Here is a 72,089-nt window from a genome sequence, read left to right on the forward strand (position 1 = left end):
GGCACATGGCTCAGAACTAACAAATCCCTCATATCTGGCTCATGTCTTATATAGGAATATCCCAGAGGAGATTAAGGAGGCGGAGACACTCAGTTTGCTGGTGTACAGGAAGAGGGTGGATAGGTGGCTATACCGTATTGGCTGGGAGATGGCCGAACGATTGCTCCAATCCCGTTATGCACAGTGATCAACCATCCGTAACCTAAACATTAGTTTGAAACTTTCATTTACTATTCTTTATTTTCAATTACATGAAGTCTTTTTTTCAGTCTCCTTTGACTATTCATATATATATATATATATATATTATATATATATATATATATTATATATATATATATATATTATATATATATATATATTATATATATATATATTATATATATATATATATATATTATATATATATATATATATTATATATATATATATTATATATATATATATTATATATATATATATTATATATATATATATATTATATATATATATATATTATATATATATATATATTATATATATATATATTATATATATATATATATTATATATATATATATATTATATATATATATATTATATATATATATATATATATTATATATATATATATTATATATATATATATATATTATATATATATATATATATATTATATATATATATATATTATATATATATATATTATATATATATATATATATTCTCTGGAAGGAGAGGGAAGTTCGAGCCTTCTCTGGAGAGAGAGGGAAATTCTCTGAAAGTTTGAGCCATTATTTTTGGGCAAGCCACTCCTCCCTTCCCGATTGGCTCCACTTAAAACCAGTCTTCCAGAACTTAAAATAGCTTGACTGTACATCCTGTTTAGAATTGGAGGCTTTGACTGTACTTCATGGATCAGGGAGGGCTTGGGCGGAACGGACTGAACATCCGGTTCAGAATCTGAGGGCTTGAATGGACTGTACATCCGGTTCAGAATCGGAGGCCTTTATAACCATACCCTTGGCTGCTCGATCAATGAAATTCAATTGAAAACTGTGGAGTTCAGTTTAATGCAATGACGACAACTTAAATTTAATTAAGTTATGAAATACTTAATTATGCCGTTAAATTTAATAGCATTCACGTATATTCGACTCTGAAACTCTGATTATGATGACGCAATTCCACTAAGAATAGGAATCAAATCATTGATTACAGTTATTATTTAATCATAGATTAAATTACTGTAATTCATTACTAGTTATTACTGTAATCATAGTTATTATTTATCTCCAGTTTCCTTGGTATACTTCTACGATAGTTTTCAATTATTTTACATGATTTTACGATAATATGATAATTCTTTAATCGTATGAACGTAACGGTACAAAAAAAGCGCTCAAGGTTAACCATGAGTAAATTTTACTCACTTTCCAGTTTTCTTCCAAAAACTAAATAGATTGTCATGAATGAAACTCTCCCATTTAAGATTAAGAAAAACAAACTTGCTATGCTTCTGATTAACTAGCAGAGAGCAATAAAATGATTAAAATAGATGAGTAAAATATAAAATTTTGACTATTGGCAGTAAAATGATCATTTACATGACTCTGTCTCTGTATCCATAGAAAAAAGAGTGAAACGTAGTTTCATTCCAAAAAGTAATCGAAAAAAACTTGCTAACACTAAGAAAATAAATTCTAACACTACAAGATGTATAATTCTATTGCATGTGATCACATATGATTACTTATTGAAAAAGAGCGCTTAATGGTCACCAAAAGTAAATATTACTCTCAAGAATTTACGTGTAGCACGCTCTCTCTTCTTTTTATGATCCCTTTCTGTTTTCCTACTAATTGACCGAAGCGAAGCTGAGGTCTTGTTTCGACTCGATCGGCTTTTGTCTGTTTGTTTGTTTGTACCGCAGTCGCAGTTTTTCAGAATCCAAAGTCAGGGCAGTGGACTGTAAATGATAATTGATATTAATACCTACAAAATAAATCTCTGGATTCTGTGCATAAAAAACTGATTGCATGAAGTGCTGGGAGTATGCCAATAAAAGACAAAATGAGTAAACAAGTTGAGATTTAATATCAATGAAATAATAGGCAGATGGCCACATACAAAAACAAATGGATGGAAATTGAATCGAATAAAAATCTTTAGCTGAATTTTATGACAATATGAAAAGAAATAATTACAAAATTTTGAATGAATGTAAATTAATGATACTAATGACCATTGAAGACTGACAACAATTGATAAGGTAATGTCAATGACACCTGAATTGAAAATAGAAAATTTTAAATGATACAATAAAGTTAATGTTGAAAAATTTCAATGTTACACAAGTTCAGAATCAACGTTACATACATTGAAATAAATTGCATGTCTTGAATGAAATTAACACAAGTAAATCAGCAATAACAATGCTCTATATATTGAAATAGTTGAATGTCTTGATTGACACTAGTACTAATAACCTTAGAGTAATTGAATGTCTCGGTCGACATTAATACAAGTAAGTAAGTTCAGAAATGAAAATGCCTTGGTCGACATTAACATAAGTATAAGTTCCAAAATCAATGTCATACACATTGAAATAGGCGTCGGTGGCCTTAAGATAACGCTTGTAAGCCAAGGGTAGCTATCAAATACAATGAAACAACTCCTAGTGAGTTCAGTGTTGTCTAGTAGTTGGATGACTTCGGTGTTGTCGTGTTGATGAAGACGTGACTCATGATGGGCTGCCAATCGTCTTATCTCACAGGTCACATAGGGGATGTGCAGATCTCGGTGCAAATCGATGTTCCTTATGTACCAGGGCGCATTCACCATGTTCCGCAGTACTTTGTTTTGGAATGTTTGAATCTGACTGATGTTAGATGTTCTAGAGCAGCCCCAAAGCTGAATTCCATACGTCCAGACAGGTTTTAGAATTTGTTTGTAAATCAATAACTTGTTGTCCAATGACGAGAGTTGTGATTGACGGCCCAACAGCCAATAGATTTTACTGTATTTGAGTCCTAGCTCGCTCCTTTTCATCTTGATATGCTCTTTCCATTTCAACTTGGCATCAAGAGTCATTCCAAGGTATTTTGCTGTGTTGCTGTGTGGTACTACATTCCCATTCAGATTTATTCGAATCGGGTCATTGATAATTTTGTTTGTGAAGTTGATATGAATAGACTTCATCTCATTTAATCGAATTCTCCATTTTTTGGTCCAGTCACTGAATCTGTTGGTAGCATTCTGTAGTTTTGTGGCTGCTTCTTGTACTGTTTCCCCTTCTGCCAGTATTGCAGTATCATCAGCAAAAGTAGCTATTGTCACTGCATCCAATTCAGGAAGATCGCTTGTGTACAGCACATAAAGAACTGGTCCAAGAACACTACCCTGTGGAACTCCAGCCCTTATTTCCTTCAATTCGGAGATGTCGTCACCTTGTTTTACTCTGAATAATCTGTTGTTGATGTATGATTTTAAAAGTTTTACAAGTTGAGTGGGGAGAATTTTATGAAGTTTAATGATCAGTCCTTCATGCCACACTTTGTCAAATGCCTGTGCCACATCAAGGAAGATTGCTGAACATATCGATTTTTTCTCTAATGACTTCTCTATTACATTGGTGATTCTATGTACTTGGTCCAGGGTTGAGTGCTTCTGCCTGAAACCAAATTGATAGGTTGGTATCAGATTCCTGCTACTTATGATGGGAGTCAATCTCTTCAATAGCAATTTCTCAAAAAGCTTTGAAATTACAGGTAGAAGAGATATTGGGCGGTATGATTTTGCTTCTTGAGGACATTTCCCAGGCTTTTGCAACATAATGACTTGTGCCACCTTCCAAATTGTAGGAAAATGCTGTAATCGGAGTGATGCATTGAATAAGTATGTTAGCATGACAATACCTTTCCTTGGAAGTTTCTTCAAGATTTCACCTGTAATCAGATCAAGCCCAGGTGCTTTTTTGGTATTCATATTATATTTTATTTCTTCTTGAACCTCATTTATAGAAACTGGATCAATCTCTGTATCTAAATCATCCATTATATCTTCTTCAGGATCAATTTCAGATTGAATGTTGTTTGGTTGGAAGATTTCTTCTAGATGATTAGCAAATAAATCTGCCTTTTCTCTGTTATTTCTTGCCCAAGTACCATCTGGTTTTCTAATTGGAGGGGATTGTAATATTGGCCGCTTAATCCTTTTTGTTGCTTTCCATAATGAATAATCTGTACTGGCATCAGCTGTCAAATTTTGAAGGTAGTTATTAATGGATTCCTCAGTTAGTTTCCTTATCTCTCTTCTCAATTGTTGTGTTCTGTTATTCAAGATATTTTTGTCAGCAGGATCACGAGTTTGTTGCCATCTTCTTCTTGCCCTTCGTTTTTCTAAAACAAGTTGTCGAATCTCCAGAGGGTAATTGCATCCTTTTGTTTTCCTGGTATATTGTCTGGTGTTTTTCCAGGCTGATTTCTGGATTTGCCACATGAAATTTTCTGCGGCTTCATCTAGCTGCTCAGTTGTTCTAAGTGGAATATTCAAGTTGATTTCATTCTCCAAATCCACTTTAAAAGCTTCCCAGTCTGTTGTTCTGTTGACTAACATTGGTCTGTCTTCTTTCTTTATTATTCGTTCACTAAGTGTGAGAATTACAGCTGAATGATCAAAATCCAGGTCAAAGCTCTCTTCAATGTCGATGAAATTACTGGATATTCTCTTTGTTATGAAGAAATCTAGAAGATCTGGAGTTTTATTCAAATCTGTTGGCCAATAGGTAGGTGTCCCTGATGAATGGAATTCGCAGCCCAGCTCCTGGATAGCCTCTCTGAGTTCTTTTCCTTTGGTAGTCGTGAGTCTTGAACCCCAATCCTTATGCTTGGCATTAAAATCTCCACCCACTATGAATCTATCTCCAAGCTGATGAAGAATATTTGTATAATCATTTTTCTTTAAATTGTAACGTGGTGGAAAATATGCAGCTCCAACAAGTATTTTCTGGTTGATGGACTCTATTCCAACTACAGTTAGCTGTATTTCATTACTTTGAATACTGAAGTCTTCATAGTGTTTAATACTCTTCTTCACTATTACAGCACTTCCACCTCTTGCTTGATTTTGAGGATGAATAGTTTCGTAAACATTATATCCATTGATTTTGAAGTGAGTCTGCTCAGTTGAATGGGTTTCAGAGATGAGGCAAACATCTATATTTCGTGTCTTTAGAAATATTTCTATTTCTTGTTTTCTATTATTATTGATATTATTTATTCCATTGGCATTCCAGGTAGCAATCCTTATATCTTGTTGGCTCGCAATATTCATTTTCTAGTTTTCTTCTCAATACTCTTACTCTTCCCTTCCAAGCTGTCAAGTCATCCAGAAAGAATATTTAAACTGTTAAAAATTTCCTGCAAAACCTTATTGACTTCAACTGGTTGTTGTTGTTGTTGTTGTTGCTTTGGTTGGCTCTCCTGTTGTAGGCTTGGAGTGGGTTTCGTTACTTGGGAATAGGATATTTCTCCAGTGTACTTTTTTGAAGTGAAGTTTCTTTGTTTAGTTGTATGTGGTACTTCGCTACTTCTTTTAACTAGGTTTTCTTTTTCAGTTATTCTTCTCTGAAGTTCTTTTGCGATGAGACAGCCTCTGTAGTTAGCTGGGTGAGCCTCAGCACAATTGAAACATTTGGCTGGGGTTTCTTTAGCCTTAGTACACGAAATAGTCCAGTGTTTTCCAGCACACTTCACACACACAGGTTCATGTTGACAGTATGTCTGTGTATGACCAAACCGCTGACAACGTTTACACTGTGGAATCATTTTATTACTTCTAATTGATTCAATTTTCACTTTCATGTAGCAAATATGTTTAATTTCAAATATTCTTTTTGTATCTTCTGTATTCTTGAATGTTAGCATGAACATTGGAAGTCTGATGATGTGTTCTTTTCCATCTTTCTTCACTTTTTTCATTTTGTTGACAGCACTGATTATTTGAAAGCCTCTGCTTAGAAGATCGTTCTTTATATCCTCTGGATCGCATGATGGATGAAGCTCTTTAGCCATGACACGAATTGGACGAGTTTGTTTATTTTCGTACGTGTGCCATTCATATTTAGCTTCATTCAACATCTTAGTTAAATCTCTGTATTCTTGTTCAGTTTCAACATTCAATTTTAGCTGGTTGTTGTTCATCATGTTGGCACTGAAATTGAGATTTTTCGATTTCAATGCCTCTTTAATTTTCGAATACTCTTGTATATTGCTTAATATGACTGGCGGTGGCTTGTTTCTCTTTTCTGTCGGTTTCATACTTGTAGAATCAGTTGCAGGCCTTATTTTTTCTGGTGAGTCACGGATTTTTCTCTTCTTTTGTTTAGGGAGAATCCATGCAGTCTCTGATGCTACCATTTTCTCTTCTTCCTCCCAATTCGGTGGTGAATAACTTTTATTGCTACTTCTAGAAGATGCTGGTTGCATTGTATGTGAAGCTGAAGATTGAAGATTCTGTGTGGTTGTAGATGCTGATGAAAATATCTCTTTCAGCTGATTAATCTCCAACCGTGCTCTCTCCAACTCCTTTTCCAGTTTATGCATTCTTTCTCTCTCTTCACTCTGTTGGAAAGTGACTTCTTTCCATGCATTGTACAAAAACTGCTCCATTGCAGTTTTCAGTTGATTCGTTTTTAGAAACGATTCTGGGGAAGTGTTGACGTTTCCAGTCATTGACGCTGGTTCAACGCTCCTAGCCGGTGTTAGTTGACTCATAGTTGCGTCGTCCTCTGTTTCCTCCTCCTCTTCGAACTCTGGCAGTAGGAAGGTTGGCAATCTTTTGGGAGTCGACATTCCTCACATTCTTTACATTCCTTAGCCGGACTAGATGGTAATTCAGCACTGAACTGATTTTTCGGCGCAGGGCACTGAACTCGCGCACAACAATTAAAACACTGAACTCAGCACTTTAACTATTGCATACACTATTTCAACTACCCTCACTAAAAAAACTACGTCTGCTCGCTACGACTGCTCGATCGATACTCAAATACAATGAAACAATTATTAATGTTGAGTACATTAATAGAGGCGACATAGGCCTTCAATGATAACACGTGTAAGCCAAGGGTAGCTATCAAATACAATGAAACAATTATTAATGTTGAGTACATTAATAGAGGCGACATAGGCCTTCAATGATAACACGTGTAAGCCAAGGGTAGCTATCAAATACAATGAAACAATTATTAATGTTGAGTACATTAATAGAGGCGACATAGGCCTTCAATGAAAACACTTGTAAGCCAAGGGTAGCTGTCAAATACAATGAAACAATTATTAATGTTGAGTACATTAATAGATGCGACATAGGCCTTCAATGAAAATACAATGAAACAATTATTAATGTTGAGTACATTAATAGAGGCGACATAGGCCTTCAATGAAAACACTTGTAAGCGTTCACTGATAGAAATTCATAATGAAGCTGTTATAAGACAATTATATTTTTGATGGATGAATATTTTATTCACTTTTATTTTGACTTGAATTTCTTTCTCAATAAAAATATAACTAGAGTATAAGTTTCTTATATTCTGATGATTTATTGTATGATTGTGATTTTGTTTTCATATGACTCATATATTGTTCTGATTTCAGAATTGTTCCAGTATAAATATAGGCCTATGCACTTCTAATAAATTGTATCATTTCTAGGTTTCTGATTAATAATATATGCTAACCAGCCAGTCCAGTTGTTAATTGTAATATTCACGTCGAGTTTGTTAATATTATTGTAAACGTTTCTCTTGATTTTTTTTTTATTACGATTCATTTGCGGTTGCTTCAAAGTAGTCTTTTTTTGTTTGTAAGAGGTTCTGTTACGCATAAACATGTCAATTATGGTACAATTTGCGTCATTTCTCATTCTCACGACTTTCACGGCGCAAGTGGAGGCAGTCAGGGTCTTCGCGGGAGTTTTCTACAAGGAGCTACGTCACGCTGTAGCGTATGAATCATCGGTTCCACTAACATACGAGATAGATTTCCCGGCAGCTCAGCTCGACATCTTGCAGGCGGAAAGGGTGTTCTGGCCTAACTGTCAACAAGAGGATTGCAGTTTAGCGGATGCGGTAGAAGTTTTGTATAATTCTACAAACGGAATTCTTCGCAATAGTCATGCTGCTTTCAACTCTTCAATTCATTTGGGAACTCAAGCTTCACGAAAAACCAGAGCGATCGATGTTGTCTGCGATTTTCTTCATTTTTGCTGTGCAGTAGCGACGGATGGTGAACTTCATAAGCTGGAATTCAACGAAAAACATGTAACTGATCACCTCAACGCATTCCAAGGGTTGGTTGCAGACGACCACAAAGATTTAATTCGGATTTCTCGCAACTTGAGGCAGTTTGCTAGAAAATTTTCTCAGCAATTTCACGATGCGTATAGCAAATTAACAGACAGTATGAGATTATTCGTACAACAGAATGTATCGGAGGAGAAAACACTGTTCACAAACCAGTTATTAACTTACATTTTTCACCTCTACTCACATGTAAATATTTTATCACGGCAGGAATTCATAAATACTGCGAAGGAACGCTGTGATAAAAAGCTTTTACCCTTTTCGCTGGTACACCCCAATTTATTACGTTCAGATCTCTTCAGATTGGAGAAAGGATATAAGTCGAAAGGACACCAGTTAGCTATACCTCTATCGGATTTGCAGCGATATTTTGATCTTCCACTTACGACTTGCGTGGTGAAGGAGAACTCCATGGTGCTTAGCTTAAAAGTACCGTTGGTCAGCATCGGCGGACAGTTTCAATTGCACAAGTATGTGAGGACACCTATGTATTTCGACGGCCAGATTTGTCAGCTTCAGCAGCAGGATTTCGTTTTGGTGCGGAGACAGGAGGACGGTGAGATTCAGGTCATCTCGGGAGATCAACTCTCTTCTTGTCGGGCACAGGACGATTTCTTATGCTATCTTCCGCGGCTGGTGCATGGAGGACATATGTCATCGAGATGTATGCATCACTTGTTTGCGGCGACAGAGCTGAAGGACATCCAACAATATTGCAGTTTAAGCTGTCGTCCAGCTAAGCAGGAGTTGGAGATAGTCGAATTTACGCCTTCGGAGTATATCGTCGCGAATATACAGGCCAACACTACAGTCACTTGCGAGGGAGGTTCATTTCATCATCTTCAACCTATTCCGGGAGCAATGTATGTGGTTTTACCCTGTCATTGCGAGATTTCGGTCGGCGGGAGAATAATGGTGAGAAAGACTTTTCCGTGTGACGCAAATGTTGATAAACAACCTCAGGTTCTCCATTACTTACCTTTACATTGGGTTAAGTTTAATTCGTTAAAAATTGATGTTTTGCAACCGCATTTCAATCCTAATTTTGTTAATTTTAGCGAAATTTTAAAAACTGATATAGATATAAAGGTTCCGGAATTTACAGTTCAAGACGTAATATCGTCAGATATATTTCACAAAGTAGATCTTCCAAATTCTTGGGGAGATGTTGTAAATTCCTCTAGTTTTGTTTTTTATATATTATTTGGCTGGTTAGGGTTTTTAACTTTATTCTGTGCATATTTAGGCATCAAGTTGTATGTGTGTAAATTATCTGCTGTAACGGTAGCACAACCCAAGATACATATAATCGATAGTTAAGAGTTATATAGTTACTTTTTGATGGATTAACTGTTTTATTGTTTTTTTTTCTTGACTATATAGTTATGAGTCATAATGTACTTATAAAGTTTTTTTTCTTCTTCGATTTTTATTGCAGCTTTTGAAGTAGTTCAATGTTGATTCACAAATAAATATATTGTCAATTGAGATTTTCTTTTCATAATAAGTTGAATATTCATGTATATTAATGTGTATTTGAAATGGCTTCATGTTTGGCATTGACTGAGTATATTAATACCCAAAATTTTACTTGTGTGGTGTGAGCTCGTTCGATAGGACTGTGAGTAAAGTCCGGCTGTTCTGGTGAAGGGGATAGATTTTGTTCTTGTTTTATAATAAAGTTTTCCTATCACAGTTCGGGCAGTTTAAAGAGAATTGTATTATTGAATAGGAAGGGATCTGAACCCACTTCATTAGATCAGTTTTTTTTGTTTTTAATTAATAATTAACGTCGCGTTTCAACCAGTGGATGCCAAATTGGGAAGCCATTTTCATAAAGGTAGGTGACTACTGAGTCATTGTTTTAAATTTTCCATAACCACAACAAATGAATCTTCACTAGCAGCAAAGCGAGTAGCCCTTGAAATATTCATCTGTTTATTATTATTTCGTTATTTCTAATTATAATTCTAATTTGTACAAATAATTTATTGTTTTGTTTTAATTATCAAAAACCTGTACGATCATTTCTTGTTTTTCATTTTCCATCCTTACATACTCGGTGAAGGCACATATTGCTTACATATTGGTGGAGGCTCAAGGGTTTTTAATCCAGCTTTTAAAATTTGGACTTTTCCGGTTACCTCATTGAAGATTCAATTTTTGTGGTTGCATTTTTCATTATTAAATAATTATATGTTTTTATTTCAGTGAAATTATGGGTGAAGTAGTTGAGTTTAAACCTTACGGGGCTCTAGAAACAGTTAGTAGGATGAATTTCGAGGATTTATTGAATTTGTGGAACAATAATTGATTACTAATAATGGATTTTAACGGATGGAGAATGATGATTATAATTGAACAGATTAATTTTGAGATTCACGATATTGGAAGATTTACGATTATATTGATTTTGAATTGCAAAAGCTATGACAATTGAAGATTTTGTACGATTGCAAGATTTATTATCAATTCTTATTAGAAAGAATTAGATATTTATGATGACATGAGAAATTAATGATTATTAAGATATGATTGAATAGGATAAATTTATTATTATTGGAGAGATATCGATATTTGAGATATGGAGAATTTATGATTATTGAAACCAGATTAATTGGAAATTTATTATTTATTATTGAATAGAATTGGATTGGAACAGATTAACAATGGAAAAACTTAGACCGTTACTATTACCGAAATTTTTTGATGGAAAAGATGAAGAATTTGACATTGATGATTTTTTCAACTATTTTGAAAAGGTTGCCTTAGCGAACGGTTGGGATGAAAAAGATAATTTATTATACTTGCGGTTTTGTTTGAAAGGAAGTGCTGAGAAATATTTTGACGTTATTGAGAATGATTTGACTCGACAGGACAAATTTGAATATATGCCAGTGAAAGAAAAATTGGTTAATTTCTATCGATCTCCTCTCAAATTGTGGAAACTAGAAAAGGAATTAGATACTAGTAGCATGGAATTTGAAGAAGATGGTAGAGATTTTGTAGCACGAGTCTTATCCCTATGTAGAAAAGTAGATTCGAATATGCATGAATCTCGGATTATCAGGATAATTTTAAGAGGTTTGTCTTCAAATATATTTGAAAGAATTATAATGTTATCAAATAGTACTATTGTAGAATTGTATAAAAATATTGAGAAATATGAATTATCATGTCAGTATTTGAATGAGTGGAAATTTGGACAGGTGCAAGTAATTAATGATATTATGGAACCAGAATTTGAAGAACTATTGGAAATCGGGAATGAGTTTGAAAATGAGAATTGTTTAGAAAATGCTATTATCTGTGATGATATTGATTCTTGTAATTATTATGTTTCAAATGAAGTGGATGTATATTGTCATGTTAGTAACTTCGAGATTGAAAATGGGTTGGATGAAGTTCTTATTTGTAATGATTGTGATTTGAATGAGGAAGATATAATTTACAAAGAGGATAAAGATAGGGAAATCATTCTCAATAACGTCAAAATATTTCTCAGCACTTCCTTTCAAACAAAACCGCAAGTATGATAAATTATCTTTTTCATCCCAACCGTTCGCTAAGGCAACCTTTTCAAAATAGTTGAAAAAATCATCAATGTCAAATTCTTCATCTTTTCCATCAAAAAATTTCGGTAATAGTAACGGTCTAAGTTTTTCCATTGTTAATCTGTTCCAATCCAATTCTATTCAATAATAAATAATAAATTTCCAATTAATCTGGTTTCAATAATCATAAATTCTCCATATCTCAAATATCGATATCTCTCCAATAATAATAAATTTATCCTATTCAATCATATCTTAATAATCATTAATTTCTCATGTCATCATAAATATCTAATTCTTTCTAATAAGAATTGATAATAAATCTTGCAATCGTACAAAATCTTCAATTGTCATAGCTTTTGCAATTCAAAATCAATAATAATCGTAAATCTTCCAATATCGTGAATCTCAAAATTAATCTGTTCAATTATAATCATCATTCTCCATCCGTTAAAATCCATTATTAGTAATCAATTATTGTTCCACAAATTCAATAAATCCTCGAAATTCATCCTACTAACTGTTTCTAGAGCCCCGTAAGGTTTAAACTCAACTACTTCACCCATAATTTCACTGAAATAAAAACATATAATTATTTAATAATGAAAAATGCAACCACAAAAATTGAATCTTCAATGAGGTAACCGGAAAAGTCCAAATTTTAAAAGCTGGATTAAAAACCCTTGAGCCTCCACCAAATATGTAAGCAATATGTGCCTTCACCGAGTATGTAAGGGTGGGAAAATGAAAAACAAGAAATGATCGTACAGGTTTTTGATAATTAAAACAAAACAATAAATTATTTGTACAAATTAGAATTATAATTAGAAATAACGAAATAATAATAAACAGATGAATATTTCAAGGGCTACTCGCTTTGCTGCTAGTGAAGATTCATTTGTTGTGGTTATGGAAAATTTAAAACAATGACTCAGTAGTCACCTACCTTTATGAAAATGGCTTCCCAATTTGGCATCCACTGGTTGAAACGCGACGTTAATTATTAATTAAAAATAAAAAAAACTGATCTAATGAAGTGGGTTCAGATCCCTTCCTAATCAATAATACAATTCTCTTTAAACTGCCCGAACTGTGACAGGAAAACTGTATTATAAAACAAGAACAAAATCTATCCCTTTCACCAGAACAGCCGGACTTTACTCACAGTCCTATCGAACGAGCTCACACCACACAAGTAAAATTTTGGGTATTAATATACAAAGTCAATGCCAAACATGAAGCCATTTCAAATACATATTTATATCAGTCGCACAAGCGAGCACGTTTGTTATCAAAAACAAAAGAGAAGCTACAATAATTTTGATAACAAATGAAATAAACAATCTTTCTGTCGATGACAAAAACTGTTCAAAGACAAAAACATTGTTCATTAAACTTTTCTAAATTAAAACTCTAAAATCCTGATCAATATGAGATAAATATATGATTCATATATATGTCCCATATGACCAGGTGACAATACCCTGTATAGTTATCTATCAGCTCTATCAACTGGCATGAGTCTCCTTTCTGGGAAACTAATGGGGGGTCCACCCCATCCTTCAGAAATGGACTTAGTAACCTCCTTCTCGTGCATGAGGTAGGTAGGTAGCGCAGTTCATAAAAAGAACACATAGTCGAGATATTTCATCTCTAGAACAGCTGTTTTGACGACTTTAAAAAAATGACGACTGAAAAAAATCGAATTTCACAATTTACACAAAGGAAAAAGTACTCTGAAAACAATTATCTATACACATATACAGAAGTCTGATCGTAGTTTCAAATATGAGCAAGGAAAGTTGTGTGAGTGTACTACATCAGATTTTTGATGATGTACTTGTATAAATCAATGAAAGAATAAAAGGCGTGAGCGGAGGAAAGTTGCCCAGTCAGTATTTTCTCCGATCACCTGTGATGAGTAGACATGAGTAGGAATGAATGAATGACTATAATTCATCGCTTAACTAAATAGAATTGAGTATTTTAAACGAGAATGAACAGTTAATATTATATCAATAAACCTGTATCAGCTACCGTCTCTAGAAGGCATTAACAAGACAGATGATCGGCAAAGCTGCTTTTCTATCTTTCTCCAATGCCATTATAACGTGGACCTCACTATAGGACTATAGACTAACTTGTACCGTCTCTACCAAATGTAATATAGAAAAATTAGATGACTAATGAGATGGTGTGTGAGAACTGGGAACAATGTTAATTGAAAACTGAACAATTATGTATGACTAGCAGGTAACCCGTGCTCCGCAAGGGTCTAATTGGAAACTTGACCTACTGAAATCTAGAAGAATTTAAAATAGGCCTATAACCATCCTCCGTAGATTAGAAATCTAATTGAAAAATTTCAAAAATTTAAACAGGAGAGTAGTTCAGACTTAATGATGCATTCCCTAATATACTGTACGTGCAATTCATTCCTTTTATTACATATATTATAGATTATAGATGATATATTTCTGACTGATAGATGATGAGAAGGAAATTTATTTATTTTCAAAATTATTTTTTTCTGATTTATAATTAAAAACGAATTTGAATTTGACATCCACAAAAAGTGTACTTTGTCTGCTTGTGTGACAATGGCATCTTAAATTCTTCAATTTGTTTGAAATGGATTCCACTAGTTCCATATTTTCTTCAGATCTTTTTAAAACTTTATTTTTATTTGCATTATTTTCTTTTATAATTGCATTTATGAAATTTGTTCCTAGTACGTTCTGATTCTCTCTTTCTTTCCTTCTTATGGATGTTTCCACTTCAATCAGTTGGTCTTTCATGACAAACACTTTTGTTATCTAAATTTATATTATTGCAGTTTTGTTAAGAAACTTCTTGTCATCAATTCTATGCCAGAATGAGAGAGTTAATTTTGTGGTGTGGAACTAACTGTTTAATGATTTTTCATATCTATTATTTATTTTGGACTAAAATTTTATAAAAATTGTACACGTGAAATTCTAACCTTATCTTGGACTTAGTCACTTATAAATTTGGAAGAAAAATAGCACAAGGACTACCTTATTATTTCATCTTTCAATGTTATTACATTAGTGCCATTTGCATTGTAAATAAATAAAAATAAATAAATAAATAAATATCTATTGTAAAACATTTACAAGGATTGGTCTTTATGAAAAAAAATAAGTAACCTTGAAGAACTCGTAGTTGTCAATGAAGTCAGTGACCTCGTCGAATGGCTCTGGTATCATGAAAAAAGCGGTTGGATTGTACAAATCCCACTACAATCACACAGAAATGAATTCATAAATCAACACATGTAGGCCCGGTTTCCGAGCTCGGGATTCACTTCAGCTAAGTGAGCTTAGAATTAAATCACTGTACAAGGGTACAATAGGTTTGTAAGATTAATATGGCCAACTGCTTCCGTGGTACAAGAGCTACTGAGGATATGACTTGAAATCTAAAGGTGCGTACAGATATACGCGCCGCGAACATGAGCATTCACTTTTAATCAGCTGACTATATCTGTATTTTTACAGAAACGGTAAGACACAGTTATAAAAAAGCTTGGCATTAGCTGATTAAAAGTGATTTGCTCATGTTCGCGGCGCGTAAATCTGTACGCACCTTAAGACTTAGAGAATATGACTTAGGATCTAAGACTTGGAGAATATGACTTAGAATCTGAGAATATGACTGACGTGAGTGTGCGAGGAGTCAGGTTGTCTATTACTGTACGGTCTTGACAAGTTGGCACCTTCGGTCCTACTTGACGGCAATGGTATATTTTTACAAGAGTAGAGGTTGTCGCATATGGCCAAAATGAACAGGTGTCAGGTTGTCGGGGTGACACCTAGATAGCGACCCGTCTAAATGTTTAGACAGAATAACTGGAGATAAGCAGCCAAGTCTAGAAGATCTATAGAAAAGAGTGTTTAGAGACACACTGTTGGTAGAAGTTGTTGAATGCGAATGAGTTGTTAATGATGGAAGAGAAACACCCCTAGTGAATCTGTGACAACCCACTGACAGATAGATAGGCACCAACACTCTATCTTCTGTTGTGAAATTTCCAAGAGGATAATCTCCATTCTTCTCTAAGGTTGGTGACGTTTCAAATTAGGATAGAATCAAAAACGTCTCTGTTGGGAAGGCGGAACAGGTTTTCCTAGCCAACAAAAGTGAGTAACATTATTTACAAGTTCTCAAATATACCTTACAGTTGTGTTTGTGAGTGATGTTGTGGTACTTTTCCATAATGAAAACACAAATTGAAATATTGTCAAAACACAATTTTATAACACTTTTATACACAATTTTACAAAAGTGGTTGACAAATGCAATTTGTGTTTTCATTCTCAAAAATACACTGCTTGCCATTGTTTATGTAATTCATCACTAATAGCGAATTACTAATCGAAGTTTTGTTACTTCATCGACCAACAGGGCCCTCGGCTGAGGGGGGGGGGCTGAGTGGGCAAATGCACAGGGGCCCGGGCATCAAGGGGGCCCGGGCATCAAGGGGGCCCGGGCATCAAGGGGGCCCGGGCCCATATTAATTTTTTTACAACATTCTGCCAACTTGATAAGAGATTTAACTGGGTACGGTATACTTGAGATTTTCACTGGCAAAGCAAAACATGACAATTATCATTGTACGGATGCATTTTTAGTACCTAATTGTACAAGGCTGAGATGAATTTGATGCTAAATTGGTATGTGCTAGTTCCTCACACGTGCAGTGTGCTTGGCGTTGGAGGTCAGGTCGCATTCAAGTTTTCTAAGATTAATATCATTCAATGTGTAGTCTTGTCGAAGTGTTGTTTTTCAGTGATTTACTGATTGATATTTGAGTAACAAAAAATGTTTAATAAATCATTGAAATCTCTGAATTGGATTAGAGAATTGCTACAAATCATGAAATAAAATATAAAAAAATTAAATTTGGAGTATTGGAGCTTAGTCATTGGAGTTAGGCCAGTGTTGGAAGAGACCAAGCCAAGTTATCAAGTCGTCTTTTAAAATATGAACACAGAACACTCCACTAACTAATTTTGTGACAATTAGCTTTGTAATTTATAATTTTGTAATATGTTACATCATTGGTGATAAACGTTTTCCTTTTTGTCAGTGAATAAAAATATCAAGTACTGACTAAAACTTGTGACTTCTTTCAGCTGGGTTTACACCAAAGTTATTAACGAAATGTTAATAACTTAATCCTCATAGATTCTATTAGATTGAACGGAACTTGACAAACACTTTTTTTCATCATGTGTATGATAAGTTCTGTTCAATCTAATAGGATCTATGAGGATAAAGTTATAGGATTAACATTTTTTTAATAACTTTGGTGTAAACGCAGCTCTAGTTTGCTATTTCAAATGTGCTTATTATCAACCTATTATCATTTGAAAATTATATCGCTTGTGTTAGAATTGGTTGATCCTCAAAAAGATTCCACCCTTGTGCTAAGGGGGTGTGGTTGTTCAAAGGTACCATTTTTTGGTTTCTCGCATATAACTCGAAAACTATGCATTTTACAGACATGACTATTCTATAAGAAATTGAAGCTTATATAATTTCCTACAATATTGATCCAACAACTTTTTCTATATCTCTTCCACTTTTTGAGATGTCCGCTCTAAAAGATGTGACATTTAAAAAAAAAACACATTTTCCAAAAATGTCACATCTTTTTTCCAATCTATCTAGTCCAATCTAATCTAGTTGTTGTCCAATCAACACATTTTTCTATCTCTTTCACTTTTTGAGATATCCGCTCTAAAAGACGTGACATTAAAAAACAGAAAAAAACACATTTTCCAAAAATGTCACATCTCTTAGAGCGGATATCTCAAAAAGTGAAAGAGATAGAAAAATGTGTTGATTGGACAACAACTAGATTAGATTGGACTAGATAGATTGGAAAAAAGATGTGACATTTTTGGAAAATGTGTTTTTTTTTAAATGTCACATCTTTTAGAGCGGACATCTCAAAAAGTGGAAGAGATATAGAAAAAGTTGTTAAATCAATATTGTAGGAAATCATGTAAGCTTTAATCTATTATAGAATAGTCATGTCTGTAAAATGCATAGTTTTCGAGTTATATGCGAGAAACCAAAAAATGGTACCTTTGAACCACCCCACCCCCTTAGCACAGGGGGTAGGGGTGGGGACTTTTGATATGTTTACTTCCTCACTACCCTAAACAGAACTGCGGGGTCAAAAATTGTCTTCCAAACTTTTCCATCTATACCCTTTTTTGAGCATTCATTGCCTGGACTAAAAATAAATATAAAAATAAAAAATATAATAAATAATTTATGCAGGAGACGACACTGCCTGAGAGTCAACTCAACAGTTATCAAAACTCGCTGAGTAAAAGGTGTTCAAAAGTGATCATTAGGCGGTGGGCAGACCACCTCGTAAATTTAAAGCTCATTATGTGGGAAAAAATTATGGACTTTGATTTGCTCTGGCCAATAATTATTATGATTGTTTGTAAAACTAGACTATAGTGAAGTCCACGTTAGAATGGCAGTAGACCTATTTGATTGGTAATGGTTTTGCTATCCTTGTCTATCATTCAACAAAGCGGATAGCGCTATCTCTTTCTCGCTTTGCTCTGTTGCCAGATTGTCTTTTAACAATGTAGAATTAATAATTAATTAACAAAATATTCCATCTTATTTATGGATATTCATCATGAAATTATTGAAAAATATAATTTCTTGCTTGATAAAATATAATTGATTATTTTAAATAAGAATGAATAATTAAAATATTACATCAATAAACCTGTATCAGCTACCTTCTATAGAAGCCATTTCTCACTGTAGATTCAATTTGCAAATGTAGACTATAACTACTATTATACTCTTTCTCTCCTTGAATTTTATTTTAGTCCAGTCAAATGGTCGTTTTTCAGAAAACAGCCCCGAAAGAATTTTTCTCGACAGCTCCACTTGAAAGCTCTACTTTTTTCAATTTTCTCATTTTATCTCGTAAACCTTGAGTTTCTCAAGAAAAATCATTTCTGACAAAATTAAAGAGAATATAATTTCCAATTAATTCAATTGTCGGGCAGGATTCTACCATGTTTTGTTCGGAGCTACGAATTTTCAAAAAAGGGGTATTTTTAAGGGGTTTTTAAAATCATGCAAATCTACCCCTTCTACCCTAAAACACCTTGAATATTTTTCTAGTATGGATAAAAAACCACACATCACATGAAAGGACGATTCATTATGAAAAGGATTCCTTAGGAATTTTCGAATTTAGTAGTGGGGGGAGGGGAATACATCCAAAAATAGAAAATCAGTCCTACAGCCAAAATACAAATTTTTCATTATAATACCTTTTCAAGGCCTTCCTAACAAAAAAATACATATTTCGGTTGAAATCATCTCACGAGGGCTATTTCCTATGAGAATCACCCGTTAGAAACATTTAATTTAGGGTATTTCCTACATTATTGATTTAACAACTTTTTCTATACCTCTTTGACTATTCGAGATATCCGCTCTAAAAGATGTGACATTTTTGGAAAATGTGTTTTTTAAAAATGTCACGTCTATTAGAGCGGATATCTCAAAAAGTGAAAGAGATTGAAGAAAAAGTTGTTGGATCAATATTGTAGGAAATTATGTAAGCTTCAATTTCTTATAGAATAGTCATGTCTGTAAAATGAATAATTTTCGAGTTATATTCGAGAAACCAAAAAATGGTACCTTTGAACCATCCCCACCCCCTTAGCACAATGGGTAGGGTTGGGGACTTTTGATATGTTTACCTCCTCACCACCCTAAACAGAACTGCGGGGTCAAATATTGTCTAACAAACTTTTCCATCTATACCCTTTTTTGAGCATTCATTGCCAGGACTAGAGGCGGTGTGCCCACCACCTAATGATCACTTTTGAACACCTTTCACTCAGCGAGTCTGCATAATTTATTTATTTATACATTGATACCAGTGGCGGATCTAGAATTTTATTTTGGGGGGGGGCTGAACAGGGGAAAATTTTGTGAAAGGGCTTACATTTAATGAAGTTAATTGTTGAAGTTTTATGGAGTAAAAACGTGTGTTTCACAGTAAAAGTTTTCAGGATGTTTTGTTTATTTATTTAATAATGAAATACATTGAAGTTAATAAAAGACAGATTAATGTAAATGTAACTAAGATATTATACAAAGTATTAAAACGTTAACGGATATCATACAATTGAAGACGTAGTAGTGGAATTAGGTCATTCTTGCCAATGAATATACTTTACCAGCTTCAAACTAATTATATTTGTATAAAATTTACATTCTCACAAAAAAAAAATTTAGGCGTTTTGGGGGGGGGGGGGGCTTGAGCCCGAAAGCCCCCCCCCCCAGTAGATCCGCCACTGATTGATACATATAATATCATTCTCAACTATGAATGATTTTTATCATTGAAGATTATGAATAATCTTTTCGAGGTGACCGCCTCCTTCGACTCGGATGGTATAGCTCTGGTTGCTCTATTGCTCTGCCTGCTAAAAGGCGCATTCCTGTGACAATACAATAACTACGACCATTATCAAGCTAATACTAGGAAGTATTACAACCTAATACTAGTAAGCCACTTTTTGTTGAGCTTGGCATTCTTACGGTGGTGAGCTAGTAGAGTCAGTAGTCTAATTTCATTTTCTTCATATTTCTTTCATTTTCTATGAATTGTAACATGTATCGATTTCGGTAATAAAAAGTTTCATTGCCAAAATCGATACATGTTACAATTCATAATATATAAATTATAAAATCATCCTATTAATTCCTTAGAAATAATTCGATAACGGAGATCAAATTTGAAGAAAATTTAAACAAAACAATAACCGTAGTTATCTCTGCAAGCAAAAGATCAGCCGCATATATCAATGAATTTTGTAAAACTTTTGTGGCTGAACGGCGATAATGAATGTTCCATTTATTGACATTATAAGGTTAGTTCTGTTCACTAGACAACACACTTCACCCACTATTCTCAATTGTAGTGAAAACAGTTACTCGACCATGTGAGTAGAGTAGAGTTAGTATGCCAGTTACTCGACCACTAACTCTACTAGTGAAAACCAGGCTTCAGTCTCACAAAAATAATCGTTCTCACGATTGCGTTTCTCACACACGCAAAGACACACACGCATTTCGTTTGTGTGGGTGAAATAGCTGCGATAAGCAGTCCACGTGTTCGACATGTTGCGACTTGTTTTGCTTGCAAGGCTGAGTCAAGGTCAACTATCTTTCCAATTTTCCGAACAATCCATTCCGCATTAGAACTTTTTGTTGGGGAGAGATTTTGAAACATTATCATAACCCACACAACGAAAATGAGCCATGATAGCGAAATTCTGATTACAGATACAGATTCAGCGTTTAATAGTACTTGCCTACGGCACGTATTTCAAGGAGGATAAAAAAATTTAATTTGGAAAAAATATGTTTTCAAACCACAAAAGCTATTGCCGGCAGGCTTAGTCTAGTCTCTAGTCCTTGTATTATTGTATTGTATTATAATTTGTATGTATTATTGTATACAGAGTGAGTCATATGTATGGGAACCCTTCAATAAGTTGGAGACTGTTGTAGATATAATACTGTAACTTCCAGGATAAGTTATTGACCAAATACTCTACCTTTTGACGTACAACTGGATTTTAACCCCTCATAAGGGGGTGACTTAGGGGTTATAACTCGAATATTTTAAATGTAAACACCCATCGTGTGATACATCATTTTCAAGGCATTTTTGAAACAAGAAAGATGGCATCAATGGAAATGTTCTATGATACTTGTATTAAGAATGGCGGCTGATTGAAGTTTTAGTTTTTAAAGAAATAAAGGGTTGTAACTCAAATATTTTGAATGTAAACACCCATTGTGTGACACATCATTTTAAAGGCCTTTTCAAAACGAGAATGATGACATCAATGAAAATTTTCTATGATAATTTTTTCCAAAATGGCGGCTGATTGATCTTTATCAATTAGGCTACATTCTTTGAAAACTGAAACTTCAATCAGCCGCCATTTTTAATACAAGTATCATAGAACATTTACATTGATGCCATCTTTCTTGCTTTAAAAAGGCCTTTAAAATGATGTACCACACAATAGGTGTTCACATTTAATATATTCGAGTTACAACTCTTAAATTACCCCCTTATGAGGGGTTGAAATTCAGTTGTACATCAAAAGGTAGAGTATTTGAGCAATGACTTATCCTGAAAGTTACAGTTATATATCTATAACAGTCTCCAACTTATTGGAGGGCTCCCATACAAATGACTCACTCTCTATATTTTGTGTGTGTAGATGATCGAATAAAATAAAAATATCGGGGACCGAGCTTCGCTCTGGAGTACAAAAGTATAAAACATTTTTACGAAAGAAGAAATTATAATAAAATTCATAGTTCATACAGAAATGTTCTATCTAATCACAGTAAATTTCCCTCACCCGGTTGCACAAAAGCCGGTTAAATTTTAATCCTGATAAATTTCACGTGAACCAAATCAGAGAAGACCATTTAAAAAAGATGGATCTACTGGAATTTATCGGGATTGAAAATAATCCGGCTTTTTTGCAATCGGCACTAAGTACCTGATTGAATGATTACAAAAGTTCAACAGCTGAGTCATAATTTTGACACAGTCCCACACACATGAACTCCCTCACTCACTTCCATCATCAACAGACGACAAAATAATTATTATCAGCTGTTTTTCCAAGGATAAATAATAATTATTATCCTTTTAATGTCCATCAGCGAGTTTTCCCAGAGATGAGACCTAGTGCAATCAAATTTTTATATTATAAACCTACTATGTTCTGAATTTCGTGAGAATCGTAAGAGCCGTTTTCGAGATCCGGTGAAATACAAACATATAAACAGAAATTGCTCGTTTAATAGTATAGGATATTTGATAATGCTTAATATTTGTAATGTAGTATTGCCGATAGAGCCTACACTTGAAGGCTATAGGATTTGTGTATTTGTATTATTGTATTGATTCCTTGCAGGCAGGTAACCTTCTATTCCCCTATTTCTATCCATTCTGGTTCCGTTATACCAGCACACCCTCACCTGCATAGTGTTTCCATCCCTCTCATCACATACATCCCTTCTTTGTCTCATTGTCTACCCTCCCACTCTATTTCCTGTTTTTGGCAACTTTCACCTCCCACGAATAGCATGTATTATGCCTTCGCCTTCCATGAGGCAGTCTAGTTTGAACATTCTACCAATGAACACGTGCCCAACTGCAACGCGACACACCACAAATTTCCTACAGCTGGCCTGCCAAATTTGTGGTTATTCGTGGTTTAATTTGTTTAAAGTTTTTTTTGGAGTCAGAAGTTACATTCCGGTCTCAGCTGTGTAGTTTAATAGTGTTACCATCTGTATATTCATACATCTACATGTAATAAAGTTAAAATTTAAAATTCGTATAGTTGCTAATCTCATTAAAGTGTTTAAAAATAAACGAAGAATTCTAAAATTGCTGAAACGTACCGGTATGAGATAGATGAGTGATAGAATAGTTAACTGAGCGATGTAAAGAGAAGAGTGGGGGAAGTTGGGAAGAAAATAAATCCAATAATTGAGAATGTCCTTCTTGAACAGTGACAGTGATAGCACAGTATACATATTCAGCATACCTATTCTGTGGTGATAGGCCTACGTACTCTGAGCGATAATAAATTAATGATTAATCATACATCGCAGTAAGAATCTTCAAGCTGAACCTTTTAGCAGTGGTTTCGGTAAGTTTTCAAATTCATGTTCATAGTTGTTTCAAGGTTATATCATAGAAAAATTAGATGGTAAACAAGTAAGAAGAGTTAAATTTGTGGTTATATCATAGGATCAAGTTGTAAATCGAGCATTTCCCTTGAAGTTTTATAAAATAACGATTAAGCCTTGATCAAAACTTTTTGAAAATTACTCACTTTTGATAAAGAGATCTTTCACTGGGTAGTCATCGACAGGTTGTAATCTTAGTCCAAGTAGTCATTTTTCAGGAAAAAGCCCCAAAATAATTTTTCTCGTCGGTTCTATAAATGATAGAACCTACATACATTGTAGAATAAAATTACCTACATAAATTATAGAACAACATACATTGTATGTTGGGGCGCTGAATTTTGGTGAAGCTGCCCTCTGGAGTGTCAGCAAATTTCAGATTCAAATTCAGCGCCCCGAAATACATATAAAACCGATGAGAAAAATTATTTCGGGGCTGTTTCCTGAAAAATGACCATTTGACTGGACTACTGGGTAAGTGGCACTTTCTGAGAGCTGTTTCTTCAGGTCTGTTGTTTAATGTCTATGTGGAAGGTTAGAGTAGCAATTTTGGTGTATTGTTTTGGTTAGTTGTCTAATGTGTATTGGGGTTGTAATCGAAAAGGATGTGAGATTTGAAATTGGTATGTTCATTTATTGGCCTGAACGTTTTTCCTTCGAACGTATCTAGCGTAATCGTATAACTTTTCAGTCATGATGATTAATCATTGCATTATCATCATGCTGAGTAATCCTGTTGACAGCTGGGACTCTTACAACTCAGCTAAACTAAGATAGATTGAGTTGATCGAGTGAATAGAATTGAAACTTGAATCGGTTCCTAATGTAATTCTTTAGGGAATTAGTTATTTTTTGTTTACAATAACCAGCAGTTGATTGGTTACTAATTCGTCGTTTGTGTGGTTAGAACTGTAGCCTACTGATAGGTAGGTTAGAATTTGAATTACAGTTAGGTACAGTTACAGAATTACACTTTGAATTTCTGATTTGTTCGATAGATTGAACTACCTCAAACTTCGAAGTTTTTTTAGATTTTCAAATTATAAATAATTTTTAAGCCACATATCACATTGAAACAAGCTGGAAGAAAGAGTGAAATAGACGAATGGAGTGATAGTTGACAAACCTGACATTTAAAGAAGATTCATTCATCAGAAAAGTATTGAGACGTGAGATGTCAATAATTAAAGTTCAAGTAAATGACTATATGTGGCTTTTTATTTTGTCTTTGTTTGGTAAAAACTATACAGAGTGTTTCTGATACAAACCGACAAACTTGGTGAGGTTTTTCCTTGCATCAAAATAAAGAAAAATTGTCTAGTAAATATGGGTCCTAAAAATGCTTTATTACTGAGATAATGGAGGAGGATTTCAGTTCTTCCTCAAATTTTCATCATTATAATTTTGTGGCAACCTTATCACCTCACAAACTCCAACAGCCCCCCCCCCCACCAGCTTGTTGTTGGCCGTCCCGTTATCAGTAGCACAAAATCTGGTCACCTTAACTATACTATACTTTTGACGTGAACTATTACTGACTCACTATACACAGATTACCTTCAAACTGTTAGCATTGATTGAATGGAAAGCTGAGTTAAGGAATGCTGACAAATTAAAATTTAATTGAATTTGAAGAGACAGTTTGAAGATAATCTCACTGTATCACAAATCTCTTATCTTAAACTCACTGCTTGCTATTTGAGAACTTAAGAACTATAATGAGGTCCACGTTATAATGGCAGTGTTTGATTAGCAATGGTATTGCTATCCTTGTCTATCATTCAACAAAGCGGATAGCGCTATCTCTTTCTCGCTTTGCTCTGTTGCCAGATCGTCTTTTAACAATGTAGAATTAATAATTAATTAACAAAATATATCATCTTCATGAATTGATAGTAAACATCGATTAAAATAGATAAATAAATTATGAAAATTCATCATAAAATTATTGAAAAATGGATAGCGCTATCTCTTTCTCGCTTTGCTCTGTTGCCAGATCGTCTGTTAACAATGTAGGATTAATAAATTATTAACAAAATATTACATCTTAATTATGAAATTATTGGAAAAAGTAATAAAATATAATTGATTATTTCAAACGAGAATGAACAGTTAATATCACATCAATAAACCTTCATCAGCTACCGTCTATAGAAGGCATTGACAAGACAGATAGATGATCGGCAACGTTGTTCTCCTATCTTTCTCCACTGTTATTATAACGTGGACCTCACTATAGAATCTTGCATTGAATCAGATATTATTAAATACTGTATCATTAAATACTGATTTCGGTAATTTTATCAGTCTTATCAACTAAAACCTGAATTCAATAGTCGTTGGTAGAATAATATAAAAATAAAAGAATAGGTGAGTGAGGTGTAATATTGCTAGATACCACGCCACTTGCTACAGCTTTAGTCGTGTTGCTATCACCCATCAATGAACACATAATTCAAATCTGTATTTTGGGAAAGAGCAGCTGATATTGTTGCGTTGCTATAACCAGGTAGATAGCCTTCTAGCCTAACCTCTCAACTCGGAAAGTTGTTGCAATCATGTTCCTCAATCAATCTACAATATTATTGTCAACTTTCCAATACAGTTATCATTAAAAATTCGACCAAGTCAACTTGAAAATGTGACCGGTGTGGTCACGAAACCATGGTCGTGTACCGAATAGAACTGTGTAGAATTTGACAACATATGTGTGTTTTTATTCAATTACAGTTATCATTGCTGCAACTGAATCGAATTTCAAATAAATTATTACTATCGTATTTCATAAAACTTCAAAGTGAAAAAATACTCACATTCTTTGATGTGGCGACGCCCGTTTCGTGCTGGTATCGCACACATTTTCGAAACGGACGTCGCCACATCAGAGAATGTGAGTATTTTTTCACTTTAAAGTTTTTTGAAATACGATATTAATAATAATAGTGAAAACAAGATGGATAACCAAGAACGGATTAATTATCATTCGAATATAATATTCAATCAATAAAATATGTATGTCTGATATTGGAATCTAGAAATTTTCGCAATTCTTATTATAAAAATTATTATTCTTATCGGAAATAGCTAGTACTCTTTTTGAAACTTTTTAATACAAACACAACTGGTTTCAGCACTCATGCCATTTTCAATTGACAAAAATAAAAATCTGGTGTGGTACACTCACACAACTTTACTTGCTCATTGATCGATTTATAAGCCTCATTAACGAGGATAATTTAGGGGAATAACATTATGCCGATTGGCGGCTAAATAATTAAAACTACGATTATACTATTGTTATTGTGTTCAGAGTACATTTTCCTTTGTTTGAATTATGAAATTTGAAGATTTTTTAAAAGTTGTCAAAACAGCTGTTCTACAAATAAAATATCGACATGTGTTCTTTTGAATAAACTGCTCTACCTACCTACCTTACGCACGAGAAGGAGGTTACAAAGTAAATTTCTCAGGGATGGGGTGGACCCCCTGTTAGTTTCCCAGGGAGGAGACTCATGCGAGTTAATAGAGCTGATGAATAACTATACAGGGTATGAATTTGAAAAAAATCGATCAAGTCATTTTTGAGAAAATCGTGATAGAAATTTAACAAAATTCATTCTTCTCAGGAATATTATGGAGCTCCTGCAATTTTCCCAGAAATGAGACTCATGTCAGTTGATAGGGCTTATAAATAGCTATCTAGGGTTTAAATTTGAAGAAAATCGTTAGAGCCGTTTTCGAGAAAACCGTGAAAAACATGGTTTTTTAGCCATTATCCGCCATTTTGAATTGAATTTTATTGAATTTCTTATTGTCGGATCCTCATGGTATAAGGACCTTAAGTTTAAAATTTCAAGTCAATCGGTTAATTAGGAATGGAGTTATCGTGTTCACAGACACACACACACACACACACACACACACACACACCCTCACACACTGACCAACACCCAAAAATCATGTTTTTGGACTCAGGTGACCTTGAAACGTATAGAAAACATGAAATTAGGGTACTTTAAATTTTTTTGGAAAGCAATACTCTCCTTACCTATGGTAATAGGGCAAGGAAAGTAAAAAATTACATGAGTGCTGAAACTAGTTGTGTTTGTGTAGAAAAGTTTAATAAGATTGCCAGTTATTTCTATAATAATTAAACAATTCAAGTAGCCGTATATAAAAATACATTATTCTTATGAGATTTCTTATCATATCAACTCGTATAGCAGATGAGCAGCCCTTGAATTCGTAATTATTTTCTATGTTGTTCTGGTGGATATCACAATTGAATAAAAACAACTTGATATCGTCCAAACTAAATTTATTGCAATACAGAACAAGTTTCGGGTTTTGATATTAGTGATAGGTTGTTAATAATTAGTTTATTAGTTCGGCTGTTAATATAGTGAAGGATGGTCTAGCAGCATTATAATGGTCTGCTGCATTTCTGAAACATACAAAAAAAACAACATATTATTCTCGATGTTGGCTATTCACCATGAGCTTTTGACTGCTCTCTTGCTGTCTCTCACTCACTCTCTCACTCTGTCTCTCTCTCTCTCTCTCTCTCACACACACACAAAACCTCTCTCACTCTCCTTAAGCCAGGTTTTCATTATAGTAGAGTTAGATTTTCAGACCACCAGACCACCATCGGGCCAGACCACATCAAGCGTTTTTACAGGCGACAACCCAATCAGCCAATCGGAGAGCTTCATGCCCTGCCGACTTTAAGGCTGTCGGTACACTTTTTTATTTCAATTGGATAATCTTTTTCAATATAATTGTAAAGATCATTTATAAGATTGAGAAAAAGTGGCAACTGAAATTTTTAAGTGGTCTAATAAACGAGTTATGGGTTTTTGAAGTGCTAAACTCTTGTTTTTTTCAGATCATAGACGGTCTTGACTATATTAACAGAACTTCTCTTAAAAATTCAAAAAATGTATCTTTCCAAACAAAAACATTTTATTCCCCATATTGTTCATAAATAAAAACTAACATTTTTTTTGTAAATTCGATAACTTGTTTATTTTGGAATAAATTGCGAAAATCGCATATTAGAACAATGATATACTGAATGTATTAAAAAAACTCCAATGGAAAATTCGAAACCGTTTATGATTTGGAAAAATAACGGAGTTTAGCAGTTCAACAACTCGCTTATTAGACCACTTAAAAATTTCAGTTTCCACGTTTTCTCACTCTTATAATGATCTTAACAATTATATTGAAAAAGATTATCCAATTTCAATTAAAAAAGTGTACCAAACAGCCTTAATCCTAAGGGGGCTAAACGATGTTGATTTGTAGCTTGGGCACTACGATTTTTAGTGACATTAGTGGCAGATTTCCCTGGGCAAGTACTAATACTATCTTGTGAACTCTCCGTGGCGCTTCTCCCTCTACTCGACGACTACTATGCTGATGAAAACAGTCACGAGCAAGTAGAGTCGTGCCAAAACGATCATTGACATTTTAAGGTTAGTTCTTTACACTGGACAACACACTTTACCTACTACTCTCAATTGTAGAGAAAACAGTTACTCGACCAAGTAAGTAGAGTAGAGTTAGCTCGGTATGTTTTTGAAGGGACGGATTCAAAGATCCAAAGGTTCAAAGAATCTCACACGTCAACCGAAACTTATTGTGTGCACTCGGTAGAGTTGGTATGCCAGTTACTCGTCCACTAACTCTACTAGTCAAACCCAGGCTTTATCAGTGCTGCTATTATTATTCATTTATGAAGACAACAGGTAACCCCATTTTGTCTTCTCCACAAGTACATTAGGCAATTAAATTCAAACAAATAGAAGAAAATACATAAAAATACAGTATTAGAGAGTGTAACAGCCAGAAAATAGGTTGAATGAATGGTTGGAGAAGAATAAAATAATAAATCAGGAACAGGCGTGTTCTAGGGAAGGATACAGTATAATTGATAAAATATTAATTTCATACAGCATCATCAATGTAAAACTGAATCCATCTGTAGACTTGCTGGCCGCTATGGCTTCGTATGAAATGAGCAATGCTATCCAGAGATTGTCAGTTTGGTGTAAGGGTAAGCATTCCTGACCGGCAATTAGGAGGTACTGGGTTCGATTCCCGGGCTGACAAATAGTTTTTGTATAGTAGCGCTCATCGAATTTCCATCTAGCTGTTTACCCTGTTGTCAATATTTGCAGTAGCAGAAGTCTTCAGGGTGATTTGAAGCATTTTATTGGGATTTTCGTTTAATAATAATGAATTTATATTGTTTGTATATTGACTTCAAGGCCAAATTAGTACAAGTTGTACTTACAACTTACAAGTTGTACTTACAACTTACAAGTTGTTTCAGATTGTATTATCTGATAAATTTGTGAATATTGTCGAGAAATAATATAAAAATTCATGGGCGTTTGTTTGGTGTAAGAATGGTCGGAATAAGAATAATATATGAAATAATTAAGAACTGAAAAACTGAAGTGAACACCTACAAGACTTAACCTAATTCGGACTATGTGTAGCCTTATCTAAATTTGGGAGAGGAATAGCACAAGGTTACCTTATTTTTTCTCTCCCTATAATTTTTGATGATGTAGGCGAACTTGTTGTGTGAATCAATAATAAAGAATGATGGGCTGAGTAATGAATGCATTCAATGTCGTAAACAGAACGGATTATACAAGGCTGCTCTTTGTGCCCGATTTTGTTCACCCTGTCAATTGATAAAATTGTTGATATTATGGAAGGAGGAATATGGGTGGATGAATTGAATATTACAGGAAAAAGGACTAATTAGCGGTTGAATTGTTTCTGATCGCATCCACGCCGAAAGCATTGCAAAAAATGATAGTATGCTCGAAGCAGACTTGGGGACTTAACAACAGTTAATACAGACAAAACTAAGATAATGGTGATGCAAAGAGGAGCGAAATCAGCCCGACATGAGAGTTGGTACTGGGGAGGAGATTGAAGTGGTGAAATAGTACAAAAATTAAATATTGAGGCGTAACCAGCGACCACATAGCACAAAAAATAGAGCAATGGCATTTCTGTAGCATGAAGCCAAGTCGGCCATCATAGCTGGGTCTATAGTGAGGTCCACATTATAATGGCAGTGTACGATTGACAATACTGTTGCTGTCCTTTTCTATCATACAACAAAACAGATAGCACTATCTCTCTCTCGCTTTGCAATGTTGTCTATTTGCCAGAATATTTTATATTTACTTTTGACAATGACTGTACAAAACTGAACAAAAAATTCTCAGCCGCCATTATTTTTCTTCATTCTATCAAAATACTTGAGTACACAAGTCGTATAATTGATTCAAAATGTATTTTTGGAACGATGAAATAATTTTTAAACATTACCGTATGAGAAACACAAATTAAAATACCTGAAATGACATTTTAAAAGTTGATAACCAACCATCCTAGACTTCATCCATGCTTCAGTTAGCCTACCCGTATAGGTTAGACCTACTCGTACCGGTATAAATAACATTGAAAAGTTATTTCAAAATTAATCCATTGAAATTACTTATTTTAAAAAGGATTTCTATTTTTCTATCATTTTTAAAAGAAATTGGAATAGAATACCTACCAAATAACTTAATTTATGTTGTTTTGAAATTCTGATTGGTTGATCACAGCTTTTTTAATTAGCCGCCATTTCAGGTTTGTATAAAAATAAAAATCTGATCTCAGTTATGGAAGAAAATTTTTGAATCAAATTATGAAAAAATATATTTTCTTGATCAATTTGACATTAAATTCATTATTTTATCAAAAAAATGATAATTATTATTGGATTAAATTTAATGGGATGAATTGAGTAACAGCTTTGTACAGTCAGTGGCAAAATGGAGAGAATTGGCAACGTTTTTCTCCTATCTTTCTTCACTGCCATTATAACGTCTACCTGACTATAGAAACGCAAAATCCAGCTAAGAGACGCTAAAAATTGTAGTGCCCGAGCTACAAATGCAACATCGTTTAGCCCCCTTAGGATTGAGTGAAAATTTTCAAATATGGTGTACTTATACCCAATGAATCACTGATTCTAATGGTGTAACTAAAATTACAAGTTTCTAATCTATTCAGCTTTAATGAGTAAAAAAAGTTGAAAGTTTTTCGCATATTCAAAAACGTGACATGAAAAAGTTGGTATGCGAGGAAAACTTTCATCTTTAGGGCAGGCAAGTTTCATGAGCGAGAAAGTTTTAGATAAAAAAGATGAATATTATTGTTTATTTGAACCTTTTTTTTCTAAGATCAGCCGTTCACCTGATACTTTCCGAAGAACAAGACAAGCGAAGCGCTCATACTGATGCCGAGATTTGTATTATGTGGTCTCTGGGCGTAACATTCGTTCTTTATTTGAATAAATAAAAATATAAATCTGATTACCCTTTTCGAGTTATTTCATCACGACATGTTTCGGATACTAATGCCATTATATAGTGATATATATCAAAATGAAAATGAACTTTATTCTGCCTTTGAATAATACAACAGTTGAATACAATAATCGTTTCAGAATTATACTAGCAGCAATTTTTCATAGACGCTGCCAGTTTACATTCATTCTATATATAAATTTCATAATATAGAGGTAAGAACTGCTAAATAAAATAAATAACAATTATTATCTGCGGCCATTGCGGTACAATGATAAGAATTTTATAAGAAAAATACTGTTTACAGAGAACGAAACTTAGAGTCAAAATTTAGAGTTAAAAATTGAATGTCGAATAACAAAACTAAAACATTCAGAAGCATAGTTCAAACAGTTCAAAATACAATCTGACATGTTAAGATAAAACTTGAAGTAAACTGTCTAAATCATGTTGTTGAAACAACCAAGGTTTTATAATTTTCGTAAAATTTGTAAGGGAGGTAGGTTTTCCTCCTGCAATCATTAAGTATAATGTTATATAGTTTTGGACCTAGATAAACAAATGATTTCGCAAAAAAACTGAAGTTTATTCTAGGTAGTCGTGAGATGGAATCCTCTCTTCGTCTTTCAGAAAAGCAAGGTCTAAAAAACCCATCATAACCACTACGCAAAAAAAAATTCTTAATACTTTAAAAGCAAATGAATGTCGAAGTGAGAAAATACCCAGTGATTGGAACAAATGAAACGAAGGCTCTCTTCGATTTTTGAAAAGTATTATCCTAATAAAGTGCTTTTGTAATTTTTGTAGTGGACTGAAATGTACTTCCGCTGCTCCACCCCAGCATATAATGCCATATTCTAATTTAGAATTTATTAGAGCAAAATATACGGTGCGGAGGATTTTTGTGTTACACAGGTCTCTTAAGTGATAAAATTTACATAGGTCTCTATTAATATTTCCCTGCAAGGTGGCTATGTGGGTGTTCCATTCAAGAGATGAAGATTCCAAGATATTTAATGACATCTACTTGTTCTATTGGTGGACATTGGCATGGAAAATCTACAACTATTTAAATGAAAAATTATGGGTTGAGGTAGAATTTTAGGTGTACGTAGAGAGAAATTGATGAATTTATTTTTTTTAACATTTATTGCCAATCTATTTCTGAGATACCAGTTCTGGAGGAGCTTACAATCCTCATTTATTTTGCTGAACGAATCCTCCCATGAATTGCCCGAGCTAACTAGTACTGTATCATCTGCATAGCAAAAAATTTTCCCATTCAATTTAGCATCACACAGATCATTCACAAATATAATAAATAGTAAGGCTGAGAGCACTGAGCCCTGTGGTAATCCTGTGATAACTGTTAGAAAAGGGCTATGTGTACTGTATTATTTACTTTCGTACATTGGATTCTATCCTTTAAAAAACGAACTAAACCACAGCAACGCTACAACGTTATAGAGATTCAGATTCAGATTCCTTTATTCATGTGTTTAACAAAACATAATTCAACTTACGTTCTAGCGTTAAAAATAAATACCAGTAGCGGTAAAATGACATGGTGAATCATATTAAACTGATGAGTTCTACAATAATATTGAGCAAGAATAATGATGAAAAATGCAAAAGTTAAGATACTACTGTAATGTTTTCACATGAAACTGTGAAGTTTGGACCTTAAGAAGTCCATTCTCAGAGAGGGTATCAAGGATACCCTCCCCTTCAGCACTTAACCGTGAAAAAAGAAAGTTGAAAATTCAAACGAAATATTATGTCTAAGCGAAAAAAATGAAGAAAATATTAATAAGTAAAAACCAAATCATAGAAACGATAAATCAATTAACAGAAAAGAGTAAATAATAATAAGGGGAAAAAATAAAGAAAAAGTTAATTCCCAATAATTAGAAAATCAATATGATATACTAATTGGAATAATGAGGGAGTGAAATTTATTATTAGAAAAAAGATTTGTAGATTTAAATTCAAAAATAATGTTGATGACTAAGGGAAATTATTGTACAAAAGATATTAGTTCATGTAAGTATCAAGATAATATGATTATGAAAGTTCATGGAGGAATAATAATAATTCTAATTGGGAATTATGAAGGCGAAATTATAATACAAAAAAGAGGGGAAGGGATATAGAATAAGGTTGCTAAAATCCACTAGAGGAAGAGTTAGAATAAGAAACAATCTTAAATGTAGCCAATACACATTTTTATGCTAAATTTACACGAAAGAAATAAAAAAGAGAAAACCCATAATTTTTACTTTGGAGTGGAGGAAAATGATTATAGAGGATAAGAATAGGTATTAAGGAAGGTTTAATTGAATGTCATGCTGCTCTAGGGTTGGACAGTTTCAGCCATTTTTTCTAAAAGATAATGTCTCAATGTACGGGTGAAGCCCGCTCGACTCTCTATGGACCTAATTTGATTTGGGAGTGCATTCCATGCACGACAACCGCTAACAAGGAAGGATTTTGTATAAATAGTTGTTCAATGATTTGGAATTCTTAGAGTATTTTCACCTGTTCTAGTGTGGGAAGCATCAATTCTCCTACCTTCAGATACAAATTTAAAATCGTTTTTAAAATAGATTGGTTCACCATATTTTAACAAGTTTGATTATACGAAGCATTCTCTGATCAGGTAACTTTAAAGTTGAACTATCAATATGGGCTTGAGTGATTCGTTCATGTCGTTGTAGAGAGTAAACAAACCTGAGGCAATAGTTTTGACATCGCTGAAGTTTATCGTTTAAGGTTACTTGCATATCATTGAGCACAGAATTACAATACAGTATATAAGATGTGGGAATATGAGCGATTTGACTAGTAACAATCTAATTTTTCTGGGAAGAATATCTTGCACCTTCTTCATTGAATGCATGGCAGAAAATACAAATTTACAAGTCTTATTAATTTGATAGTCTAGAGAGAGAGAGTGAGTCAGCAGTGGCAAAGTTTGATTGAATATGTGTGGATTGTTTTGTGGACCAAAATGAAATGAACATGGAGAGTAATTGGGTAATGTTTGATGCGGTGGTGAGAGCTCTAGTGAGTTATGTATGGTGGGCATATGTGTGGATATAATCAATTTGAAGAAGTACAACGGTTACAGAGCCTTTACCCTTAGTTAGTCTACTATCGTGGTTAAAACTTACACTAACACTGACGTCTATCAGACGCCTTTTTTTCTGGCTTTGATTTTGACCTTTATATATTGTTTTACAATATTGGGTCGCACATAGCACCTTTTTTGACCTTTAACTTTACCTGTAAAAATACTTTAGACCATGAAAAACACCTCTTTGTTTCTCATTTTTGATTTTACAGAATATCATTACACTTTTTTGACAAGTATTTTTTGTTTGACTACTAAGCATAGTAGTTCAAATAAAAATGATCAATATACATCAATTTAGGAATATTCATATTTCTGGAATCCCTGCCACTGCGGCCTTCAATAAAATATTGTTTTTTCTTCTTTATTTATTCTATTAATCAATCAATGCATTAAGTATACTTATTCCTACATACTATCATTCTTGAATATACATCAGCACAATGTATTATCTATTTTATAATCAGAATATAAATAGTACATCTACAATATAAGTGTATTCTCTATTATTTTCTTCTATGAGCAGATTAAGCTAATTATGTAACAAGTGGAAGCTAATTGATTAAGCTAATTATGTAACAATTCGTGTATTATGTTTTTTTTGGAAATAAACTGAATTGAATTGCATTGAATTCATGAGTTCAATTTTATGACTTCAAGGGGTTTTCATAGTAACTACATAATTTTACTATTCTTTTTTTCATTTCAAAACAACCAAAAAAAAAAAACTGAATTTACATGAGCTATAAAAACTAATATAAATACTATCGTGACGTCTCTCAGACATAATTTCTCTTTCAAGATTATATACTACTTCAGGAGTTACTGTTACATGCTATTTCCACTTCCAAAGCCTGAAAGTTCTTCATCTCCTCCAATGATCTCACTCAGCATAATTATGCTCTACTGACTCTTCATATCGTTTGTCGACAATAGACACTCGTTGTCTCAGCTGCCGTGAATGAGGATTAGTCCCAGAAGCTGAAGGATTCTCAATAAAAGATGAATTCGGTTGGTGATCCATTGTGCAAAACACTGTTGTAATGAAATGTAACGTCAACACTATCGCACGTCTGATAGGCACACCATTCTAAATAAAAACTCACGCAAACACTATCGTGGCGTCTAATAGATGTATAGACGTATTTCTGGTCAACTGCCAGCTACTGGGCCAGACCGGTGATGGGAAGGTTGAGGAAACAATGGACACTTTTCCTGTGGCGTCTCATAGACGCTGGATAGTAGTTAGGGGTTTATCAAGAAATTATTTTCTACACCCAGTTATATTATGTACGTGGAAATCGTTAAGTATAATTTACACCATCATCTATTCGAGCTGCATTACAGTTATATTATCAAAACCCTCTCCTTGAAACCAAACAGGCCACGTAAACTTGCGCAAAAAATGTTTGAACAGAAAGTAGGATAATAGAAGATGTGGGAAGAGCAGGCAGAAAAATATAACATTGGATTGCTAATATACACAAAAGCCCATATGTCTGGTGAATGAGAAACCAGTACTATAAAAGACACCCAAATTCCTAAAACACTCCATCTCTTCTAACATTTTATTTAATAAACTGGCAGTTGCCAAATCTATAGTGAGGTCCACGTTATAATGGTAATTTATTTAGGAAAATTGAAGAGAAACTAGAAAGAAGCTAGTGGCTGACAACTGGTCATTAGTTCTAACTATTACTAAAATTCAGTTGTATAATCAAGTGCTAGTTCTAGATATATACAAGTATGGGGTAGTTAGATGTTTCTGAAAAATCCTTGAGCAAATGATAAGTCTTGCAGTTGTTAATACTTGTTCTGCTACAGCGAGATCCACGTCATAATGACAGTGTTTGATTAGCAATGGTATTGCTATCCTTGTCTATCATTCAACAAAGCTAACTCTTTCTCGCTTTGCTCTGTTGCCAGATCGGCTTTTAACAATGTAGAATTAATAATTAATTAACAAAATATTACATCTTTATTATGAAAATTATAATTTATTGCTTAATAAAATATAATTGATTATTTTTATAATTATTAATTATTATTATATAATATAATAATTATAATAAATTATAGTTAATAATAATATTGATTATTATCACATCAATAAACCTGTATCAGGAGGCATTGACAAGACAGAGGATCGGCAACGTTGTTCTCCTATCTTTCTCCACTGTTATTATACCGTGGACCTCACTATAGGATCTTGCATTGAATCAGATATTATTAAATATTATTCAATACTGATTTAGTTAATTTTGTCAATCTAATCATCTAAAGCCTGAATTAAAAAGCCGTAAATTGAAGTAGAATAATATCTCAATACAAAATCAAGAATAAACACTCATTAGCTTCCCAATATGGAATTATGTTTGGGAAAAGCAAACAATGATTAGCTGCGGAGATGAATAAAAATTTGTTCACTACAATCAGTGTAGAACAGTCCACAATGCACACCCGGAATTTTTTTATGGACAAAATAACGATCGTTTATGCAATAAGAATATTCACATCCTGTCTCGTCTGACTTTATTATCTTGGAACAAGTAATGAGTTTGCACTTTGCCAATAAATTTGCACTGTTGATAGTCGAAGATATTTTAAATTAATTTGGAAAACGTTGGTGACATACAACATTGTTACGAGTCTATTGAACTCGTGAAAATTGTTCACAAATTCTATTTTCAATTGCGATATTTACATAATGTTCAAAAAACTATCTTTACATCCATTGAAGCAAACTACACTGAACAAATATTTCTGTGGGTTGAATCTAAAAAAATCCCAGGTCGGTTGCCCTATTTTCAATATGATTGTACTGTACTCCAAAAAATCCAAGGTTAATGATTGTAGTTTGCCATGCAATCAAAATATATTTGAAGGATTGTTTATTCTAGTGTATAGTTTATCAAAGCTTGGTGATTGTTTATTACAGCTATAGTTGGGTGCTTTAAGATAGTAAGGTACCATACTTATGTAGAATATTTGTTAACATGAGACCTGAACATTTCTGATCTAAATGTTGAGCATGCAGCTGTTGATCAAATCTGAAGAGTACGGTATGTGAATGTAGAATATGTTCATGTTGTATGTGATATTTCGGTGTACATAACATGTAAAGTTAGTGTGTAATACACTTCGTGAATAAGATCGTTCCAAACACTCAAAAATCCCTCATTAGAATTCTAAATCACCCTCCTACAACTTTTTTTTCTAATACATTATTTCTAATTGAAAAAAATCGTGAGAGGAATAACTTTTGAGAGAAGGGTGAACACTGACTCAGGAAACATATTGAAAGGCGATAGTAGTTCTTTTGTATTAATAAGTCTGTAGATGAAAATTAATGAGAGATTGCATTTATGAAAATGCTAATTACGATCCGGCAATTAGTTTGTGTAAGGGTGAGCATACCTGACTAGCAATTATGAGATACCAGGTTCGATTACGGGGCTGGAAAAAAATTTTGAATATAACCTCCCATCGAATTTCCATCTAGCTGTTAATCCTGTTCTCAATATTTGCAGTAGCAGAAGTCTTCGGGGTGATTTACAACATTTAATTTGGATTTTCGTTTAATAATAATTGATAATTATTAAGGTTTGAAGCAGTTTTGGGTAAATGCCTGTTGTTTTTACCTGAATTGTATTTGCATATGAATAAATGAGTAATTTATTCTGTATTGAATCACAACACATAATGTAATATAATAATCAAACGGAAAATAATTCTGATGAAAAATAATTCCGTTCCGACAGCTCTGCTAACTTCTGAAGTAAATAACATGTAATAAAATGTTAGGCTACTACTAGATAGATGGTTTTTGGTGATCGAGGTCTGAACGTTCTCATGATTCATGTGAAAGAATAGGCTATTGTCACCAATAATTATTAAAAATTTCGTTTAAAACAAAACTGGAGAGTAACAAGTTTTTGTAATACAATATTCAATCTCGTATCCCACCTGCAATGGTAGGATCACCTTATTTCAATATTATGATCCATTCATTGTTTATGTTTTATTCTTTCATGTACGAAAAGTATATTATGAGTTGGAAAATAAGTACAGTAATTTCATTACGAAAATTCTGTCAACTTTTGATGTGAATAACATAATATCCAAGTCTCTATAACTATAATCATTTCCATCACCATGAGACTAATATTGAAAACCTTTGTTCAATGAAAAATAAAAAGAACGCCAACTTTTGAATTACTTGCATGTTAGTTATCATCGAATTGCAATGTTTAGTTGGAAATGTGAGGCATTGGGCAGTATCCTAGTTGAAACATAATTGGATCAGTTAATGGTTTAAATAGTGAATATAACACATTATAATAAATGCAATCAAAGCTTGATTCAATCCTGGATTAAGTTAAACGTCATCCAACCTGCTATTGATCATACGGGATCATTTAATAGGGGCATTATTCCACAAGTGGTACGGAATTCACCTGAAACTGTCGGTCCAATAAGCTCTCATAATTTGCATGCATCACAGTAACACTATCAAGTTTAAGTTTATATAAAAAGTAATATTATATATTTTTTATACCGTACTCTAGAAATGTCAGAATTTGTCTAAAACTGTCGAAATTTATTATCTCTCCCTTAATCACAGTTATTCTGCATACTAACAATCACAGTAATGTTATCATATTTTTATACTATCCCACTATGCATCATCACATACTGTCTGTCATAAGTGAATTAAGTCTATTTTATTCGTAATTTCATCGTATTTTTGAATAATTTAATATTCTCCAGTTGTTATTCATAGCCAAGGGACAAGGGCATCGTCTATTTTTACATAATATGGGCAGTTTCTTCAGAATAAAATTGGTGTTAATTGATGAAAATTATTTCTCGTTGTGGATGAAGAGATGATGTGGTATATTATAATGATTCCCAGCACCCACGGACGATTATCAGACTAATATTAGAAACCTGATGCACACATAAGGCCTAATAAGAAGAATAAGACATTGAAGTTGTCAATATCACTATATTCTCACGTACCGGTAAAACGGGGTGACTTTGACCCAATTTTGGGGAGTTGAGATTTTAAACTGCTTGCAATCAATACTTAAGTTGAAACACATTTTTTGCAATATTTTTTATTGTATTCTGCAATGTTTGAAGATTATTTTCCATTATAAAAAGTTTGAATTTTTCTCAACTTAAACAAATATATAAATTTCTTTGAAAATAAGAGACAATGTCAACCAGGGGTTGGGGTGACTTTGTCTCACTTTGAAAAATATATGAAAAAATAGTTAATTTTCAAGAGTTATGCAAAGTGAAACCAACTGTTAACCTTTAAAATAAATAATTACATTAAAATAAATGAAATCCACTTTATTACAAATTATTTATTTAAAAATATTTTAGTTTCTGCTGCCTAAAAATCTTTTGTAGCATCGAGGCATGTTGGCTCCAGCTACAGAATCAGCAAAAAATGAATATTGAGAACGTATTAATTTTAACCCTTAACTGGTATGGTCGGGTCAAAACTGACCCAGCCGACTAGACTTTTTTATCTTTTGCAGGAATAATCCTGTTGATCGCCCTCTCCCCCCTTGTATTCTCCTACTTCCGCCAGCACTACAAATTGCCAGTATGCTCTAACTGCTCGTGCGTGTAGTTTGCGATTTATTAGCGTTTTGGGTCAGTTTTGACCCAGCCATACCGTGAGTAGTGAATTCGGTTTTTCAATTTCTGGGTCACGTTTGACCCAACCATACTTTCAATAGTTATTCTTACAGATAATTACACAAAGGCCAACTAAATTCAATCACCGTAATTACCATAATATATTACTTATTACTTAATCAATTACTTACTTACTTATATATCACATAATGATATAATTACCTCATAATCACCATATATTGGGATTTTGTTGCATTGGTTCCATCAAATGATGTAATTTTATACCAATTAAATTTGATTGGCTTTTGTGTAATTATTATTATTATTGATAATATTATTACTTCTTTCATGAAGGTGAATGATTTTTGGGCCCTAATACAATTCTACAGAAAGATAAGTTCAGAAACAAAAAAATAATCGTTGGCTGGGTCACATTTGACCCAGCCATACCATTAAAGGGGATTCAATCTGTGAAACTATAAATTCAATTATCTATAAAAAATGTGTAAAAGATTTTTATAAAAAATAATGTAACACAGAAAGAGAACATCAGGGATATTATATTCAATGAAAAAACTGGGATTTACACAAGTAGAGAGAACATTTCCATACAAAATGTAAGATTTATGAAATTTTTCAATACATATCTTTCACCTATGTCAGTTTTTTTGTGAACTGATAAAAACTATGTTATTACAGTTTTTTTTGGAGATGGACTCATACTCTATGACATAAAAGCACAGAAGAGACTTTTGTTCAACAGGATGTATTTTTTTTATTTTTTCAAAAATAGTATTGCACATTCTTGACATGCTTCAGATTTTTTCAATATAAATATTTTTTAAACTGTAATTTCATATTGTAAATGGTCTTGGAACAACAAGTAGACTATGTTCTTATTTGATTTTAAATATAAAGACTTAATTATACATCTAAGAGTATTTTTTTATTTTTTTAAATTTGGGGTCATTTTTGACCCAACCATACCTTGAGTGTGACCCCAAAGACACCATACCAGTTGAGGGTTAAGAAAGGTGAATATTTCAAATTTCAAATTTATTTATTCAAGTAAGTTACAATACATTCTGGTTCTTACACGAATCTACAATAAATTACAGTACAACAGCCAATTATGCAACAAATTTCACATATTATGAAAACTTATTAATTACAATGAAGATTGAATGCAACATTAGAATATTGATAATATAGTATTGTAATATAACTACATAAATCAGCAGTGTTTCAACAATGAATAAATGATAATTTCAATGAATAAATATACACCCCACTATATATTATATGTGTTGGGGTATAAGTAATTAGTTGCTTATTGCGTGTAATAATTACTATTTACAAACTTCATTCACTGATATGGGATTAAAGTTTTTTATAATAAAATTAGTAAAAATGTATAATACAAACAAACAAAATTATGGAATTAGTAAATAAATATTAATGTTCTATTAAGGATAATAATAAGAAAGGTTATTTTTAGAAAAATGAAAAACAGTAAAGAGTGGAATGAAGGATAAATAGTTTCAATATTTACAGTCTAACTAAATTTTCACAATTTTCCACTCCAATATCAACAACCAGGAAAATAAACTTTTCTTGAACCTGTGTCTATTGAATTCTTCCCTAATGTAACTTGGTATTGAATTATAAATTTTTGGTCCCAAATATGTGTAGTTTCTTTGCCCAAATGTAGTGTTCATCCTTGGTACTATTGAATACGTGTTTCTCTGCCTTGTTTGATGGTTATGATCTGCCAGTCTTATGTGTTCGTTGTTTCTCCTCATTCGCGTGATGATAGCCTGGATATAGAGTTGTCTTACACTCAGTACTTTACTGTCCTTGAAAAGAATGTTCGTGGGGAATTGATTCTCCTTGAAGCCTATTATTTTTAGTATTCGTTTTTGAAGTTTATAGAGAGGTTCAACATGTGTAAAATTCGTAGCTCCCCAGATAATTATGACGTATCTTAAAATTGATTGCACTAAAGAAAAATAAACAGTTTTTTATGTCTCATAGTTGAGGATTCTACGGAGTTGATAGAATTTGTAGAGAAGCTTTCTGATCCAGGTAATTGATAGATTAATGTGCTTGGCCCATTTGAATTTGTTGTCCACTATTGTTCCTAAATATTTTATTTCATTGACTTGTTGAATTGAAGGGCAATCACACGGGTTGTTGGTGCTTCCACAGTGATGCAGGATTATTGAAGAATCCGGTGGTCTCGTCCGTTCTGTCAGAGAAAAGGCTAAAAATTTCGTTTTTGTTGCATTTACTGTAAGCAAATTTTCTCTTAACCATTTATCGACTTTGATCAATTCTTCCTGTGCCAGATTAAAAACTTCCTCCCAGGTGTTTCCTTCAAATAGTATACACGTATCATCAGCAAAAGCTATTACTCTTCCTCTTATCTTAATTGAACATAGCTCATTTGCATATGCCAAATACAGAATTGGCCCAAGAACTGTTCCTTGGGGAATCCCAAACTTCATCGTTTCCTCTGAACTGAGATGTTCTTCAACTTTGACTTTTTGACGCCGGACACAGAGGTATGATCTAAACCATGCTAGAGGAACTCCTCTAATTCCCATGGCTTCTAATTTCTTCAGCAGCAAACTATGATTAACAGTGTCAAAAGCTTTTGCTAGGTCCAGGAACACTGCTGCACATTTTTTGTTATTTTCTAGCTTATCTGTGACAAAATTTGACAATTCTAATACCGCATCTTCTGTACTCCTCCCCTCACGAAAACCAAATTGATTCCTAGATAGTAAGTTGTTTTTTTCCATGTAATTCATAAGACGTTTCTTTACCAGTTTTTCCAAAATCTTAGAAATATTGCTTATAAGTGGAATAGGCCTGTAATTGGTGGCATTTGTTTTGTCGCCTCCTTTATGTAATGGTCTAACACATGTCTCTTTCATAGCTTTTGGAAAAATTCCTTTTGACAGACTTAAATTAAATATGTGAATTAATGGTTTTACAATTACATTTTTTATCGACTTCAATGTTCTATTATTGATTCCATCAAGTCCTGGAGCACTGTCATTTCGCAAACTACTAATAGCTTCAAGAAGCTCATCTTCAGTTACTGGGTGAAAGTAGATGGAGTGTAGAGTTCTTGTAACAGGTTTATATTGGGATATGATTTGGTCCAGTGGTTTTCTTAAGGAATCTATTATTGTCTCCGCCATTTCTTCACCTACATTTGTGAAAAAGTTATTCATGTGGTTGAGCACAGTTTCTGGATTTTCCTTTAGTTTGAAAATCCTATCATCTATTTTAATAGCATTCAATTTCATTTTTGTTTTTGATTTAGAGTCAGTAGCATCTTTGATTACTTTCCACATTTTTTTATTATCCTTTCCAGCTTCATACAATTTTTCTCTATAGTATTGGTCCTTTGTTTCATGAATTAAAGCTGTGAGTGTATCCCTATACCGACGATAGAAGTTGGTTAAGTTAATGTTGTTTGGGTCTTCCTTTCTTCTTTTGTTGAGTGGATTTCTGGTTCTTATTGCTGCTACTATACCTCTGGTGATCCATGGTTTGATGGGTTTGTACTTCTTCTGCCGCCGATGCTGCTTGATATTATTTTGTATATGTTGTCTCAGAGTTGATAAGAAGGTGTCATAAGATGTATCTGAATTATTATCTTCTAAAACATGAATCCACTCCACATTCAGTAGTTCATTCTTCAAGCTATTAATGTCTATTTTCTCGTTTATTTCATGTGTTCCAGTTTCATTTGCACTATTTCTCGAAATATGTTGCACTCCTAGAATTGTGGTGAAGTGGTCAGTTATTGTTGATTCATAAATGATTGGAAAAAGATTATCTCTGGAGTTGGTAGCAATGTGATCTATGCAAGAAGCAGTTTCTGTTGTAGTTCTGGTTGCTTGCTTAATGCAGAGTCTGAGCCCATGCTCGCTTAGAAGATCGCAGTAGTCATTCAATTGATGATGTAGACGAATTTGAAGGGTGTTAATATTCATGTCTCCGGCACATATGACTTGTTGCCCTCTTAATTCATTCAGGATCGATTCTAAGTCACTCAGGAAATCTGTAATATCATTGAAGGACGGTGATCTGTATATTGCAAGGATGTTCCACTTTTTGTCTGCTGCATCCAACCGAATATGTAGGACATTTGCCTGGTTAATATGTAGCTCAACACATTGTACATTTATACTATCTTTAACATAAACAACTACATCATCATTTTGTAATGGGTTGTTTATGGTGGAAAAAACATCATATCCTCGAATGGACTGGAGTACAAATTCAGTCCTAATCCAGCATTCGGTTAGAATAATAACATCAAAAGAAAAATTAATGTCGCACAATTGAATCATCAGCTCATCAAAATTTCTTCTGATACTCCTTATATTGAGACAGAAGATGCTCAAATCACAAGAACTCAATGCTGCACAAAGTTGTTGACTGTTGTTGATCACTTCATCGTTTATTTCTTCAAAATAATCAAGATCCTCGAAGCTGAGCAAATTTGATAAGTTGTTGTTATTCATTATTTAAACTCTCATTAATCCCTTCCATGTTTCTTTCATTCCAGCTTAAGAGAAACTCTTCACTAACATCCTTTAGTTTTCGAATTAGAGTCAGCACTAAATCTTCTTGCCCTGTTGTGATATATCTGAAGGTTTGTGTGTGTCTGCTCATTGCTACTATTACATGTTGTGTGCTGTTATATATTCCAAGTTGTTTTTTATTGTTCCTTATCAGAACTACATTCTTGTGAGTTAAGCCCTGTGCTTCATGAATTGTATGGACTTTAATTGAAGGGTGAAGTTTTGATTGCAGCTCTTCTAGCACTGTTTTCTTCTCGAGCTGAGTGAATGTAAGAATCAGAGTGTTAGGTTCAAGTGGTCCAAGTTCTCCATTTGTTATTGGAGGTCTGACGGATAACAGGACCTCATTTTTCGTACCAATGTCCTGGTAGTAGCTGGAAAGGATGTAGCAGACGTCTATTGGACACCTTCTAGTTACTGTTTGATGGATTCTCTTCTCACAGAGAGATGAAATGTGTGACCATTCAGCTGTTAATTTACTTCTCTCTATGTAAGGTATTTGGTTTGAATCACCTAGCAGAATAATCTCAGAAGCACCAGCGAGAGATGAGACAAATCCCACGAAACCTGCATGCATTAATACTGCTTCATCTATGAAAACACGTTTGTACTGCTTTTTTGATCCGTTTATTATAAAAGATGAAACTATTCTATAATCCTGTTTAATTATTCTTTCATATTTATTTTTGTGAATTCTATTCACCTCTTGCCTAATTTCATTTATTCCAGCTCTTGTCTGACACAAAATGAGATCTTTACCTGGTGTATGTTGCTGAAGGATAAAGTGAGTTTTACCACACCCTGGAACTCCATCCATCCAAGTTATTTTTGGCATCTTACAATTTGTGATGTCAACTTTTAGAATATTCTTCAGTAGCTCAGCATTCAGCATGATTTGGGTGTCTACTGACTAGAATATACTTTTCCTTAGTTAAGAATGACTTTGTTGTTTCATTGTAGGGTACGTATTTTCCTTCATTTTCAAAACAGAAGCCCATTCGATATGTAGTGGATGTCGGCCACAGGAAAGTCTTAAGTCGATTGTCGTAGATGTTCATCTCGTTTCGCCTTATCTCTTGAATACATGCTGCTGAAGAAGATATATTACTATTCAGTGATGATAGTACTCCCCTATATAAATCCGCATTCAGAACATCATACTGTTGAATAAAGTTCCTGAGTTCTATCATACTGTTCAAATAAGCATAAAGAATAGAATCATACGGTAGGTATCCTTTTGGACAATCTTCAGAGCCATCGTTTTCATGTGGTATATCCAAGAACTTTAGATTGTTTATTCTCTGTAATAGAATACATAATTCAGGTTTTTAGTTTTAATTACTAAACTTAAAATGTCCAAGCATGTAAACTCGGAGTCAATATCAAAAGAATCTATTCCAATCGTAATGTTGTATTTATTTATCGATGCATATTCGTCTATTACCAGTAAGAGGTCACGGATACCTAATTGAGCCTCATTGTTATTATTTTGCGCTAATATCAATGTCAATGAATTTTTAACAAGATGAAAACGAATTGAGCTATTATTTACGTTCCGTAAATAAACAGTAGGTAAGCTATTGTATTCATCTTGACTCAGCGTTTTCTTCTTGATTGAATGTGCAACGCCTTCTGAAATACGTAAACTATTTTTATTCCAGCGAGCTAATGATAAATTAAAATCTGTATATTGACCAAAGCTGAAAATCAAAGACGTCCTACTTTTCGCTGACTTTTATTAATTCTGTTTTTTTAATAGATGATAGGAAATCTTGAATATCTATTTTTATATTTGATGCTGTGAATTTATTTGATGATTTTGAGCTGGAAATTCTATTTTTAATCTTTTTAAGCACTTCCATAATTTGTTCGATCAATTGATTGTTGCAATGCTTTCACATAGCTGGGACACTTTAGATAGTTTACTTTGTGGTCTGAGGGTTTATCAGCTCTTTTGCAGTTAAAACATACTGGAGGTTTATCGATTGAAGGGCAGGTTTTGATGTTGTGTCCTGTGATGGAGCAATGACCACAGATATCTTCTTCCTTTTTACAATGTTTTGTGATGTGCCCATAGACTTGACATTCATAGCACCTTTGCACTGCATGGTAATCATTAACTCGACATGATGTCATATCTATAAATATTTTTTTCTTATTAATTATTGCTTTCCTAATTTCGGGTTCACATTCTACTACCCAATGCACGGAATCCTTGTTTTTCGGCCCTAATTTGAATGATGGCTTGCAACCTTCTTCAAATTTTTGTTTTTCTATTCCTGAATTGACAAAAGTTTTGTTATATATTTCTTCAGTTACCTCTTTGTTAGTGAGATCAGATGGAACATCATTAACAATTATCCTGGGTTTTTTATTTTGGGGCTCAGTTATCTTGATTTGATCATTATTTACAGCTTTATTCTTCAATAATTTCTTTTTGTCCTCTAGAGAATCCAGAACAATGAGTAAACCTCCTCCTCTAACGGGTACTGTCTTTTTTATTTTAATGTTATCCTTTCTCGCGATGTTGGTTTTCAGTGTTCCTTTTATTTTTTCACTGTCTTGTTTCTCATTACCGGTGGAATTTGAGGGTTTAATTAAGACTACCTGTTCTTTTGGAAGGATTTTCCTGACTTGATTATTGGACTGGGGATCGCTTGAAGTAGCTTTTTTCGGTAGTTGTATCATGTCTGCGTAAGTAATAGGCCTGTCTTTATTTTTAATTTCCTGAACAGATTTGCTTATGTCCTGTAATGAGTCATGAATTTTCGGATGCCCTAAAGAATCACTTATTTGGCTAATAGTAACTGCTCTCGTTTCTACTTTCACGATTACCAATGCTAATTTTTGAACTAATTCTAAGAAATTATCATATTCGGCTCTGGAAACCTTGTTTTTTTTAAATTCTGACGAATTCTGACGAATAGTTATTATGTTTTATTAGGTAGAATACATGGTATTTATCATTTTTCGAATTGTTTTAGCATCATATCCTGCATAATAACACAATTTTTATACTGGGACAAAGTCACCCCAAGTTTAACCTAAAATGACCTTGTTATGTATATAACTAGTAACAGAACCCTATCCAATTCACATAAATAATTTTATGGATATACCAATTGAAATAAAAAGACAAAAATATATATCATAAGTCTTTTAGAAGTTTTCAGACAACAAAATCACAAGATGAAGCAAGCAGTTAGGTTTTATGTCGATAATTTAATATATCGAGATTGGACAATATATCGATTGTAGAGCCTAGATAATGATCAGGGTATCAATGTTAAACATCGATTTCGTATAACAGAGATCGGAGATAAACTGATTTGAATCTTTTTCCGCGAGGTGGGACCAAGTCACTCCGGTCGACGGTATATGATTGAATCAATTAATTAGTTTTAACTAAATTAATGCTTCTGTATTGACAACATCAATGTCTTAATTTTTAATAATTATAATCAACAATAAATTGACTTACCATAAGTCGATACCAGGACGACGATGATGCAGATCAGGTAGATTATCAAGATGACGATCATAAGCCAGAAAGCAAAGTCTAGATGGCGCATCCAGATAGGGCTATCCTGCATTGAGTGTCCTGCGGCGTAGTTCAATGGACGAACAATTGCTGCTCCCGGAGCATTTTCTTGATCAGCTTCTCGTTGTTGGTTTTCGATCGGGATCACCATGGCTCGATCTCCTTGGCGGACCTCTTGCAGAGTGATGTCCTCTCCCTGGTTTGATTTCGTGGCAGCCGGACGCATATTGTATCGCGCAAAACTACACGGAGTTGAGAGACGTGTGTTGACTGGTTGCCGGTTAAAGGCGTAATGAGCCATAAAAACTGAGGAGCGCTAGTGCGCTGCCAACTAGATTCATATGGCGCTGCCAACCTCCTCACAACATTCATAGGGGGCCGAAGAGGGGCTTAGCCCCCCAAAAATGTTGATCGACTTTTTCCTTTCATATAATTTTATGAGAATGAGTGAATTTTTTAAACTTGGACTACTATCTATAGTGCTTACAGTTCTAGTGAAGCTATTCATTTTACTAGAATAAGTAAATGTTTTTAAACTTGGATTTATATTAATTATTTATAGTGCTTACAGTTCTGTTAAAATATTGAATTTTTCATTATTTCAAAACTAGAACTAATAGAGAGTTAATATTTCAACTCTATTTCAGGTCCATATTGTATTGTATTAGGACACCAGCGGGTCGCATGGTATCACTTCATTACAATGGGGAATAGAGACAAGCTTTTGGTGTTTGGCTGGTGTCTCGATCATGCCACCAGCCCGTGCACCATTAGGACACCATTGGTGCCTCAAGCTAGTGACAACTGTGACCCCTGGTGCCTCACTGTCCCTGCCAACCTATTCCTTCTTCCGGATATTCAGTTCTTTTTTATTTTTCTCTAATTTCGCCAAATTCAACTGCCGAACTGAAGAGTGATTATAGTGCTAATTGAAACCCGATTCATCATTTCCAATGTAATAAAAAATATAAATCTTTCAAATTAAATTATATTTTTTTGGAAAATCTGATATTTTGTGGATTCACGAAAAAAAAACTGGTAGCATCTATTATCTATAGAAGGCAGTGAAAAGGTAGAGAATCAACAGTGTTCTATCTTCTTCCCACTATTATTACTAGTAGTTCTGTGAACAGTAGACCTCACGCAGTATTCTTGTGGATGAGACTTTGAGATTCCTGATTGAAACTTTAGACTTTATACAGCAATAGACTGTCTTCTCCACACATCTGTGTAATCACTTGACAGCTGATTTATGATGAATAGTTGTAAAGTCTGATTTTTACTCTAATATTGGCGTATGAAGGAGGCTCCTTTTTCCTTTTATATTATCTTGAAATGCAAAATTTCCAAAAACCTTGTAAAAGGAACATACCTGTCAAATTTCATGAAAATCTATTACCGCGTTTCGCCGTAAATGCGCAACATATAAACATTTAAACATTAAGAGAAATGCCAAACCGTCGACTTGAATCTTAAACCTCACTTCGCTCGGTCAATAATGTGAACCTCACTGTAGTCTGATGTCCGTCTATAGTGTAATAAGGGTAATAAGAGTGTCTCCTGCCCTAGCTCTGACACTTGCTGTCCTGTAATACAGAAGAGAACATTAGCTGTCAACATTTAATTGCAAGTTTTGATTCTTCCTCCTCTTTATCTATCCCAATGTGGCGTTTTGACAGCGTTGGGTGGTCGCCTCGGATCCATCTTCTCCACTGCTCTCTGTCCGCAGCCAGCAGCCGGTCGTCTGCCTAGTGCCCTGGCCTCCATGTATTGGCGAGGCTTTCTGTTTTCATCCATTCTCAGGAGATGCCCATACCATCAGAGTATCAGTTCATCGATTGCTGTTTCAACCGCTTTAATGTGCGATTCTTCCCTTATGCGGAGATATTCTCTTAATGAATTCTCTAAAGTGCGAGATAAATTACTTTTAACATGAAGAGGAGAAACCCATTTCTCCCTCCACAGTTTGTAGCATAGACACAGACGGACATCCTGCGCACTATTGGATGCGTCGTGTCATTTTGCTTCATGTTCTTGTGATGGAAACATCTCTGTAACATACACAAACCAATATACCTGCTGACCAGTACACTACTTGGAGCATTGCCAGCAATAGATGGAGGGGAGTGTTGCCGCGTCGCGTTACAAAGCTCTCTCACTCAGACACAAAAGAAGGAGAATGCTGCTACGTAGTGAGAGTGATTAGTGGAGGATAGAGCATCGGACCTCTCCATCTTCGAGAAAGAGCCATGTTAAAAGTAATTTATCTCGCACTTTAATTCATTTCTTATCTGTCTCGTCTTGTTTTCCTTCGGAAAGTTTTGATTCAAAACATAGAAAATTGAATTTGATCGAAGATTAAATATTTTTTCTTATTGATAGCATTTACAGATATTCCAAAACATTCTAAATGACTATTAGAGAATTATTGAAAGTAACGACCCAAATACTAACAACGATTTAACACACATATACCCCCGCGAGGCACAACATTAGCCCCCTCCCCCCCAGAAATAATTGTCTGGAAACAGACAATTTTGCTATGGACTAGCAAGTCCATTTGAAATTGTGACTTAGCCACAGACGTGACATGTGAGTCACTGACATCGATATGGCTAGTTTATGTTTATGTATGGTTTTTTATTAGACCCCTGCGAATTACGGGTTACCTGATAGTTTAGTAGTTATCCTATACTATTAAACGAGCAATTTATGTTTAGATGTTTTTATATAAGAGTTATGTGACCAGAACTCGAAAACGGCTCTAACGATTCTCACGAAATTTGAAACAAAGTAGGTTTATGATACGAAAATTCGATAGCACTAGGTCTTAACCCTGAGATAACTCGCTGAAGGACATTAAAAGAATAAAAACGTCCTTGGAAAAACAGCTGGAAATTTCCTCATCTGGCAATACCGTAATGGAAGTGAGTGAGCAAGTACATGTGTGGGATATTCCTCAGCTGATCTCACGAGAAGAATAATTCAGCAAGTAAAACTTATTTTCGTTTAGTTCTTTTTTTTAGAAAACATGTTTACTTCAGAAAGTCCAAAATAGTAGCTAGATGCTATTAGTGTAGAATAGTACATAGTATATTAACAAATATTGTAGCAAACATAGTATGTTTTATTCTGTTTTCAACCGTCATAATTTGAAAATCTTAGTTATCGTTGTTTTTGAGTGAAAATGGGTTAAATTTTTGTAAAGTGAAATCATAATCTTATTTGGACTTTTAAAATATTATCTAAATTTGGGTGAGAAATAGTAGTACAAGGAATATCCTTAGTTTTTCTCTCCCAATCAGTGTTTCTTTGTGAAAAATATAAATAAATAATAAATAGTATATGGTAATTCTATGAGAGCTAGGAGGACCGCGAAATTTAGAACTGGTTAACATGTATGAATATATGAGCTGTGTGAAGGTAACAAAAAACGAGAGCTTTTCAGCTTTACTTACGAGAGATGGTTGTTTATGGGTCAGCCGAGTGCTGAAGACTGAGTTTGTGGAGGGAGAAGCCTTCTTCTCCAACAGCAATGATGGTGAAGCGGGGGAAGGGGAACTGCATGAACAATTCTGTCTTTCTTATCTCTCGAGTATTCTCAACATTCCGCCCACCAAACGAAGCATGAGTTTAATAATTTTGAAACTGTAGCACATGAGAGGTAACACACGAAGTATTGCACAAACTTGATGAAGAGACGATGCACATAATTAATTACGATGAGTTTTACACATAAGCGTTGAACACATAATATTCAAATATACTCTATTTACAAAAAATGTCTCTCAGAGAGAGGGTGCCAAATTAAGCTATTGGCAACACTATGAGTTTGTTTACAGGTCGCGTGAGGTGGCCGCAGGCGGTGCGAATCAATGCCACTCTTACTACTTGGTCTTGTCCGGGAAATATTTGTTCGACTATGCCTAGAGGCCACAATGTGGGCGCGGTACTCGTATTCTTGATAAGCACTATGTGACCCACTTTCAAGGGTTCTGAGGGGGTCTTCCACTTGTTTCGCTGCATAAGCGCATGTAGATATTCTGTACTCCATCGATTCCAAAACAATTCGGCACAAGTCTGCACAATTCGGCGTAGATGAGTCCATCGCTGCCGTACGGGGGTGGTAGTATCCAGCGGGATCTCCACAGCTTGTAGCAACGGTCGGCCGATAAGAAAGTGACCGGGTGTCAGCAGAGGTGAAGTCTCGTTGGGGTCCTGTGAACGCTCCAATAGAGGACGACTATTCATAATTGATTCAATACGAGAGAACACTGTGAAATATTCCTCCATTGTCATTGGATTATCACCAATTTGAATTTTCAACAGTGTTTTCACTGATTTAATATTTGCTTCCCAAATACCGCCGAAATTGGGTGCGCTAGGTGGATTGAAGTGTCAGGTTACTTCACGTTGTACAAGAGCATTAAAAATGTCAGTCATACTGTCAGCCAAGAATTTCGAGATATCTGATAATTTTTTAGCAGCTCCAACGAAGTCAGTTGTCAATCCGTTGTCAGAGTATATGTGAGAAGGTAGGCCTCTACGGGATGTGAATCTATCGAGAGCGGCAAGAAACGATTCAGTGGTCAGCTCCGATACATATTCCAAATGAACAGCTTTCACCGCTAAGCATATGAACAATACAAGATAGCCCTTATACACTCTCGGTTTTTTGAGTGAGCTGCACTTCGTATTGAAGGGGCCAGCGAAGTCAACTCCTACATGGACGAATACAGATGAGGCGTTCACACGAAAATGGGGAAGATCCGACATGATTGGCTGCTGAGGTTGAGCTTGCATGCGAGTACAACGGACACAATGATGCAATATGCTCCTTATGAGGTTGCGCGCTGATATAATCCAATATTTGCGAGCCACTAGTGACTGAGTTGTGCGAGGTCAGACGTGAAGATTATCTCTGTGAGTCTGATCACAAATCAGAGTGCTTAAATGAGATAACTTTGGCAACAACAGTGGATGACGGCTGTCATACGGAAGGCTGGAGTTGCGGAGGCGTCCGCCCACCCTGAGAAGACCGGAAGAATCGACGAAAGGCGAAATAGAGAGCAGTTCTTGAGGTGGAGTTTCTCCCTTGCTGAGAAGCTTCAATGTTTCCGCAAAATAGAAAGCCTGTGTCAACCTCACGATACACAAGAGAGCCGAACGACACTCGGCAACAGACGGCGGAGGTGGAGCAGCGCGAGCAGCGCGAGCGCGTAGTGCTGTATGGCTGCGAAGATTGTGTTCCCTTACTTTTTTCAGCTTACAATTTTCTATGAATCGCAACACATAGGCAAATACACGTGTTGCCTTGTGTATATTGGAGTATTTCTCGAAACATTCAAGAGCGTGTGGTTTATTTACTACAGTAGTAGTGAGAATTGACACTGGTGGCTTCAGTTCAGACTCATCGACAATTTTGTCAACCCTTGAGATAGGCAAATCCTTGAATTGGACATGGTAAGATGGAGGTCCATTCCACCAGAGTGAGTTTTCAACAATATCTTGTGCAGCAAGCCCTCTTGAGGCTAAATCAGCTGGGTTCGATTCAGTAGGTACATGAAACCAGTTTTCTGGAGAGGTTAATTCGAGTATTTGTGTAACTCGTTTGCTTATATAAGTCTTGAGCTTGTAAGCTGGCATTTTTAGCCAGTTCAACACCAACTTTGCGTCAGAGCACAGTCTTACATTGGAGATACTTTTTCCAAATAGAGGTATAATAACTTTATACAACTTTGACAGTAGTAGAGCTCCACATAATTCCAATCTAGGAATAGTATGTGTTTTCACAGGAGCGACTCGTGTTTTTGACATAATGAGATTCATCGATATGATTTGATCACTTGATGCAATATGAATATAGCAGACAGCACTGTAACCCTTTTCAGATGCGTCGGCAAATCCTATCAATGAGATATTGACATATGTAGTGTCAATATGACGAGGAATTTAAACATTTGAGAGAGTCAGCATTGTACTAGAAATACGATTCCACTGACTAGTCAAGTCTTCATCAAGCGGCTCATCCCAATCAAGGTTGGATAGCCAGAGTAATTTCAAAAAATATTTGAATGAGAATATTACAGGAGACAATAGTCCAAGCGGGTCGAACAATTTAGCTGTATACGATAGTATGGATCGTTTTGTTGGCAGTTCAGCGAACGGTGTAACAGTGTAAGGAAAAGCATCTGATGCAGGATTCCAACGAAAACCAAGAACTTTTATTTTTTGAGTCATATCAGAAAATGCGAGAGGGTATTCCAACATCTCGTCGGGAAATTCTTCAATTACTTCTTGCATATTAGATGACCATTTTCTCAATAGGAGTTCTCCTTTAGACATAAGTTCATTCAGCTGTGATATGAGTAATTTCGCTTCACATAGGCTAGAGGCGCCAGATACAATATCATCAACATAAGTGTGTTGGCGAATCGCATTGACAGCTAATGGAAATTCATTTTCATAATCATGGGCTAATTGAAGAAGTGTTCTTTGAGCTAGAAAGCTGCTTGACGTCATTCCATACGTGACTGTGTTGAGTTCAAATTCTATCAGCTCTTCTTGGGGTGAACTACGATAGAATATGTGCTGAAATTTTCTATCTTCTTTTCTGATTGAAATTTGCCTGAACATCATTTTAATGTCGGATGTAATGGCTACTTTGTGAGTTCTAAAACTCATTAATATGTGAGTAAGATCATGCTGTAATTTAGGCCCAACATGAAGTGATTCGTTCAGAACAGTTCCGTTATTACAAGGCGTTGATGCATTAAAGACTACTCTCAATTTGGTTGTTGAACTGTCTTCTTTCTGAACACAGTGATGCGGGATAACATAATTAGATGAGTGTGAAGCTTTGGACATGTGTTCTAATTCCACGTACTGTCTCATGAAATCATGATATTGTTTATGAACATTTTCGTTTGATGCTAATCTTTTCTCTAGTGAGGTATATTTCTTCATTGAGGAGGTGCGGTTGTCACCCAATGACACATCTTTAGTTTTGAAAGGCAATGCGACTTCATAGCGACCAGACGGCCACCGAGTGGTGGTTTCTGTGTAGAGATTTTCGCAATATGCATGAGAAGGATTCTTTTCAACTTCTACTGAAACCTCTTCAGTCTCCCAAAATTTTTCAATCAACTGGTTGATTGGTTCAACATAGGTGAGCAAGCTTGTAGCCTTATTGACACTTGAGACAGGTTCATTAGAATCAACTTTGCCAATGATAATATACCCAAATACTGTGCTCAATGCTCCAGGCGAATTGGGATATAATTTAGTAATTCCATGAGATTGAGCAGATAACGTTTGGAGAAAAGAGTCAGCTCCTAATAACAAGTCAACTTTATTAGAGATGTGAAACTTATCATCAGCCAGTTTCAAGTTTGAAAAATGTTCAAATACTTCAGGGTTCAATGAGACCATGGGTTGGTTACATGTGATGACTGATAAGACAGTGGCTTTAGTACTCAATCTAAATTCTGGTTTGAGCCTCGAGGATATAGTGAGATGAACTTCACCATGAGTTTTAGTAGTTTTAGAGCCAATACCGATGAGTTCTCGATCAGTGTAGCTATTCTTCAAATTCAATTTATTCACCAACTCCTTAGTGACAGCTGTTATCTGTGAGCCTGAATCTATTATGGCTCGGGCAATGTGAGGCCGATTGAAATGATCAAATACTATGACATTAGCGGTACCCAACAGACAAGAGGATGTATCTGAGGTCGATAGGCTAGAAGTATTGCATACAGCACCAGATGTAGGAGCGCTATCCTTCTGAGAACGCACATTAGTAGGCTCAGATGAGCTAGAATACCTCTTTTCGTTATGCAATAATGTATGATGCTTAGATGAGAAACAAGTTTTACATACATTTGTAGATTTGCAGAACTCTCTTCTGTGAGAAAACGAAAAACATGCTAGACATAGGTTATTTTCTCGAACAAACTTGTATCGTTCATCAACAGACATATTATAGAATTTTTTGCATACATAGATATTATGATCCATAGATTTACATACAATACACAGTGGTTTAGACTTGACATTCAGGTTAGTGATCTTAGACTGAGTCTGATCATTTGCGACTAATGAAAATCAATCAGTTAAGTCAGGGAGCTTTTGTGCTTTCAAAGCAGAAACACAATTGCTGTGTACATCTAGAAATGTTCTCAAAGATGCATAATCAGATTTCGTGATTGCCTTAAATTCAAGCAATTGATCAATGTAGTGAGCACACAATCTTCTTGGATTGGAGAATCTATCACATAGCAATTTGTAAGCTATAGGATAATTTTCATCAGAGAGCGATAAATTAGCTATCATCTGGGTTGTGGTACCTGAAATGCTGGCTTTCAAATAATGAAACTTTTCAATATTGGATAATGAATCATTGTTGTGTATTAAAGCATCAAACATATTTATAAATTCCATCCAACTTTCTATTTCACCGTTAAATTTAATTAATTGACTTGAGGGAGATGAATATTATTAGAACTGTTTCTACTCACAGTGTCAGTGGTTGATGGCTGTCTACATTTTGCCGTGAATTTAGAGTACAAATTGTTGTAACGCTCTATCATGATATCATACTCCTGATCCAAGGAATCTGAATTTAGAGCAATTTCTGTAATTTTGTCTTGTAAAGACTCGAAGGTTCTAAAATCATTTCTGACATCTTGGATAATAAAATCCGAGGGGATGCCTGGTAGATTTGAGATGGCATGAAATATTTTATCAATAAGTCTTTTCCTTTTTACCAGCAGTATTTTCAAAGCAGAGGAGCCTTGACTTTCATGAGTGGCTTGTTGAGTGGTTTCATTCAATCTTGACTCTGATAGAGAGTTCTCAGCCTCACCGTGATTTGACATTGTAATATTATAAGAGATATTTGAGGTTATGGCATTTGTTTACATTTACAGAGCCGAGAAGTTGTTCCCACTTCCCAGTGGTGTAGAGAGCACAGAGCTGTTTGTAAGGTGAGCAGTCTGTGATACACTTATTGTGAAGGTTAGATACTGTATCAAGATACTGAATGCGTATACAGGTATTAAACATGAAGATACTGTATCAGACAGGTTCCTGTTGCATTGCTGGTGGGTGTGTGCGGATCAGCGCCTAGCATAGACTGGGTGCGTAGAAATCCAACTGGTCTTCACGTGACTGCGTAGGCATGGTTGAGATTGTGTGGTAGATCTGTGCAATAACTGAAGTTTGAATTCAAGGTGAATAATTCTTGGAGAACCGTTGCGGTTGCGATAAAACATGCAGTTTATAACTTGTAGATTGTAGGATTGTCACAAGCACAATGCCACAAACGACGAAAATGGCAGATGGCGTCACTCAATACAAACACGAAATTGAGGAAATCAAAATGAATTGAAAGTGAGAACTTCGAGAGATAAGAAGTTTTTATCTTTTTGAGAGTTCAAACACTGAGCACATGCATTCACACAGCTCTAGCAAACAAATTTTAAAACGAAAAGCAAACTATAGGGAACCAGTTCATACACTAGAGAATAGTTTTTTCCTTTTTTCCATGGGCACTAGTACCAAAAATCCGGCCTGGAGGACCAAGCTTGGTAATTCTATGAGAGCTAGGAGGACTGCAAAATTTAGAACTGGTTAACATGTATGAATATATGAGCTGTGTGAAGGTAACAAAAAACGAGAGCTTTTCAGCTATACTTACAAGAGATAGTTGTTTATGGGTCAGCTGAGTGCTGAAGACTGAGGTTGTGGAGGGAGAAGCCTTCTTTTCCAACAGCAATGAGGGTGAAGCGGGGGAAGGGGAACTGCATAAACAATTCTGTCTTTCTTATCTCTCGAGTATTCTTAACAGTATATCATTCTAAATCGAATTCATAGTATTTGTAATTGATGATGTATTTGTTCTTTGGAGTGTGAATAAATTGTTATTTTGATGAGTGATAGTAGCTTAACCTAGATTTTGATTTGGACTGTAGTATAAATTTGTAAAGGGCCAGTTTTGGGCACAAGCCTGTTGTGCCTCCTCATATAACTGTAAAAATAATTGTACGACTGAGTATTTGTTTTTTGGAGTGTGAATAAATTGTTATTTTGATGAGTGATAGTAGCTTAATCTAGATTTTGATTTAGACTGTAGTATTAATTTGTAAAGGAACAGTTTTGGGCAAGGGTGCCCAGCCCCCCCAAGGCCAATGGCGCATGCCCCCCCCCTAATTCAAGTGTAATGCCCCCCCAAACCATGTGTAATGACCCCCCCCCCCAAAGTACCCCAACTCCCAACTCTTTAGTTTTTAACATTAGTCAGTGTATGACAATAAAATTCACATCTTAAGGTGCTTACAGATATATGCGCCGCGAACATGAGCAATTCACTTTTAATCAGCTGATGCCAAGCTTTTTATATCTGTATTTTACCGTTTCTGTAAAAATACAGATATAATCAGCTGATTAAAAGTGGATTGCTCATGTTCGCGGCGCGTATATCTGTATGCACCTCTACATTCTAATCTTCCAAAGGACATTATTTACCTTTGGTCTTGTGAGGAATTCTTTCTGTTTTCATAATATTGTAAAAATATATACCATCGTTTCTTATCTCTTTAAAATAGAAATAAAGTATTTTTTTATATTATTTTTGAGACTAGCAGTGCACCCGTTCTTATTCGGGAGGACTAGAAAGAACTTCATTACATCAGGAAAAACTACACATATTTTAATAGGATATTAAAAGATAAGTAAGGGAGGCTTTGCTTTTTAAATGTTAAGGTTACTTATAAAAAGTTAAATAATAATATCATTGTTAATTCTTTATTGCAAAAGAATATTGCATAGCAATTTTGGTAAACATTCATACAAATTTGGAACGATTTTATTCATACAATATATAATGTTGGCAAGTTTACGTATTCTAAATCCTATACTATTAAACGAGCATTTATTTCTAAATTTCTGTTTAGATGTTTTGATGTTTAAATTTTTAGATGTTTATATGTTTGTATTCCACCGGATCTCGAAAACGGCTCTAACGATTCTCACGGAATTCAGAACATAGTAGGTTTATAATATGAAAATTCGATTACACTAGGTCTCATCCCTGGGGAAACTCGCTGAAGGACATTAAAAGAATTTATTTATCCTTGGAAAAACAGCTGATAATTTCGGCGTCTGTTGATGATGGAAGTGAGTGAGCGAGTGCATGTGTGTGGGACTGAGACAAAATTATGACTCAGCTTTTGAACTTTTGTACATAATTCAATCAGGTACTTAGTGACAGTTGTACTAAAGCTGGTTAAATTTTAATCCTGATTAATTCCAGTAGAACCTATCAGATAAGCTATCTTTTTGAGATGGTCTTCTGTGATTTGGTTCACGTGACATGAATCAGGATTAAAATTTAACATGCTTTTGTGAGAGAAATTTTTGCATTCCTCTGCGAATTAATCTCAATCCACTGTGATTAGATAGAGCCTTTCTGTATGAACTATGAATATTTATTATAATTTCTTCTCTCGTAATAATTTTTATATGCTTTTGTAGGTACTCTAGAGCGGAGCTCGGTGCCCCAATATTTATCATGAATTGGAATAGGTTGTCACTGATGTTGTGTTGTTGGTAGTAGGCCTATTTACTTTTTAACATTACAGGAGTTAATAACACAAGTCGAACAAAATGTATCTTTAAATGGTTTGGTTTTTGGAATAAAGATATCATCTGAACAAGTACATTTTGTAAATTCTATCTATTAATACCAAATATCGGGGCACCGAGCTTTGCTCGTTATTTATTCATTGATAAACAGATTTATTTCATTGATAATCATTTCTTTAAAATGATTGGGGAAGTACTAACAGGCACAGCCCAAAACTGTTACTTACCCGAATTTTGATTTATTCACTACGAAAAATATATTTCGTCTGTGATTTATTCACAGACGAAATCATCATCTTTTTTTCCAAGGATGAATTATCCTTTTCATGTCCTTCAGGGAGTTTTCTCAGGGATGAGACCTAGTGCAATCGAATTTTGATTTCATAAACCTACTATATTCCGAATTCCGTGAAAATCGTGAGAGCCGTTTCCGAGATCCGTTGAACATAAATAACCAGATAGCCAGATAACCATATATAGAAATAGAAAAATATAAACAGATATACATAAATTGCTCGCTATTATAATAGGATAACAACTTATAGTCCAGTCAAATGGTCGTTTTTCAGGAAACAGCCCCGAAATAATTTTTTTCGATGGTTCTATATATATTTTGGGGCGCTGAATTCTAATCTGAAATTTGCTGACACACCAGAAGGCGACTTCACCCCAAAATTTTGGATTTTTTCAAGTTTTCCATTTAATCTCGAGAACCTTGAATTTTTCGAGAAAAAGCATTCTCTATATAATATTAAAGATAATAAATTCCAATGAATTGAGTGGTCGCGCAGGACTACTTTTTGGATTTTATATCTGAAGTGTTCCACAAGATACGCAACTTTGAATGTGCGAGAAATTTGTGATATTTTCCTCATTCTCACAGTCTCGCATATGCAACGTTGCGTATCTTGTGGAACACTTCAGATGCAGAATCCAAAAAGTGGTCGAGGTTGTGATGAATTTTCTCCTCTTTTCACTCCCATGAAATATACTTCTGTTTTCAATACCGTTCAAAAGTTACAGCCAATTGAATGATGATCTTTATTTTCTCATTTTTCTTGCGATTTTACTGTTATTAAAGAGTCTCTAAAATGAGTACAATGCATGATAGAAACTTGCGATTGGTCTTAAATGAGAGAAAATTTCATGCTCTATAAGCTGAGTTGCTCTAAATTGATCCTGCATTACTATTTATATCGAAAAACTGTCGAGACTGTGAAAATGAGAAAAATATCGCATATTTCTTGCAATAGCAAGGAAACTCAAACACAGGACCATTAAAAATTAAAATGAAGCAAAGGAAATCAGAATAATAGTGGATGATGAAGTTATAATTTATTTTTGTCAAAGATTTACCTTCAAACTCATAGGCTTAAAATTACTAAAATTCCTGCATACAAAATATTATCAATTGTGCTTGTGCTTTATATTGAGATTTAATCATAATTCAAAATGTTGACATAAAATATACAAAAAATCATGCCCCCCCCCCAAAAATGTTGATGGCGCAAATTGCGCCATGCCCCCCCCCTTGTGGGCACCCCTGGTTTTGGGCATAAGCCTGTTGTGCCTCGTCATATAACTGTAAAAATAATTGTACGACTGAGAAAATGAATAAATAAATATAAACTATGAATTCAATCTTTTGTTACAAGTTTTCTATGCTTTTACACTCCAGAGGGAAGCTCGGTTCCCCGATATTAAGTTGACTTAATTTCTAACACAATACATTAACTTAATCCTACAGAAGCCAATGAAGAACCATCACACTTTGGGGAGAGTGGAGTGAGTAGAGGGAGAGACAGACTCACTACCCATGACCACGGAATAAGCATAAATGTAGTGTTTCTTTCCTCTGTGCCATGACCTGATAAATTGATCGGCGCTTGGGCGTGGCTTAGGAATTGTGACCTCATAGGTCAGCACTATCCCCTTCATTCTACAACCCTAAAGTTTAAAGTCTACTTCACCCTCCTGAATCATAACTTAGATTTTAAGAGTTTTGCCTGTAATAATAATAAAAAATCCTCTAGTAAGGGCTCGGGCACTGATTTGGCAATTTGTGATCTCGGTCACAATTCATCAGGAGGATATATATATATAGAAAGGTATATCATTATTGGTGAGGGCTACTCGTATTAACATAAAAATCAAAGTACTTTTTCTTCAACTTTATTTTATTCCTTACTTTCCTGAAAAGAACTTCCTTAGAAGTTAGTATAAACATTTCATTTCGTAGCGGACCTATCATCAACTGGAATCAAGGACTAAACGAATAATACTAGGAAAATGATCAAATGGAAAATTAGAATTGAAATCTCTCATACACAGTTTTGTCACACCTCACAATAAAAAACGGATCAATAAAAATCTTGTGCCATTGTAAGGAGCAAGTTACAGCACAGGCGTCTGAAATTTGAGTTTTGGAGAGGTTAGACAAGACATAATGAACTCAACATTTCCTCTACATGGCACGAAATTTGAATCTAAAACAGAACTGGAAACTGTGGAAAGAACGCATAGAACAAACTGCAGAATGTGCAAATTACCAGAGTCAGAGTTCTATCATCAACCAGTTGGAAGGAGAAGTTTAGATAGATCACATAATGTATGTAGTCCAGGCAATGAATGCTCAAAAAATGGTATAAAGGGAAATGTTGGGAAGACAATTTTTGACCCCACAGTTCTGCTTAGGGTAGTAAGGAGATAAACATATCAAAAGTCCCCACCACTACCCCCTGTGATAAGGGGATGGGGGTGGTTTAAAAGTATCATTTTTTGGTTTCACGCATTAAACTGAAAAAATATGTATCATAAGGACTTGACTGTTATATAACAAATTGAAGCTTACATAATTTCCTACAATATTAATACTACAACTTTTTTTCGTATCCTCTTTAGTTTTCGAGATATCCGCTCTTGAATGTGTGACATTTTTGAAAAAATAACGTTTGCCACCAATTTCTTTCTATTTCTGTTCTTATAACTTTTTCAAAATCGACGGGAAAAATCCATGCTGATTATGAGCTTATGAAACATTGAATTCTCTTCAATTTGATGTATAATAATATTTCACGCTTTTACGAATTTCCCTACACATTTTGCAACAGCTTTAGTGTTGAGTGTGAAATCTCCATTTTTGAAACAATAGACCAATAATTGACAAAGGAATTTGGAGGAGATGTTTTAAACCAAATTTTTGACTTCACAGCTTTGTTGAGACTAGTTATGAGAAGAACATATCAAAAGTCCCCATTCCTAACTCATGTGCTAAGGGATGAGGGTGGTTTAAAAGTTGCATTTTTAAGCGTTTTGCTTCAACGCTCATATCTTGAGAACAATCCGTTCAACCGACATAACTAACTATTCAAAAATTAAGCTTGATAAATTTTCTATACTTTTTGTTCAGTAAAATTTTGTGATATTCCCAACAGTTCCCGAGATATTCGCTCTTGAAGGTGTGTAATTGTTAAAATAATAGGTTTTTATCAGTAGTGGGGTTTTGAGAGAGCTGCCTATCCAATAGAAATCGAGGGTGTGGCCTCCCCCCTCCACCCCCCAGCCCCAGTCGGCCATTTTGGCCCCGCCCCCAGCCAATAGGAATCAAGGGGCATGGCCACCCCCCCTCCACCCCCCAGCCCTAGTCGGCCATTTTGGCCCCGCCCCCCTCCACCAACCCAGCCACAGTCAGCCATTTTGCTCCACCCCCCTAGCCCCAGTCAGCCATTTTGTCCCCGCCCCCAGCCAATAGGAAGCAAGGGGCGTGTTCAAAATGGCGTCGTGCCCCCACCACCCCAACCAATAGGAAGAGGCCATTGTAGCAGGTGTCCATCTCCCCTACCCAGCTTAATTTGCATATTAAAAATATCCCCACATTTAAAATCTTTAAAATCTCTCAAACTACACTACTACTAATCTATTTCCCAGTCATATTTTTTTCTTTTTTTTCCTGCATCACTTGGTCGCCTATCACTGAACATTCTTTTCAAAAACAACTCTTGCACCTGATCAGAATTCAAATTATGTTGTACAGCTTCACTCATGTCAAAGATGTACCTCTTTTTTACATATTGTGCAATCAAATAGTATGAAAAGTTGAACAACTGTTCATTTAAATATTTCTGAAAATCTTCACCTTTCATAATCATCTGCATAATGTCATCTTTTAGCTTTTGGTGAGAAGCTGAATTTTTTTCATCAAGTTTCTTTTGCACCTCAGCCAACATAATATTGAATGTTGATTCTAGATCAACTACTTTCAAATTATAATCTTGCCTGTTAATAAAGTTAAGTTTATTTTGTGCAATTAGATTGTCTTTTAATTCTTTCAATTTAGTTTCTAGCAAATCTGTATCAACATGTTTTAAACAATTGTTTTTACTTTGTTGTTCACATAATGTCTTCAATTCGTCTGATTTCTGATCAAACAACGATCTACTAACATACTTTAGCTCAATATCATCACTAATTGATTTAGACAATGTTTTCAATTGTGAATCGAAATACTGTTTTTGTTGTGCTATCTCCTTCAATATATCAGACATTGAATGCAATTTACTTTCAAACACTTTTTTAGTAATTAAATCAGACTGTAGTTTTTGGAATATACTAGTTGATATTGCAAGTAATTTGCTGTCTAAATATTTCCTATCTACTAAATCAGATGATTCAGTTTGCAATTTAGTGAATATATTTGTTGATATTTCAAGCAATTTACTGTCTAAGTATTCTTTGTTAACTAGCGGTGATGATTGATCAGTCTGTAGTTTTTGTATTATACTAGTTGAAACTTCCTTTAATTTACTATCCAAGTATTCTCTGTTAACTAGCGACGGCGACCACAATGGATCAGACTGTAGTTTAGTGAATATATTTGATGATATTTCAAGCAATTTACTGTCCAAGTATTCTCTGTTAACTAGCGGTGACAATGGATCAGACTGAAGTTTATTGAATATATTTGATGATATTTCAAGCAATTTACTGTCCAGGTATTCTCTGTTAACTAGCGGTGACAATGGATCAGACTTAAGGTTATTGAATATATTTGATGATATTTCAAGCAATTTACTGTCCAAGTATTCTCTGTTAACTAGCGGTGACAATGGATCAGACTGAAGTTTATTGAATATATTTGATGATAATTCAAGTAGTTTACTGTCTAAATATTCTCTACTTGCTGCCACTAATGATGATGATGATGTTGCTTCTGCTGCTGATTCACAACCACTGTTTAAAACTAATGGTGCTGTTGTATTAAACACATGATGTGTCCTACCAAATCGATCTATTGTACTACTCACTGCAGTGGCGCTACTGCCCGACATCTCTATTCTTGTCAAGTGTTAAACACATACTAACAACTAAAAGCAGCAACATTGCCACCTAATATAATACCACTTTCTTTCAGTTCTTCAATAATAGAAGCTATTTCAACTGAATGTGATCTATTTCCCGCCTGCTGTGATGAAAGCAGAATATCTAATCTGTCTATCAGTTCATTTGGATTATCCCAGTAGACATACTGTCGACTAGTAGATTCATTTCTTATAAAACCCATACCACTAACAGCTGCTGCCGCTGCATCATCAATCCTAGATCTTTTTCTTTTCCTACTACTACTCGATGGAAATAAAGATTGAATAATTTGTGATTTATAGCCTGTATTTCTCTTTACATAACCGCGTCTATCTAAATGAGCAGCGGTAAGCTGCAATATATTACGATATTTTCTTAAATCACGTTCTGTGTACAGTTTCTGGTCAGGCTGTTTTTTAAATAGAAGTTCACACAAACCAACTGTTAAACGATACTTATTATTATTGTCGATAATTAAATAACCATTGGCAATACTAATATCCTTTACACCCATATAGTATTCATTTACTTTACTATCATAACATATACCATAAGATATACAATTATTCATTTTTTCATTATGAAATTCACGTATATACTCATCAATAAAATCCACTGTTATTGTTGTTTTATTCAAAATATCACTTACATTAGATCTATTCAAACCCTCATCCACATCCATTTCCTTGCCCGTATCTTTCTCCTCCTCCTCCTCCTCCTCCTCCTCCTCCTCCTCCTCCTCATCGTCCTCTGATTCTTCTTTAAGTCTGCTGCTACTAGTGTGTGCATGTTGTACAAGTGTATCTTTCAATTGTTTTAGTGGATTGATAATTGGTTCTAATGATTTTTGTCTAATCGAATCATTTTCCCTAATCATACTAGTTAATGATCTATGTTTATTAATAATTGACTTACGCAAACCTTTTATCCTGTCAATTACTTTACTAGTATGACGATGATCACGTTGCACTAGTCTTCGTCCTCGCTGGTGCCCTCCTCTTTGTTTTTTTCTTTTTAATTTAATTTCACGCATATTGCTAGTAGTAGTAGAATGATAATTAGTTCTTTCACCTACACTGGCTCAACAACAAATGATGAGAATTGACACATGTCAATTGGTGCTGCTGCTATACACACTTGGATCAATATACTTACCAAGACAATTACGATATTTACCAGCATCTGGTTTACACTCAGTGAAAATTGAAATAAAACTATGATTTCCGCTTTGCCATACATGTGAACATAGATTTCTGAATGCAACAAATGTCATATCAGTTCCGACAAAATCCCTAAATATTAGTTTTAAATTGTGCATATCCATTTTAAAAATAATCAGCATATTTGCATTGTCTCTGATATGATGTTTTGAAATTGCGCCATAGCTTTGAATTAAGTACACACAATCTATGCTTTTGTGTCTGCCCATTGTGAAAAAATTACGTATTTGCGGCACACGTGTAACATTCAAATCGTCAAAAATTATCAGTGAATGAGTGTCGATATCATTCGGTTGCGGTATACATTCAATATTGTCAGATTTATAGTAGTTTACACACTTGAGTTTTGAAAAAACAACATCCAATAGTTGATATTTTTCCTGATACAAAGACTTACTGAACAAGTATAGGTTTTTGAATTTTAATCCATTTTTATCGAATATTAAATTCAGCAGTACATTTGTCTTTCCACAATTTGATGCACCGCAAATTAGAATTCTAGCTGAACTTGGCAAAAACTCACCATGCTTTTTTCTATCTAGACAATTTTTGCCACCCACTTGTTTTGTATCTACAATTAGATTATCAAAGTTAACTATTGCTATTGACTCTTTTGCTGTCGTCATAATAATAACTCTTGCTGCGCGCGCGCTTGCTGTTTACACATGCGTGTCTACAGTTCAACTATGCTGTTAACATCGCTACATCCGATGTGTGTGTGTGTGTGTGTGTGTGTGTGTGTGTGTGTGTATACTACAAGCGGTTTATGAATGAAGAAAACACGCACATACAATGTTCACAGTTTATTAAAAATACTAGATACATACAAATTTAGCAGCAGCAGCAGCTAAAACAAGCGTATCTTACAAAGTTGACAAAAAGTTGAAAATACATACATTAGTTGACAGCTGCATACATAAAAGGTGAAAATATACATACAAAGTTGACAGCAGCCGCTGCAGTAAGGTAAGTGGCGACAAATCTAGTGATAATACATAGACAAAGTTGACAGTGTTAATATTATAAAAATTTGTAAATTATTACAAAGCGTGTGTCTTTCACATAATACAGTATAGCACCAGCGTCGCACGCATTAATTAAGATTAGCCATTGACATGCAATAATCTAAAATATAAATTAATATCTTTTCTTTCTTCTTATCATCATCATCTTCATCAACATCAGCTACATTAAAGTCTATTGATTTAATTTGCGAGTAAAGTATGTTTAGTTGCATAGAAAATTGAGCACAAATACAAGTATCTACTACATCAAATACGCTGCTTGCATCTTTTAAATTTTTATATGAACATATACTTGAATGAAACCTACTATCATCATCATCATCAACAACATTGCTGAAAAATGTTTTTTTACATAAGCCAACTAGAAAGCATTTTTCAATATCAACACGTTTTACACACATCGCTTTAAGCGTACACAAAAGATCAATTAATCTTTTAATAATACTACACGCATCGTTACCATTCAGCAAATAGAACAACAGTGGCGCATCCATAGCCATTGACATTATGTTTATATCATATCTGAAACAATATGCAAATAAATTTAATGATTTTTGCGTGTTGCACGCAGATTCTTCTTCTGTTTTACAGACGGAGTAATAATATCACTCTTATCTATCCAGCTAGTTTTATCAAAGCCTAACCATTTAACAAGATATTTATTGTTTGATTTTCGTATTATTCGTTCAACTAAATATGTATTTTGTTCGGACGGTGTTAAGTTTGTTTTCATCAATTGTTCACTATAAAATCTACCTTGTATGATTTCATTGTTAAGATCGCGAATTACATAGGTTGGCGGTTGTGTGGGAAAAACACCGTGAATTATAAACAGTTCTGGCGACCAATTTAATCTAAAACTTTTATCAAAAACCTGTCGAAACTTACTTATTCGCACTACGTCGCCTAATGCAAACTTTGGTCGATAAACTGTCTTTTCCCGTTTTAGTTTTTAATGGTTCAGCAAAAGCATAACGTGAAAAACAATTAATTGCAATCAAAACATAACGATAGCCGTTGTTTGCTCTAGCAAATTCTGGCAATTCAATTAAATCAATTTGAATGAGGTCTTTTATTCCTTTTAATATATATTTACGTCTGTTGAATTTTCTTCGCGCTGGACGGTGCAATTCCTGAGCAATTTTCTGTTGCAAATCTGACATATTTGCGGTTTCGATCTCCCCCCTACACGAATGTGCGCGTGTGATTGTTTTTGCTAGAGTTCAGTCACACCTGCAGCACTACTGCTCCAGACAGCGATCTTTCTTCTTCTTCTTCTTCTTCTTCTTCTTCTTCTTCTTCTTCTTCTTCTTTAGATGGATGTTGTTTCTGCCGCCTTCTTCTTCTTCGTGTTCGACACTGAGCTGAGCGACGCTTGTTGAACTGGTTTCATTAATAGCTTCTTGCTCCTCGCTCTCTCTCTCTCTCTTTCACTCTCACTGCTGCGATCAATCTGACGTAACAGCAGTCCCGCTAGCCGCTAGCCGCGTTGCTGCTATCAATATCTTCTCTTCTTCTCTCTTCTATTAAATAATGACCCCACGCTTTCGTATCTATACCGTTTGATTCAATGTATCTTTTTGTGTCAAATGGTGATAATGCAACTTTGGCACACGATATTTGATAAATATCATGTGAATAACTGCGTAATTGTGAAAAGCATTCACGTTGAACTAATCTATCTGTCAGGCATTTCATGTACATGTCATATCTTAGTTTATTGTTTATAATTGTTCTTGCTACGCCTTTAGCTGCGTGCTTGCTAAACTTTTCATAAGAACTAACCTTAATACTACTACTACTACTATTATTACTACTACTACTACTACTACTACTACTGTCACTACTAGCACTACTGCTTAGTACATATTCAAAACTGTAAAGTTTTGCACGAAGTCCGCAAAAAGCCGTAATAATGCCAGATTTTAATTCATCTTTAAATGTGCCAGGCACACCATGGTTCAATTGACTATAACAACAATGTGTGACAGGATAAGCACTTGTGTCAAAATGTTGAAGATTTTGTTTGATAACTGCATAGATATCGTCCGATTTGATATGGTATAGCAACGAGTCTGTATCGCTCATGCACAATTTAACACAGCTCGGATCGAACATTTTCAAGAAAATGTTGTAGTGGAAATTGAACATTGTAAATTTACTCAAATCAAGAATTGAAAAACCAGCATAAATTGGACGATCTAATTTTATTTCTGTTTTACACATTTGTACAGCGACAATGTCTTTGTCAAACACAATCCATCGTTTACAGCTTGGTTTTGCAATCAAACTTTCCAATTTTTTCTGACAAGTGATTAGCTTAAAATCTATTCTTTTCCTATTATTCTCCATCAACTTTCCGAACAGACTATTTGAAAGAAATTTAAAGAGGGTACGTTCAAATGAATTTTTTGCTTCCTTTCTCAGTTGCGCATTCAAATCAATAAACGGTTTAAGCCAGTACGACTGATGAAAAGCGATTACTCTATGTACAGCAGTCAATTTCATGCCCAAGCTTAAATAAAGTTTCAAATTTCTATAGTGGAGTACATATCGTTTACGATTATAAAGGGTGGCTAAAAGACGTGATGACGCGGTGGCGGCGGCGGCCGTGTCGGGAGACGGGCGGCGCGCGGCCGCTTCTCTGCGCAGAGCAACAGTGTTGTCTGTTTGATATGGAGAGAACAGGTTGTAAGGCGGCTGATCTTTTAATGGTGCCAGGGGGAAGCTGTTATGTAATTCGTGTGAATTAATTGGATAGGACAGGTCTGCTTCAATTATATAGCCAGTCTCGGCTTCATCGTGTATGCTTGTAAAATCGCCTAAAGCCATAATTTCATTTTGTGATAAAAATCTGAAATTTGATTCAGGTAGCTTGTAGGCAATCATTGTATGTGCGTATAAGCTTGTACAATCAAGATAGAGCAAAAAACTATTTTCAATAGCCGGGTTATAATTTACGCCCATATATTTATTGTTTGCGACTGCATGACGGTGGGGAATAACTGACAGACCACCGCGTAAACCAGATTCTATGAGCAAGTTCATATCAGCATTGCTAATTAATTCTAAACATACTTTAGTCAAATATAACATTGCATTCAACGAAAAATGTGGTAACGATACAAAGTGTGATACATCCAGTTTGTAAATTGTAAAAAATACAGTCCTAAAATTTTGAAAAATATCTGCCAGCAGTAAGCAATCTGACAAAAGGTAGAGATCATGATATTCACACAATGAGTTTATGTTAAATTCGCGCCAAACTTTCTGCGCATGCTCATAATCGTCTACTTGCAATGCTGTATTATTAAGTGTACTGTAAAATGAGTCAATTGCCGGCAATTGCTGTTCTTCAAATTTTTCAGCATCTGTTATGTACTGATACGGGTACACGCCTTTACGTAGTAAAAGTTTTTGTTGATTTTTATCGTTGAATATTTTACACATTACTTTGAAATTAGTATCAATGTTTTCTGTATCACTTGCAAGATTGGCAACAAGTGACTGTAGACTTGAGCTTAAGAATTGAAAACTGTCAAGGAAACGTACACAATCTATTGTAATTGTGAGGAATTTTTCCGATGAGTTTGCAATACAATCAATTTTCTCCTTTCGTCCTGCTAATGCCTTAACAATGAAATGACTATCATATCCGCGAAAATTATGAAAAAAACAGTTTAATAGTTTTGGTGCTTTTGCATTTAAATTACATGACTTGTGCGTTGCACCGAGATAATGACCTGTTGTATGAGAATGGTGCCTAATACGAATTTCGTTGGCTTTAAATTCATCGTTGCAC

At 34.5% G+C, this 72,089-nt stretch overlaps 2 protein-coding genes across 2 annotated transcripts; both read right to left on the reverse strand.

The window, feature by feature from the left end:
- Positions 1 to 28,019: 28,019 nt before the first annotated feature.
- LOC111050427 lies at positions 28,020 to 49,371 on the reverse strand. The gene is made up of 2 exons (XM_039442785.1): positions 48,979 to 49,371; positions 28,020 to 28,162 (listed from the first exon to the last, which is right to left on the reverse strand). The coding sequence occupies exons 1-2, from the start codon at positions 49,337 to 49,339 to the stop codon at positions 28,113 to 28,115; spliced, it is 411 nt and encodes a 136-aa protein (XP_039298719.1). The 5' UTR covers positions 49,340 to 49,371; the 3' UTR covers positions 28,020 to 28,112.
- A 4,065-nt stretch (positions 49,372 to 53,436) lies between these two features.
- Positions 53,437 to 53,841, reverse strand: LOC111060657. Its single transcript, XM_022348328.2, has one exon. It carries the CDS (start codon positions 53,839 to 53,841, stop codon positions 53,437 to 53,439), a length of 405 nt encoding a protein of 134 aa, XP_022204020.2.
- Positions 53,842 to 72,089: the final 18,248 nt, after the last annotated feature.

Source organism: Nilaparvata lugens, chromosome X (genome assembly GCF_014356525.2).
Source record: "Nilaparvata lugens isolate BPH chromosome X, ASM1435652v1, whole genome shotgun sequence".
In the NCBI taxonomy this organism is placed as follows: domain Eukaryota; kingdom Metazoa; phylum Arthropoda; class Insecta; order Hemiptera; family Delphacidae; genus Nilaparvata; species Nilaparvata lugens.

Coding starts and splice junctions, on each gene's coding strand:
- LOC111050427 (XM_039442785.1), bottom strand. CDS start 49,339: ATGGCTCATTACGCCTTTAACCGGCAACCAGTCAACACACGTCTCTCA. Junction 28,163..48,978: donor CGTCCTGGTATCGACTTATG/GTAAGTCAATTT, acceptor TGTATGTTTCAG/AAATGCAGCAGACCATTATA.
- LOC111060657 (XM_022348328.2), bottom strand. CDS start 53,841: ATGCAAGCTCAACCTCAGCAGCCAATCATGTCGGATCTTCCCCATTTT.